Genomic DNA, 72,089 nt, shown 5'->3' with positions numbered 1-72,089 from the left:
GCTCTGAATGATAAGAGCTTAATTTTGTTTCGCCTACTATATTTATGGTTTGTTCGAGGACGAACAAAGGTTTAAGTGTGGGGTGGTGATGTTGGGCATATTTCGATATGTGTTGATGTTACTTTACCCATATTTTAACCGCTTTTTGATGCTATTTGATCTTTAAAATGCCCAACATGATTTAATTATTGGTTTTATGACTAATTGAGTTGTGTGTGATGATTTAGGGTATTTGGAGTGCAAAAATATGAAGAAAATGTGCTCTAACTAGAGGAAGAGGGGTTGGATGCATCGCATCCAATCTAGAACAAAATCAGATTTCGTGCAACCTTAGCAGTGAAGTCGGCCCATAGCATCCGCCTTAGCATCCGCACCTGGGCAAAGCTGAGATGGAGGAACAAAGGGTTCGCATCCACCCTAGCATGCGAAGCTGAGAAGTGGAGGACGAGGTGGATGCGACGCATCCACCCCAGCATCAATCGCTGAAGCTAAGTCGGATTAGGAATAGGAGAACTTTGGCCCACGACTTTTGTACGCAATATATAAGCCAAAAACGCCTCTTTTAGGTCATCTAACATATTGGGAAGGGGAAAAAAAGCCACGGCAAAGCTGTGGAGGCCGGAATTCATCAAGTTTCATCTTTCTCCCACCAAACTTAGTAATTTTTATGTTTCTTTGTATGATTTGTTATTTGGCTACCATGTCTATATGGAGCTAAACTTCACGTTCTAGGGTTATGGTTCTTTCATGACTATTGTTATTCGGATATTGATTTTGCCTTCTTGATTTATCATATTAGTTTATTTATTCAATCTTGCGCTTAATTATTTAATTGCTTGATCACCAATTGAATATTATCTACGAATCTAGAATTGAACTCGAAAGTGGGAATTCTATATTGCATATAGGATTGAGTAGGGCAAGTTCTTGAACTCGGGCATCGGGGAACGGATTCGTGGTTAGGATAGACATATACCTAATTGCCTTGCTTGGTTGATTTACAGGAATTATAAATGCGTTCTTGTTGATTCTAACTCCATAGACATATAGGCGTTAGGTTAGCTTGAATAGGCGAGTAAGAACTCGACAGATTCTTATGAGCAATATTAACTCTGTCAATCAATAAGCTAGATAAATTAGTCGATCAATTCAATTTAAGAATACAATATGATTGTTAGATAGCCCATAACCCTAGATTGTTTTCATTACATTGATATCATAAAAATCTGCTCTTTCTCTGTTCAAAGTTCATTATTTATATTTTTTTATTTAATTAGTTTAGAATAAAATATTTTTAGGTTTAATTCTTGTTTAGATAATTAGGATAGTCTAATTTAGTTAATAGTTAATCATAAGTCCTCGTGGGTTCGACATCCGACTTTTAGTCACTTTATTACTTGACGACCGCGTATACTTGCGTGAGTGTGTTTGGTCGCAACAAGTTTTTGGCGCCGTTGCCGGGGACTTAGAAATTAGCTACGTGACTAAGTTAAGCTTTTATTAGATATTTGTTTTCAAGTTTTAATTTTCAGTTTGCCTGGTTTGTGTCAACGCAGGGTTTACTCTCGAATGCAGAGGAGTAGAAGTGCAAACAACCTCATTCCTCTTGATCCAGAAATCGAACGAACATTACATAGAGTGAGAAGGGAACACGAAGCTAGAACGAGAATAGAAAGAGATTTGGACATCGCAATCCAACCACAGCCATGTGCTCGTAGTACAAGGTCAAACTACTTATTTTTCAAGGTGAATTCAGACATACAATATTTAAGTTTTAAACTCAAAATATTTAGGAGAATACATAGAAGTCTACTAGTCTTATATTTAATAATTTAAAATATTTTAAAAATATCTAAAATATTAAGTCATGGTCAAAGAGATACCGTTAGTGTTGGCAATATACAAAATATTTATTTTCCGCTAATTATAGCTCATGTAGCAGAAACTAAGAGCACTGTACATCTACTTTCGTGTTTACTTTTGAGTATCATAATATCAACATATTTTTGTGGTTTTTTTTTTTTTTTTTTTTTTTTGCAGTAGCCCGTAGGTGATACAACCATAATTATGTTCTACGTGCAAAGTGAACCTATCTACATGCAAAAGATACATATATTTCGTCAAAGTAGATACTACCTTAGCATTATGGAGTTTGCTAAGATAAGGACAACGAAACTTTTTCTTTTTTGGTTTTTCATTGCTGTTTGGTATTCGTATTGGGGTCTGATTTAAATTTGAATTCGCACCGAATATCTCACCTTAGGGGTAAAATGATTCTTAAGAATGGCAATTCTATACTTAGATCCAACCTAGAACTTCTAGTTAAAAATATATACTCCGTAATACTTATCACTCCATTACAAACTCTTATTGGTAACAAGAAACTTGAAACTAGAGTTGGTTGTGCTACAAACGTAGTAAGTTAGAACTGTTGCTCTCTAAAGGGAAACTCATTTGAGAGCCCAAACAACACACGTGCTCTATGCTGATTACAGACTACTAACTCAGTGCTCCTTCCCCTTTTTCCCCCTTTGGATCTATTTAGCATGAAAGAAAATATTTCAGGATTGAACTGTTTATTGTGTAAAAAACATATCTTGTGAAATCAATTTTTTAATCATTTTCATAGTTGGTTGAATATAAAAATAGATGAAATATGGTAAACTTGAGGTGGAGGATAACAATTATATAAGCATAGTATTTGGTGATATTATTGAAGTAATAAAGGCTTAGTAAATTGTTATCAACATAATATAATAGGAGTAATTGTTAGTCGAAACAGTGAAATGAAGTAAGAGATAAAATATTTTCAAAGAATAAGAACATCTGACTATAATAAGCGGTGGAAATCATTTTGTTGGTTTAATACATATATTTCTTGAAGTAAACACTTCTAAAACATACAGGAGAGTCCACTCTTAAAGAAAAACTAACATAACATATTAATATAAAGCTTCAGTAGCGTTTTCATTAACCACCACCTAAATTATGCCCGTGTACGAGATGCTAAAGGTACTAGTTTTGTTACATTAAGCTCCCGTTTGAATATAGAGTTTTTTAATTTTTTTTCAACAAATAATTTAAATATTATTTATTCATGAAATCTGATCAATTTTTTGGGCCAGTTTTTGAGTGAAAATCTTTTCTTTCACTTACAAAACTTTAATTTTTTTTCAAATTAAAATGTTTGTCCAAAAAAACTTCAACTTCCAAAAATTATTTTTTAACACAACTTCAAAAACTTCTTTTTTCAAGTTTCAACCAAATTTAATCCAAACACTATGTAATTATATTAGATAATGAGATACTTTAAAGATAATAGAAAGTTGAAAATTTAGAGTATATCTTTCCCCATATCCATAAAATGTGGTTTTACTTTAACTGGGGTTCAGCCTTTTGGTTCATAAGTCCCCATATGTAACAAGTCGAACTAAGTGGACCAACGCACAGATTGCAAAAGGATGAAACTTTGGCAGAGAGTATAAAGGAAAGGAGATGCATATTTGGGTTCCAGAACAAAAATCCACATAGATACAACATCAACATCTCTGGAAACAGGCCAAAAAGATATACAAAGTGGAAGTTTAGAAGAGGGCAAATGACCCCACCCTCTCAACACCTAGTGATATGTGCAAACCAAGTAAAAAGGAAAAGATAAGAAGAAAAACAGCTTTATGGAAATAAGGAGCCTTTTCCATGATGATTGAATTTGTTCAAAAACACTTGCATTTTTTACTGTCTACTACATTTAGTACACGACTCCAATACGTACAAACAATTTGATGGAAAAAGGTACGTTAGAAGGAAAGGATTCAATAGAAAATAGCTAGAGCCTGCATAAACCTTTTTTCTTCAAATCCTCGAGTCCAGTTAGCTAGCCCACTGTTCAAAATTCGATGAATTCTTCAAATCCCCGAGTCCAGTTAGCTAGCCCACGGTTCAAAATTCGATGAATAATACGTTTTCGGGATTAAATTTGAAAGGAGTTTATCTCAAGTTTGGTTGCAATAAAATCGTGATATAATTAATCCCGAGATTAAAGTATTATTTTTATCCCCATGGGGGATCAGATAACTAATCCCGGAATAATTAATCATGGATAACTTATTTGTCAACAAAACGACCGCTTAGTGTGCATCATAGATCAAACTTATGATGTGTACATAATTGTTACACCCCATAATATTCCCACGCATATATGAAGTTAAGGATTGACGAGGTTTTGGTACCACTAACTAGCTGAAGGCACGTTACCCGGCAGAGAGGTAATTTCATTTGGCCAAAATTGCGCCAGCTGTCCCACCGGGCGCAATGGCCGGTGCGGGATGACCCGTTTAGCTCTTGGGACGGTGGAATTTTCTAGATCAGGTATAGTATAAAAGGCAATGCAACTCTCTTCTCTTTAATTCTAGGAGATATTACCCATTTTAGCTCACTCAAAATTCCTTCAAACCCCTTCTAGAATTTCCAAACAATCTAAGGCCGAATCGGAGGCGAACCCCATAGGATCTAGCGTGAATAAGCTTGAAATCGTCATTGTAATATCAGTTGCTTTGTTATATCAATTTCTGAAAATTCATTGAAAGAGGAGTTAATCACCTTAGGAGCATAAGAATTCAGAAGGTATAACTAGTTCTTCAAAAAATATATGTTGGACAACTTTCTTTCTTGGCATGAGTTGGTGAAAGCGTTCCTCTCTCTAAAAAGGATTTCTGTGTTGTAAGATTTGTTTGTTCTGAGTCCTTCTTAGTAACGGTGTTTCTGTCCTCATACATTCTTACCGGTAATATTTCTATCAAGATTGTAGCGTTTCAGATAATGTCCCGAAGTCGGAGAAATATGCTTCATCTTGAATTTATTTTACTTTACATCCGCGCTATAGTCGGCCAGGTACGACACCTATTGTGCAACTACTAATCAGTTGGGTATGATGAGATACAATGTGAGATACTATCGAGTTCTTGGGTGGCCGGGTACGACCGAGCTCTCTATGAGGTTGGGTACAGAATGATTTTCCATGAAACACTATCGAGCCCCTATGTGGCTGGGTACGATCGAGATCTCTTGAGGCTAGGTACAACCGAGGCATCATGAGAACTCGATCGGGTACAATATGAAATGATATGCCCCAAAGAGTGGCTGAAAAATATTATATTATATTATATTTGGTGCATAGTATCCTTAGGTGGCTTAACCTATTATAAAGCTTGCATACTTTTAAGTTTTATGGTTTTCAGAGTTTACGTCCCCGGTGGCTTGTCTTCGGTATTCAGGTCGAAATCATATATTCATATCTCTCATGTTATGTCTTTGATTTACATGTCTTCTCTTACATACTCAGTACATTTGTCGTACTGACACCTCTTTCTTTTGGGCACAGTTTTTATACCCATATGTACAGATAGACCCGATGACGTCCCTCCCCAGTAGGGTGTACATTTCAGCTTTCGATTGTTGCACTCCACTTCTCTGGAGCAGCTGTTCAGAAATTGATAGGTACTGAAGTGTATATTCCAGTCATTTTGGATATGGTGGGGCCCTGTCCCGATCAAGTTATGTGTTATGGTACTCTTAGAGGCTTGCAGACTAGTATTTGAAAGTATGTAAAAGTAAATGTTGTAATGACCCTGTTAGTAACGGTTGTGTATGTATGTATATACATATGTTTATATATATCCAATGTTAAGATTTCTCCCACAGTCAGCTATGATCGTTTGAACATTTATGCAGAGGCCTCTTTGGCCTAAATTTTATGTTGTAAGGCCAAGTATGGACATCATTTCGCACGGGCCTTTGGACATCGTGCGTCGATTGCATTGATGGTAGGCTAGAATCTCATATTTTACCCATAGTATTGCACTCAAATTACTGCATTTTACTTGTGTTTGAGCTTGAATGTTAGTGTATTGCACTTATTGTGTATTTTATGCCTTGTAGGAATTGATTTCAAGTTAAAATGATATTCGAAAGCTAAATCGAACAAGTTGGAGCTTTGAAGTCTGAGTAAAAGTGCAAAGAATTAAGTCGGAATCACGTTCGGGGGTCGAGGACCAAGTCTGGATATAAAAAAATGAGTAAACGAATTCACTCTGAGAAAATCGCACTACCTCCCCGCGGGCCTCATAGCGCTAGTGCAATTTTCCTGCAAAGTGAAAAAAAACTCAATTTCTGGCCAAATTTACACTGCCGCGCGGCATGGTGCAAAAAGTGGCAAGAAATAATTTATTGGCACTTTCTGAAATTCCCTACATGCGCGTCGCATGGGGCGGGACGCGGCGCGATAGCACAAAAATGTTAGAGTGACTTCTCATTTCCGCTAAAAAATGGTAGTTTCGTCCGGGGTTTGTTATGGGAGCGGCTTAAATACACCAAAACACCATTGTAGAGGGACTTTTGATAGAATTTTGACCAAATGAGGCCAAGGAGGCTAAGGAGGAGTTGGAAGAACACAAGCACAAGGATTTCATCATTCCTTTCTCACTCAAGATCCGGGTTTGGATTGAATTTATGTTTTCTTATACTTTAGTTACATTTGTGAAGAACTTCTCCATGTCTATGGAGTATATCCTTTTGGATTTTGATGGATTTGGTGTATTGATGATTGTTTGTGGATTATAACTCTATTTTTATGTATTTGAATCATTTTTGGAAGATTTAATTGTTGTATATGTATTCACTTGTTCTTGTAATCGAAAGAGGCATAACTTGTGATATCTTTGCATTATATTGTTGGTTGAGTTCATAGATCCTTCAAAATAATCAAAAGAGGCTAGTTGAATCATTGATTAAACCTAGTTAGGAGGATAATCGAGAAAGGTTCTCCTAAAGACCAATCCATTACGCATTCTTGCATATCTTCACAGAGCTTAAATTGGTTCATAATGAGAGATTGAAACTTAATCGAGAGAGGAGTTTCTACTAAATAATTGTACTGATAATTAAGTGAATTTGAGAGACTCACTTGAACATTAGAAGTGAATTATCTAGAGTTAAATCCTACACAATTATCTTGCACCTATCCTATCAAAACCCCATTTTCTCCTATTGATATCTTCCTTTGCTTAGTCCTTGCTTCGATTGTCATTAGTCAATTAGCTCTAGATTCTTAATTAAATTTATTATTAACCATATAAATCTAAATTATTGATCATCTTGAATAGCAATCTAGCTACAAACTATGATAATACTGTTTAACTCCAATCCATGTGAATATGATATTATATTATACTATATTCGACTTGCGAGGATATTTAAGTGTATGTTTTATGCTCGTCAAATTTTGGCATCGTTGCCGGGGATTGGCAATCAATAGTGTTTGAAATAGTTTGTAGTGCTAATTCAGGAATTAGCTTTTAATTTTTTATTTTTAGTTTTGTTATGTTAACTTCTCTTCAAGATTTCTTTTGTTGAAGAGCCTATTCTTGATACTGAACTCTATAAAATGTAAAGATGGAGTACAACCAGCCTAAGAAAACGGTTGAAGAGTTAGCAGCTGAACATTGTCAGCGGACTGCTATGTGTTTTAAATGCGGTGGAAATCACCTATGGATTGATTGTCAAGTAGGTAGGTATTCTTCCTATGGTTCATATTTTAAAAATTCTCACTCTATTTCTAGTCCGTACAGGTATGAGGATTCATATGGGCACAATTCTGACTCTATTTGGGATGAATACCCTTATTATGACTGGAATGAAAGCGAAGTGATACAACCACCTCAAGTGGAGAATGGTAGTTTAGAAGATCTTATGTATAAGTTCATAAATAAGGTGGAAGAGAGATTTACACAAGATGATGAAGCCATTAACAACCTAACAATGCAAGTGAGTCAAATAATAAGTACACTTTAAGAAAGCTCATTGCATTGTGATGATGAATATATAGAGGAGATACCCGGTGAGAATGAGCCTACCCGAGATGATGAACATCTACAGAGAGAGTTTTCCACTCTACAAGTGGACTCTGTTTCAGCTGAGACGATTGAAAATGAGGCTTTGGTAGATTACGAAGCAATAAAAGAAGAGTTCAAATTCTCATCCACTTATGGTAGGCTATAATCCCGTATTTTAGTCACTTATTGCACTCTAATTCACTGCACTTTACTTATGTTGAGCTTTAATTAGGCGTGTTTTGCACTTATTGTGTGTTTTATGTCCTGTTGGAGTGATTCCGAGCTATGTAGATGTTGTGGAATGAATTCATGCTATTTTGGAGCTTTGAAGTCTGAGTAAAAGCCCAAGGGTTAAGTTGGGATCGTGTTCGGGGATCGACGGATGATAATGCACTTTAAGAATGAAACAAAGAATCGAGCAGGCATACTGTGCATTATCCAGTAAAATGCACATAACTTTTCGCTCATAAATCCGTTTGGCTCCATAATATATTGTTGGAAAGCTATTTAAAAGGGCTACAACTTTCATGTTTTAAGTTTTCCCAAATTCCCAACTTACCACCCAGGTGCGCGACCAAGTGCGCGATCGCGCACCTGAGCGCGCACTTGGGGCAGAACAATGTGCAAAATACGCGACCAAGTGCGCGACCGCGCATGTTCTGTCCGGGAAAAGTTCTATTTCACTAAGAAAAGGGTAGTTTTGTCCAGGATTTGTTTTGGGGGCAGATTAAATACCCAAAATACTATTTTTGACACACTTTTGACTTACCTTAGACCTAGGGAAGCTAAGGAGAAGGGGGAGAAGCAATAGCACAAGGATTTCATCCTTCCTTCCTCACTCAAGATCCAGGTTTGGATTGTATTTATGTTTTCCTCTACTTTAATTTTATTTGTGAAGAACTTCTCCATATCTATGGAGTAGTTCCTTTTGGGTTTTGATGGATTTGGTGTATCGATAGTTGTTTGTGGATTATAACTCTATTTTTATGTATTTGAATTATTTTTGGAAGATTTAATTGTTGCATCTATGATCACTTGTTCTTGTAATCAAGAAAGGAATAACTTGTGATATATTTGTACTATATTGTTGGTTGAGTTCATAGATTCTTCTAAGTAATCAAAAGATACTAGTTAAATCCTTGATTAAACCTAGTTAGGAGGATAATCTAAAGAGGTTCTCATAAAGACCAATCCATTAAGCATCCTTGCATATCTTTACCGAGCTTAAATTGGTTCATATTGTGAGGTTGAGACTTAATCGAGAGAAGAGTTTATGCTAAACAATTGTACTGATAATTAAGTGAATTCGAGAGACTCACTTGAACATTAGAAGTGAATTATCTAGAGTTAGATCCCGAACAATTATCTTTCACCTATACCATCAACCCATATTTTCTCCCATTGATAACTCTCTTGCTTACCTTTGTTGCGATTGTCATTAGTCAATAGGTGTAGATTTAAGATTATTAATTATATAAACCTCAACTGTTGATCCTCCTGAATAGAAATCTTGCTACAAACTACGATAATACTATTTAACTCCAATCCATGTGGACACGATATTTTACTATACTATCTCTGACTAGCGAGCACAATTTAAGTATGTGTTTTGCGCTCATTAAATTTTGGCGTCGTTGATGTTTGAAGTAGTTTGTAGTGCTAATTCAGGAATTAGCTTTTTATTTTTTTCTTTTATTTTTAGTTTGTTTGGTTAACTTCTCTTCAAGATTATTTTTTTTCTTGAAGAAATCTTGAAGAGCATATTCTTGTTATTGAACTCTAAATGATGTGAAGATGGAGTACAACCAGCCTAAGAAAGCGATTGAAGAGTTAGTAGCTGAATATTATCAGCGGTATGCTACGTGTTTTTAATACGGTAGAAATCATCTTTGGGTTGATTGTCAAGCAGGTAGGTATTCCTCATATGGTTCATCTTTTAAATACTCTCACTTTGTCTTTAGTCCATGCAGGTATGAGAATTCATTTGGGTACAATTCTGACTCTGGTTGGGATGAATACCCTTCTTATGACTGGAATGAAAGCGAAGTGAGACAACCACCTCAAGAGGAGAATGGTAGTTTAGAAGAGCTTATGTATAAGTTCATAAATAAGGTGGAAGAGAAATTTATACAAGATGATGAAGCCACTAACAACCTAACAATGCAAGTGAATCAATTAGTAAATAGATTTAGCTCGTTGCATTGTGATGGTGAATATATGGAAGAGATACCGTGTGAAAATGAGCCTACCCGAGATGATGAACATCTACAGAGAGAGTTTTCCACTCTGTAAGAGGACTCTGTTTTAACTGAAATGATTGAAAATGAGGCTTTGATTGATTATGAAGCAATACAAGAAGAGTTCAAACCTCCATCCACCTATCCACAATTGCAATTTTTTGTAGAAGAGAATGAGAAACAAATGGTCTTGGACTTACAAGAGGAGTACTCACATGAACTTTCTTCTTCATTTTTTTATTCTAACCTTGATCATGTGAATTTTGTTTTTGGGGATTTACAGGAATATGCAGGGATTGATCTTGTAAATGAATGCAGAAACAAGTTACGGATAATCCTACAAGAACAATCCTCCGCTCAAAATGAGGCCAAGAAAGAAAAAAGAGAGCGGGTCTTTCAAAAATCCCTAAAGGACTTTGGACTGATGAGCTCCATAAAGAATCCCGAGGAGCGAAATCGAAAAATGCATTCAGAATTAGGGGTGGAGTTCACAAGTTCTCAGAAGTGAAAAAAGTTTAGGGGATTTTTCTTTACCTCTTGCTTTTTATTTATGTGTCATGGGTACATGCCACAATTTAAAGTGTGGGGTGGAGATGTAAATATGTAAATAACTGTTTGTTTGTGTTTCTTGTGTGTGTTTTTGTTTCTTTTGATTTAAATTATTAAGTCGAAGAATATATATATATATATATATATATATATATATATATATATATATATATATATATATATATATATATATATATATCTCTTTAGGTAGTATAATAATTCCCCCTTAATTTTTCTTTGTGCCGCGGTTCTTTTCCAAGGGTTTTGTTTGAACCGGGTGAAATTATTTTTTTTTATTTTTTTTTAGGAGTAGGAATTCTTGTGCTGCAATTTGAAATGAAAGCAATATCTCTTAACTGTATTATGCCTTGAGAATAGTAAGTGTTTTAGTTGTAACGCTTAGGCTCAGTTTTGACTCTTGTATAAGCACCTTAAATTGTATGATCTTAACTTTCCTTAACTGCTTTGACTAGAGTGTCTTGATGAATTCGATCCTGAGTGAGTATGTGCCATGTGTGGGTGAGGTTTTGTGTTATTCTGTGCATTGCATTTGATGTCTAGAACTTGTCTTGTTTATTTGCAAAGCGAAATAGTAGTTTTATTCAGTCTTGGAAGTGATATAGGCGTTTCTTTGTTGAGCTAGATATTTGTGTTTACCCACCAAATTGTTATGTATCTTAGTTAACCCTCTTTGAGCCTATAATCTTGTTTCTTTGGCAACCACATTACAAGCCTTACCCATTTATTTTAATTGACCATCTATTTGAACTATTCACCTCTCGCGAGCACTTGAAATTGTATAAACTTTGTAAAAGTTGAAGTGTGGAGTGGTTGGTTTGGCTTTTGAGTGGAACTATTGAACTAAGGAGAAAGGTGCACTATTTTGAAAAAGAAAGAGCCACTTGAATTGAAAAGGAAAGAAAAAAATAAGTATATGATTGTGAAAAATATTCCTTGATAGTGGTTACTTGATGTAATTATGCTTAAAAAAAGTAGGGAGTTAATGTATATTGATGTGAAGGTAGAGTTATGGTTTGACATAAGTGTGGGGTTTTGAACGGTCAATTGTATGTATTATAGTGCTTAGGGAGGTGTAGTCAATATATCCAAATGTATCCTACCCGTCCCGTAGCCTACATTACAACCAATTAAAGTCCTACTTGATCCTTGACTGAATAAGCTCAATTACTAGAGTAGTATACTACGGGCAAGCTTATGGTACATCTTTTGTTGCACATGAATGTTGTTCTAAGAGTGAGCGAATTCTTCTTATCTTGAGTTCCTAATTGTTCTTAAACTTTATTGTTTGTGGAACTATTCCCTATTCTTGTGTGAGGGCACTTGATTCATGAAGGAATAGTAATGTCATTGACCTCTGTGTTAGAGTAAGTGAGCAGGCTGTGAAAAATGCGTGGTGTTATTGAGTCAACTCTTGAGGCGAGGATGTTACGGTCTTGTGCTTAATCTTTTCTAATATTCTTGGTGTGATGAGTTAGGAGAGTTGTTTAAAACGATCATGTCTATGTGAAGTGTAGTTTGATTGCTCGAAGACGAGCAATGCTTTAAATGTGGGGTGTTGATGGTAGGCTATAATCCCGTATTTTAGTCGCTTATTGCACTCTAATTCACTGCACTTTACTTATGTTGAGCTTTAATTAGGCGTATTTTGCACTTATTGTGTGTTTTATGCCCTGTAAGAGTGATTTCGAGCTATGTAGATATTGTGGAATGAATTAATGCTATTTTGGAGCTTTGAAGTTTGAGTAAAAGCCTAAGGGTTAAGTTGAGATCGTGTTCGGGAATCAACGGATGATAATGCACTTTAAGAACGAAACAAAGAATCGAGCAGGCATACTGCGCATTGTCCAGTAAAATGCACATAACTTTTTGCTCATAAATCCGTTTGCGCTCCACAATATATCTTTAGAAATATATTTAAAAAGGCTACATCTTTCATGTTTTACGTTTTCCCAAATTCCTAACTTACAACTCAGGTGCGCGACCAAGTACGTGATCCTGCGCACTTGGGGCAGAACAATGTGCAAAATGCGCGACCAAGTGCGCGACCGCGCATGTACTGTCCGGAAAAAGTCCTATTTTGCTAAGAAAAGGGTAGTTTCGTCCGAGATTTATTTTTGGGGCGGATTAAATACCCCAAAACATCATTTTTGACACACTTTTGACATACCTTAGACCTAAGGAAGCTAAGGAGAAGGGGGAGAAGCAATAGCACAAGGATTTCATCCTTCCTTCCTCACTCAAGATCCGGGTTTGGATTGTATTTATGTTTTTCTCTACTTTTATTTCATTTGTAAAGAACTTCTCTATATCTATGGAGTAGTTCCTTTTGGGTTTTGATGGATTTGGTGTATCGATAGTTGTTTGTGGATTATAACTCTATTTTTATGTATTTGAATCATTTTTGAAAGATTTAATTGTTGCATCTATGTTCACTTGTTCTTGTAATCGAGAGAGGCATAACTTGTGATAGATTTGCACTATATTGTTGGTTGAGTTCATAGATTCTTCTAAGTAATCGAAAGAGGCTAGTTGAATCCTTGATTAAACCTAGTTAGGAGGATAATCGAAAGAGGCTCTCCTAAAGATCAATCCATTACGCATTCTTGCATATCTTCACCGAGCTTAAATTGGTTCATATTGTAAGGTTGAGACTTAATCGAGAGAAGAGTTTATGCTAAATAATTGTACTGATAATTAAGTGAATTCGAGAGACTCACTTGAATATTAGAGGCGAATTATCTAGAGTTAGATCGCGAACAATTATCTTGCACCTATACCATCAACCCATATTTTCTCCCATTGATAACTCTCTTGCTTACCTTTGTTGCGATTGTCATTAGTCAATAGCTGTAGATTTTAGATTATTAATTATATAAACCTCAACTGTTGATCTTCCTGGAGAGAAATCTAGCTACAAACTACGATAATTGTATTTAACTCCAATCCTTGTGGACGATATTTTACTATACTATCTTTGACTAGCGAGCACAATTTAAGTATGTGTTTTGCGCTCGCCATCCACGTATCCACATTTAAAAATTTTAGTAGAAGAGAATGAAGAAGCATTGGCCTTGGACATACCACAGGAATATTCACATGACCTTTCTTCTTCATTTTCTTATTCTAACCTTGATCACGTGGATTTTGGGGATTTACAGGAATATGCAGGGATTGATATTGTGAATGAATGCAGAAAAAAGTTGAGGATTATCCTACAAAAATAATCCACTGCTCAAAATGAGGCCAAGAAAAAAAGAAAAGAGCGGGTCTTACAAATATCCTTAGAGGAGTTTGGCCTGATGAGCTCCATAAAGAATTCCGAGGAGCGAAAACGAAGAATGAATTCAGAATTAGGGGTGGAATTCACAATTTCTCGGAAATAAAAAAAGTTTAAGGGAGTTTTCTTTACCTCTTGCTTTTTATTTGTGTGTCATGGGGACATGCCACAATTTAAAGTATGGGGTGGGAATGTAAATATGTAAATAACTGTTTGTTTTCGTTTCTTTTGATTGAAATTTTTAAAGTCGAAGAAAAAAAAATATTATTTTCTTTAGGTAGTATAATAATTGCCCCTTGATTTTTCTTCTTGTCGCGGTTCTTTTCCAGCGGTTTTGTTTGAACCGGGTGTAGTTAGTTTTATTTTTTTTTAGGAGTAGGAGTTCTTGTGCTGTGATTTTAAATGAAAGCAATATCTCTTGACTTTATTATGCCTTGAGAATAGTAAGTGCTTTAGTTGTGACGCTTATGCTCAATTTTTGACTCTTGTATAAGTACCTTAAATTATATGATCTTAACTTTGCTTAACTGATTTGACTAGAGTGTCTTGATGAGTCAAATCCTGAGTGAGTTATGTGCCATGTATGTGTGAGGTTTTGGGTATTCTGTGCATTGCATTTAATGTATAGAACTTGCCCCGTGTGTTTGCAAAGTGAAATAGTAATTTTATTTAGTCTTGAAAGTGATATATGTATTTTTTTGTTGAGCCAGTTATATGTTGTTACCCATCTAATTGTTATGTATCCTAGTTGACCCCTTTGAGCTTGTAATCCTGTTTCTATGGCAACCACACTACAAGCTTGACCCCTTTGTTTGAATTGTCTATTTGTTTGAACCTTTTACCTCTCATGAGCACTTGATTTTCTTATGAGCTTGTAAAAGCTAAGTGTGGTATGATCGGGTTTTGAGAGGAACTATAGAAAAAGGAGAAAGGTGCACGGTTTAAAAATTTGTGAGATCCACATGCAAAGAATTGGGTAAAAAAAAGTTTGATTGAAAAAAAAATAGAAAAGAAAAAAAAATTGATTCCTTGCTAGTGGTAGTTCTCACCTTATATGTGCTTAAAGATATGGGGAGCTTGAAGCTGTTATGAATGAAGGTTGGGGTTTGGTTCAGCACAAGTGTGGGGTTTAAATTGCTAATGTATATATATTAAAGTGTTCATGGAGGTGTAGTCACTATATCCAAATGTGTCCTACCCGTCCCACAACCTACATTACAACCAATTAAAGTCCTCTTGATATTTGACTGAATGAGCTTGAATTAGTAGAGTATTACACTACGGGCAAGCCTATGGTACGTCTTTTATGGCACATGAAATTTATTTCTCTGAGAGAGTTAATTCTTTCTATCTTGAGTTCCTAATTATTCTTGAACTTTATTGTGTGTGGAACTATTCTCTATTGATTGTCTGGGGGCACATGACTTGTGAAGGAAAGGTAATGTCTACGGCTTCTATGTTAGAGTAAGTGAGTAGGTTGAAAAACAAAATACGTGGTGCTTGTGAGTGTGAGTGTTGAGGTTAGGATGTTATGATATGGTGCTTAGTCTATTTTAAGTATTCTTGGCATGATGCGTTAGGGAAGTTGTCTGATAAGAAGGTCATCTCTATGTGAAGTGCAGTTTGATTGCTCGTCAGTGTGGGGTGTTGATGGTAGGCTAGAATCTCGTGTTTTAGCCATAGTATTGCACTCAAATTACTGCATTTTACTTGTGTTTGAGCTTGAATGTTAGTATATTGCACTTATTGTGTATTTTATGCCTTATAGGAATTGATTTCAAGTTAAAATGATATTCGGAAGCTAAATCAAACAAGTTGGAGCTTTAAAATCTGAGTAAAAGTCCAAAAAATTAAGTCGGGATCACGTTCGGGGGTTGAGGACCAAGTCTGGATATCAAAAAATGAGAAAACGACTTCACTCTCAGAAAATTGCACTACCGCCTCGCGGGCCTCATAGCGCTAGTACAATTTTCCTACAAAGTGAAAAAAAAAAACTCAATTTCTGGCTAAATTTACACTGCCACGCCGCATGGGGCGACACGAGGCACGACGCGACAGTGCAAAGAGTGGCTAGAAATAATTTTTTGGCACGTTATGGAATTCCTTACATGCGCTCCGCATGGGGCGGCGCGGTAGCACAAAAGTGTTAGAGTGACTTCCCATTTCTGCTAAAAAAAGGGTAGTTTCATCCGAGGTTTATTATGGGGGCAGCTTAAATACACCAAAACACCATTTTAGAGGAACTTTTCATAGAATTTTGACCCAATGAGGCTAAGGAAGAGTTGGAAGAACACAAGCACAAGGATTTCATCATTCCTTCCTCACTCAAGATCCGAGTTTGGATTGAATTTATGTTTTTCTATACTTTAGTTACATTTGTGAAGAACTTCTCCATGTCTATGGAGTATATCCTTTTGGCTTTTGATGGATTTGGTGTATTGATGATTGTTTGTGGATTATAACTCTATTTTTATGTATTTGAATCGTTTTTGGAAGATTTAATTATTGCATCTACATTCACTTGTTCTTGTAATCGAAAGAGGCATAACTTGTGATATCTTTGCATTATATTATTGGTTGAGTTCATAGATTCTTCTAAGTAATCGAAAGAGGCTAGTTCAATCATTGATTAAACCTAGTTAGGAGGATAATAGAGAGAGGTTCTCCTAAAGACCAATCCATTACGAATTCTTGCATATCTTCACAGAGCTTAAATTGGTTCATATTGAGAGGTTGAAACTTAATTGAGAGAGATGTTTATACAAAATAATTGTACTGATAATTAAGTGAATTCGAGAGACTCATTTGAACATTAGAAGTGAATTATCTTGAGTTAAATCCCAGACAATTATCTTGCACCTATCCTATCAAAACCCCCATTTTCTCCCATTGATATCTTCCTTTGCTTAGTCCTTGCTTCGATTGTCATTAGTCAATTAGCTCTAGATTCTTAATTAATTTTAGTATTAACCACATAAATCTAAATTGTTGATCATTTTGGATAGCAATCTAGCTACAAACTATGATAATGCTGCTTAAATCCAATCCCTGTGGATGCGGTATTATATTATACTATATTCGACTAGCGAGCATATTTAAGTGTGTGTTTTGTGCTCGTCACGCACCTCCCAAGGTTAGGGTGTGACAATAATCCACTTATCATGCACTGCCTTCTTACAACTTAGTCAAAGCCCTACTTATTAGTACGACCATTTTTAACCTACTTGTGCTTTGCATGTCCAATTGGAATCTACCTGTGCTCAATTCGGGACATGGAACCTACCCGTGCTCTAGACATAACTTAGAGTCTACACATACTTTTCACACTCACTAAGAACCTACCCGTGGCCTGCATGGCCACTTGGAGTCTACTCGTAGTCAGTGTGGTCACTTGGAACCTATCCGTGCTCAATGCGGCCATTTGGTACAAACCCATGCTTAGTACGGCTTCTTGGAATATAGCCGTGTTGTGCATGTCTACTTTGAACCTACCATTCTCAGCACGGTCACTTGGAACCTGGTCACTCTCAACATGGTCTCTTGGATCTTACCCATGCTCAACATGGCCATTTACTACCTACCCGTGCTCAACACGACTACTTGGAACCTAATCATGCTTTGGACGACCAATTGCAACCTATTGTGCTCTGTACGGCTACTTGGAACCTATCCATACTTAGCACAACACTTAAAACCTACCATGCTCACACTTGCACCCAATCCATGCACTAGGCCACTTAGAATCTATCTGTACTTAGCACGACTACTTGGAACTTATCAATGCTTAGCACGAGCACTTTAATCCTACTTTTGCTCTACACAGCTAGTTGAAACCTACCCGTGCTCAGCACAATTATATTTAATTTACTTAATATAATTTCATTCAGATACACAATTTAGCAATACTTTTTTTAATTTTTTAGCTACCCATGCTGCTTGTGCACTTTTCAACAGATGTGGCCGACCATCCCCATAATCCCATTGATTCAGATGACTTTATTGCTCCCAATAGGCCTGATGAGCCGGCTTCAATGGCTACTATATTTATTTCAGCTGGGAAGCAACATGTCGTGGCCCGAAGAAAGAGAAGAAAAATCCATGCTCGTCCAAGCAATCATGCATTAGAGCACCCTGCGATTTTGAGATGACAAAAATGGGTGACCCTAGTTGTGTGGGTAGTGGAAATGGTATGACCCTTAGGCCATTAGATAGGCCAAGACATGCATGTTATGGGGTATATTTGATAGCTAGTGGACATTTGCTATACTAAACTAAAATTTATGTTTACTATGTAAATATTTTTTAGTGATGAATGTAATCAAGGCCGACTCTAATGTTATAAGAGGTAAGGCTTATGCCTTAGGCCCCCAAATGTGGGGGGGCCAATTTTAAAAAATAATAGGGTTATAGGTATTTTAAAAATAATATTTAGTACTTTTAATACAAAAGTAGAGTTTTTAATATAAAAGGAAAGAAAGCTCTTTATATATATAAATAAAGTAATAATTTGACTTGCTTAAAAAATGGGTAGATGAATAGTTTTCCCAACGTTTTAATTTTTTACTTTTTACTCCTTCATTAGATATATCTTTACTCTCCCTTTCTTAATTTGTTCAAGTAAATCTTTCTTTTTTCCAATCTCTTCATATTTAAAAAACCCTACATATTTTTTGTCTTTCTCTTTAATATTCTTACTCACTTTCTTTCTCCAAGATTTCATTAGTTTAAGTGTTCAACAATACTTTTAAGCTTCCAATAGTTCTATACTTCTATTGCTCTATAATATCTTATCTAAAATCAACAATATCTCAAGAAATATTAAATGAGTTGGCTATAATATCAATTGAAAAAGAATTATTAGAAAAAATCAATTATAAAAAATATTATTAACAACTTTATATCTCAAAAAGTTAGAAGAATAGATTTCAAATAAAAATATATCTTATAACTTCCTTTCAAAAATTTAGGCCTCATGTTAAATTTTGGCTTTAGGCCCCTGAATGTAATCTAACTTTTTACTATTGGGTTAATTTTACTTACAGCTTGTTTGGATGGTTGTTACCTATCGTATTGTATTGTATTGTTACTTTAAATATAATATTTGTTTTGATTGTTAATTTAATTTCGTTGTATCATATCGTTAAATTCATCGTTACGTAACGACAAAAAATGTCACTTTATGGAATGACGGATTTGGTGTGATGGCGTTGTTTCCTTACTTTTTTCTCTCATATTGCCCTTCCTTATTATTAAATAATCATATTTTATCCTTTATCCTACTTTTTTATATAGTAATTCTATTCCGTATCCTATTTTTTCTTAGTAACATTGCAAGTTTATTCTTCATATTATTGGTGGGCGATATCATGAAATGACAACATACAATACAATCTATTCAAATATTGTATTCATCAAACAATATAATACAATACAATACGATACATTATAAAAGAACATATAACAACAATACAAACATGCTGTTAGTTGTAACCATGTGCAATATTTTTACATACAAAAATAATGGAATATTTGAAGCGAACAATCGTCACATAACAAATATAAGTGAAATACACATAGCGCATGGTAAGGAATTTGAGTTAACTAATGGCTGTTAGCCTGGGCCGTTAACTCAAAACTCATTAAGCGATTAGCATATGCGCAAATATGTCTTAAAATGCTTTTCTTTTTTCTACATTAATATGGCTCTTTTTCAAAAACTTACCCTACTTTGTACCTCAACAAGTCCTATAATTAGGTAAAATGAATAGAGGAAAGACAAGATAGGACAAAGGTCGGTTGCCGGGAAGGTGAAAGGTATGGTGGAAACAATAATAATAAAAATGATAACGACAATAGATTGTGATATACTACTTGTGATAATCATAGAAGATGCATTATTCACTTTCCTCTTTGTCACCACTTTCCGGGGCATCATTAACAAAGAATCTGATGTTCATCTCAATTAGAAGTACTCATCGATCTCTCACTCTCGCAACTTGTTTTCCTCCACTAGATACTTCAATACTTACCACCCAAGGTTTTCACCACATCTCAAACAATGTAAACTATTCACACCAAGTTGTTAGCATATTAACCAAGGAACCGAAAGGGTGAATGCACTTATAATTATATCGTTTGTCGTCGTTTCATGATATTATGTACAAACAATATAAAAAATAAATTTATAATTTTACAAACAAAAAGTTGGGTAATAAGTAAATTATTATATATAATAAAGGTAGGTAAAGGATACAACATGATTATGTAATAATAAAAAAGTGCAAAATGAGAGGAAAAAATAAGTAACATCGTAACCACACCAAATCGATAATTACATAAAGTGATACTTTGTATCGTTACGTAACGACAGATTTAACGATATAATACAATGAAACTTAAGTAACAATCAAAACAACTATCGAAACAAGCTGTTAGAGTCAATTTCATGATTTAAAACTTTGTTTGGACACCTTTTACTACCACAACACTAGAAGCTTTCCTCGTGTCAGTAGGATTTAAACAAGCAATATAAAACAAATTTTTCTCACATACACGTAATTTTTTGCATAATACGTTACATCTCCTCACCCCTTTGAGATAGTGATGAGTTTCAAAAGCTCTCACATGTTACATGCAATATTATAAGACAGTACCCAATCCATCATCATTCTCGTTTCTCTTTGTTTACCTACTGTTTAAGATATGACCATCTGCATTCTCCACTTACTTCCCCTCCAAGTTTTAACCTCACAAAATAAAGGAAGGAATATTTAAAGCTTACTAGGCCTCTGAAATGGTAATAATTAGCAGGTTATATATATGGAGGAGAAGATGACTTTTTCTCCGATTAAATCGGCTAAAAAAGCAAAAGGAGTTTTCAGATTCTCTGTAAAATTGGCAATCCAAAGAGCATATTTTTTGACTGTCTAATCACTTCATACTCTCTGACGCCTGCTCCACTTATTAGTGAAATATAAAGGTGAACAGCTTACTTTGCTGTCATTCCACGGACACACAGTGAAAGCCACCGATTTCTTACTTAGAAAAAAGATCACTCACGAGAAACTTGCTTGGATTAAGGCACTTTACATATTAAAAAAAAGTGTAAATACTAGCAATATATAGAATTAATTATCCACTCAGATAAATCAATCAATCAAAGAATCTAGACATCGATCTCAAACTAATTGGAACCAAGATATGATACTAATATTTTTTTGCTCTACTAGTTCTACGAAAAACAAGTGAAGCAGCATAAAAAATAGGAAGCACCAAAACATCATAAGAAATATGCATTGTTCATAAGATCAATAATTCACAATTAAGCGCCCAAGAGAGGAGAAGGAACCTTTGATTTGTTATCCACAAGTCATAACAGAAACATAATTATTCACTTAGATAAATCAATCGATCAAAGAACCTAGACATCAATCTCAAACTAATTTGAACCAAAGATATGGATACTAATATTTTATTGTTCTATTTTGGACTGGTAAGTAATTTGTCTTTTATTGCAACTCAAGACTTGTCCAAAACTAAGTTCTCTAAGCCTAAACACTTATTCCTATCCAGACTTAATGTAAACATAAAAACAACTCAGCCTTAATCCCAACCAGTAGAGTCCACATTGGTTTGTTGAGATTATAGTACCTTGTCCGATTTTATCCTCCAAGTGTGTTGTCTTTACCTCTGTCTAATTACATCATTTTTAGTTTTTTTCCCAATCTTATACGACCACAAATCTATCTAAACTTCTACATTGCTATGACACTAGTCTTAAAGATAAATAGACTTTACTCCGATATAATATTGTCAGTGTCCGCCTATAAAGTTTCTTGTCATTTTGTTAGGTATCTTTTAATCACATAATGTTGCTATAACATCCACTTCAACCATCCTATTTAAATCATATATGTTCCGTCTTTATGTATCATGCCACTCTCCTAAGGCCTGAAACTTAAATTTCTGAGCTGTTTGCGTTTAAGTACCAAAACCATCAAATCTCACTTCACATTCATTCTTTTGATGGATGCTAACTTGCAATAATATGTTGCTCTCTTCTACTATTCCTAAAACACTAGTCTTGTTTCTCTATAGTTTCAACAATAGCAACTATGACTCTTGGGATCCAGCCCATAAACTCTGTTCTATTAACCAGCGAATTATTCACTTGGATAGAGTAAAAATCAGCATCAAGAAACTCTACTATTCATTATTTTTATCCTGGTTTATTAACCCCAAGAAAAAGCAATATATTATCGAAACCATGAGTAAGCCTGTTCAATCCTCTTATATCAAAATTTACACATGCCATGCAGAGGACAGTAAAAAGAAAAGAAGAAAAGGAAAATCACATGAATGAAGAATCCATGCAGTAAAACTGGTATACTACTGCCCATTCACCACCCCCACTCCAACCCACGACCAAGAAAAAAAGAAGAGGAAGCAAGTAATAAACGCCGCTTATTTTAGTTTACATTCAAACCAAAGTAAACCAAGCCTAAGTGATCATTTATATTAGTGATAAATGAGATCCCAACCACTGCAAAATGACTAAAGAAGAAAAAATAACATCTAGACCCAGACTCAGAATCACTGTATAAGCAGTTCCTACACAAGCTGATTTCGTACATCCTTGATAAACATAGACCAGTAGTTGGTCAAGCGATGCCCATGGTTAACAAGTTCTTCAAATGATTATTTGGTACTCCTTGCAAGTTGCAACATTGGGGGGAAGTACCATTTAGAAAAAAAAAACATCTGGCTGCCAAGGTCAACCACATCAGCCAACTGTGAATACACACATCTGAGGTCAAAATTTTCCTAAGATCCTTCTACCTAGAAAATCCATTGGCTGGAGTTTACATTTTCATGTGTAAATGTTTTAAATGCCAAACTATTCCTTCAAAAACTATAGCAGCAGGCTATCCTCATCCGAGGGACAAATGTGAGCTATCGTGTCAAAGGGTATTTACAGTTCCTCGAACCATCCTCAAACTATTCCTTTTAAAAGTTGTGATTTCATAAATGAACAACTTCAAGAACTTCCCATATAGCACAACAATGACAACCAATTATAAGCACGTCTTTAGTCTATGTCCTGCAAAGACAAAGAACACATAATATGAAGGACATAATGGGTGAGCAACACCTGTGTTCCTGCCAAGCACTTGCTGCAGTATAACTCCCCTCTTTAGCTCAAGACTAAGACCTGACATCTTTATGAACCATATGAAGTGGTTAAGCTGCTAAATTTCCATGTGAAGCTCCTCTTTGAGACTAATTCAATTGCTCATAGCGAATTTACCCAGTACCATCTGCTCAGCTAATAAACTACTCATAATTCAACCATGATGAAAAACTCATACTCAATCCTGCAATCCGATACTCACTCCAAGCAATATCTTTTTAACCTACAATTGTTGACTAAACCCCATTGCTTGTTTGAACTAACATACCTCCAAGACTGTGTGTGGAGTGCAAAATGTTATTAACCAGTTATTTTACTAGAGCTTAGCCGAGGCAAGGAACATAACAAATCAAACAAAAACTATTTCTTGAGATAAATCTAAAATTCTCGAGCACTTTATAGAGCTTCCCATTGCTAAATCAATATATGGAGTAACATTTTGTGATAGAGAAATTCATTAATCTATTGCGAGCAATCATTTCCAACTGAAAATGTAGATCTTCAGCCATATCTTTGAAGCAGCAACCAAAGTTCTGCTACCTATTGACCAAGTTAAAAGACGGAACATGTTGATGGCCGTAATAGAGGAAATGGTGGAAGGACTCCAAATTTAAGTGATTAAAGATGACAAAAGAAACAGGAAGCTGCAATCTTCTAGACTATACCTACTCCAGGAATTGTGGAAGCAATTAGACCATTTCTTTTCTTTAGGTAAGGTTGATAAACTAGACTCAAATGAGACCAAATTTTCGGAGGCATTTAGATCAGATAAACAATACTATTCTACATCTACTATGCACAGTAACTAGCTATGTCAGTAATGAAATTTCACTCACATAGATTCGACATCAAAATCAGTATTTTATTATTAATAGTTAATAGATTACTCAAAAACATGGTTTCATTTTCTGCTTCTTTAATAAAGTCTAAATACGGTTCCATGATTGACAGTAAAGGTCATCTTCCATTAAGCACAGCTTAGCTGCCACAGATGCCTTATCTCACTCCTCACCTATACTATATTAAGCTTCCAACCATCATCTACCACTTGGCACACACTGCGAAAAAAAGAAGAGAAAATATCTACTGATCTACTAAACATCTTACAGAACCAAGTAATTTCCTCATTTGTAATAAAACTTTAGTACAAAGATAAAGCACACCCCTATAATAGAGATATCACCCACTCTATGCTTGATATAAAGAAGGATTAAACTGAACTAATTTCAAATAGCTAGGTGAACAGGTCTTAAACACAACAAGTGACAGAGATAAAGACAAGTAACTGAAACATATAACTGATTAAATAAAGTAATGAAAAAATGTAACTGATTCATCGGATCAGGTAAACAGTGCACACGGTAGTGCAACATAAAATAAGTCTATAGTGCAATGAGCATTGCATGAATCAGGAAACATACTCACAATGTCCTTGTGATGCCCTCAGTAAAAACATGGTCTAGTATTGCATGAAGAAACAAGGTTTCCTTTAAAGACAATTATCTAGTTATCTGAACTCCCTAGACTTCCTTTAAATGAAAACTAGTTTAGCTGCGGCACCAGAGAATTATAATCAAGAATACCTTTGATGAATTCTTTGTGCTAAATTAAGTATTGCCCATGACCATATATAAGGAAATAGGTTATCTGACCCCAAAATTCTAAAATAACACAATCTTTGGCCTGTCTTCACTACTGTAAGTTGTCTGCTATATACCTTAATGGCAATCCAGTCATCAACTAGATAGTACAAAATACACAATGTTGCTTAGCGAGAATATGTCATTACACAATGACAGTACAGTTACTGGCAAATCAATACAGGCATCAATATATACTGGATCTTCTGAAGGAAATGTAACATCAGCCCAAAAGTTAACTGCCATTTTATCCAAGATGAGTCCTAAGTGACAATTAGAATGCCAAGAATTCCTAATAGAGAGATCACTGAATATTTAGGTGGGTTTAAGTGTATACAAAGAGTCAGCTGACCAGGAGGAAGGACATTAAGTTGGTCAAGGCATGTACACTAGATTCAGAATATCCAATTATATGTAAACTTCCATGCCTATATACTTAGTGGACTGACACAAGGGACAAAGACTAAGCTTACTTTCACACTCTTTACACAGGCAGAGATGCTTACAGGGTAACAATAGCATGCAAACTTCATTGACTCTACAGACCTTACAAGTCATCAACTCCTTCATTTCATTGCTATCCCGGCAAAGCAAGTGGAAATCTGTGGCCCGTCCATTACAGCACGATGCAGTGTCATCTACCTCACTGTCACCACAGCCTTCTTTACTATCTCTGCTTTGTGCGTAAACGTGTTGCAGATTTACCTTAAGTGTGTTAATCAGGTTTTCATTGTATTTGGCACGCTGTTGCCAAGCATTGGCTTCTAAAGCCAACTGTTCCATTCGCAATTCAAGTTCCATGTTTTTCTTGTTGATATCCTCAACCTCTGCCTCTTTTTCTCGAAGTTTCTGAAGGACCTTTTCTTCAACACAGGTGATAGTTTGAAGCTGATTAGCCTGAACCTTCTCCAAGATAGCTTGCCTCAAACGATCACCCTTTTGAATTGGAAAAAAAAAAATCAAGCAGAATGTTTACAACAAAGATAATATTAACATTCATAATTGTTATAAATGCCACTATGTCAACTATTTGGACAGGTTCATGCCAAAGAGATTTTAACTAGCAGCTAGAATATCTAAAGCAGATACTTTATTTTTATTAGAATATCTAAAGCAGATACTTTATTTTTATAAGAATATCAAGAGCGAAACTCAAGATGCCAACATCTGAAACATGAGCAGAAATAAAGACTTCCCTATTTCATATCCAATGTTTAACAGATTCTTAAACACACACAAGAGTGTAACATTCATTAGGTTATTTATTAGTATGAACCAAAACAAGTAATTACACTTCAAATACGAGTCCTATACATGATTCAGGTCAGGAAAAGTTTCATGTATGCAGCTCTGTTACCTCTCAAACTATCTCAAAATTAATTGACAACAACAAATCTTCTCAAGCTAAAAGGCCTAACAAACACAACCAATTGGCTGATTTTTTTTCACAAAGAAGCAAATGCTCAACTGTCAAAAAGTTTCTGTACCTACAACTTCAACATGCTATACAATTTCCCTGAAAGAAATCTCCACTAACGGAAAGCTAATCTGACTGGATAACACCAAGGATGTACATTCATTAATTTAATAATATACTTTGTCCTACTCCGGCTTCAAAAATCCTCACAACCGACCTAGTTAAAATTCAAGGTTTAAAGGGAAATTCCAGTAACAACCAGGGCAATCATGTATGCCAGCTCAGCCTCATTTAGTAGGAACAATAACACTCTTCAGATATACTTACTCAATTCCCTAAATCACTGCACCCTTAATGTAAACAGTAAAATTTCCAAACCGTAAATGTAAGGTGAAGAAACACAAATACACACACACACACTGAAAAAAAATTTGATACTTAAGAGGTACAGTAGTCATGAAACCTGAACTTTGATGTATCTATCAATATCAGCATCTTGTCTCTGCAACTCACGCTCAATATCATCACCCACAAGCCCAAGAAATGCTGAGTCACCACATGAACCCAAACGTCCATTATCCAAAGACAAGCCCAATCCAGTAGACACCGATCGCTGCTGCAAGAAATCAACAGAAGATATCTGAGAGTTATTGTTTTCAAGAAAATCTTGCTCTTTGAGTCTCCTTTTCTTTGGTTCCAGTCCATAATTCCACTGCAAATCTAGCGCTCCTTCATCAGCTGGACCAGGAGCTAACCCCGCTACTTGAACTGCCCAAAATAAATGAGCAACAGGAAAAATAAAAGAGAATTAGATAAAACCCTAAAAAGTTTATTAAGCAAAAAAATAAAAATTAGGAATAGAAGAAATACAAGCAGGAATATAAGGAGGGTGTTGAGACTGTTCGGGAAGATTTGAGCCGTTGAAATAAGCAACTGGGGTTGAAATCTGACCGTCCATATTGTTGTATATATCTCTACAAAAAAATCAGAAATTAAAATCAGAATAGCAAAAAGACAAGATTTTTAGACAAGAAAGGGGAAATTTTTAACATGGGTAAGATGAAATTCATAAGAATATACCTGAAAGATTTGGATTGTTGCTGCTGTTGTTGTTGCTGAATACTGTGTAGTTGAGGATGGTGATGAGGAAGAGCCATAGCTAGGGTTTGTAGAGAGAGAAGGGAAGGTGGGAGAAGAAAGAGAAAAAGTGGGGGTGGTGTTTTCAATATTGAAGATTGTGAAGGTGGTTCGCGAAGAAAAAAGATTCTCCTGAATTTGCTGTTTCGTCCCTGTAATTTCAGGAATTGTCAAATTGGGCGCATGGGAGGAGTTTGGGTGGATCAGGATCGTTAATTGGGCTAATCTCAATTACTGATGGGCCACGACAGATTCAAAATGCGTCGGAATTGCACTAGATATCCGCTTCGAGAACCCAACATATTAAAATTATTTAAAATTTAGCGGGTATTAGCAAACTTTTTTTCTGATTTGTAAATAGAAAATTCAGACACTAATAATACATGGATTACATACATAGATCAAGCATTTGAGAGTTGATTCTAAGGTGGTTAAGTTTTAAACACTTTATTAACTTCGGATATTATTTAAATAGGGGGCTATTTGTGCACTTGCCCCCTGAAATACCCGTAAAGCTAAAAATGAAATTGACCTTGAATTTCCAATGGGGACTGATCTTATTAGACAGACATATACTCAATCTTTTGGGCTGACCTTAGACACACCCTCCTTGAATTTGAAAATGGAAGTCAACAGTTTAGGCTATTGGTTTCCTTGATTGTCTTTTAAAGCACATGTCTTTTTCTAATTAAGCTAAATAGAAGCCTTGATTTCGATTTGGAGAATATGAAGTGGAAGACAACATAAATTAAGATAAAGAAGAATACTCGTGACTCTATTGCCGACAAACTGAACTGGAACGCCGCTCTCTACTTGACCTCATTCTCCATGTGAGGCCAACAACGTCACGCCCTCCCGGACTCAGCGTATAGCATGAGCTTTTCACCGGGTTGCTCTTTATGTCAAACAACACCTACTAAGTCTCGTTCTTATGATTCAAATAAGCCTTAAACAAGTTTAGATTTCTATTGCAAGGATATACTTCTTCAATAAATATTATGCTTAATTATTTGCAAGTGTATAGTGGGGACTAACAAATATCTTTTAGTGATATGATCATTAAAAAAATTACACTGTTTAAACTCATTTTGATAATGGAGGAACGTCCAAAAATAGACCACACTTTTTCGACATTTCAAACATTAAGGACGATTTTTGCTACTTGAGATATTAAATAAATTGGCTTAAACACTCTATTGTGGCCCCAACTCTCTCTTTTGCTACATTTTATTGGCTTAAGCGCATGATGATTTTAAAACAATTAAGACTACAAGTCGGTTTCCCTTTCAATGTGGCGCAATATTTGTATAATAGACAATGTTGATGGAAAACATCTCTAGGTGACATTTTGACAATCCTTAATTAAAAGCAGTGGGGCTAAAGCTATGTTTAATCCATCTGATTTCGTTGTAAAACTTTGACTTTGGGCAAATATCAGACTTATATATCACCAGCACATAAACTAATAGCCAACTAATAGAGCAGTTCCTTCTTTTCTAGTAATTTTCCTTTTATCAGTGTAACAGTTGTACTTCTTTCTTGATCCTTCCTTACAAGATCTTCTGGAAAAAGGAATAAGAGGATATACACAAAGCATTATAAATAAACTAGTAAACTTACCCGCATTTTGCGCGGGTTTAAGAAACATCAATAAAATTTTAAAAGAGAATTTATCGAGCTAATAATAAATGTAGATATTATCCCTCTTTTTATGAGAAAGCAAATCGCCAATAAATAAAATATATTTGGTTTAATTCATAAATTTAGTTTATTTATAGCAAATAATCTATGTGATGTATAGTTAACTGTATATGCATCCGTTTTCTTGCTCGTTAGCGCTTGACTAATCAATGAATATTACTTAAATTTTATCTAATTAAGAAAGTCCAAGACTAAGAAAAATAAAACCTAAAATTAAAATAAAAGTTGCATAGATTCTTAAAACTACCAATTACACAAATAAAATAAATTAAATTATTGTTAGTTGTACATTGAGAAGCTGAAAAATTATATGAGAAAAAATATATATACTTTTTGACAAAAGATCATTAGGAAACCTCCTACTCTTACTTTGCAACATAAATGTTAAAATATTTATTCGGTTAATTTATTATATTATTCTGGTAGTTAAAGCATGTTTTTATGAGATACATTTAATTGAGTAACTGTAATATTAAATTAGAGATAATGTCACACTTTAAAGAATAAAATTCACCAAGTATTCACTACAAAAAAAATCTGGTATTAGCTACGAACGGCGTCGCTAATCTGTCACTAAAATGCTTGTAGCTATCAGAATTTCTTGATAATCCGTTGCTAATCCGTCGCCAAAATGATATTAGCGATGGATTTTTCTGTTTAGCTACAGAATTTGTCCGTCGCTAAAATCTGATTTTTTAGTAGTGATTCACATAAACATTTAATTTTTTTAATAAAAAAATATTTCAATAACACACTTAATAAGATAAGGATCAAAACTAATGGTGTGTAAATCCTAACATTAGAATAATGAGTATTGTTTGCAAGTTGATTATGAACTTCACTAAGTTTTCAATCATCGTTAGTATAACCCAAAAATAAAAAATACTTTATTTCATAAAGTTAATAACTCGTTGTCTAGTAATTTTTAAACTACTAAAAGCCTACCCCATTTACAGTGTTAAAATTTTTGATCGGTAATAACCTATTATTACATGTGATTTCTTAATTAATTAGATTATATTATATGTTAACTTAAAGTTATCTACAAATTGTCAATGTCATAGATTAATGCCTAATTCAAAAAAGTTCATTAAAGGAAAGAAATATAGGCAAAAAAATTAAGAACATATAGAAAAATATATTTATAAAAATGATAAATCTATATATTACAGAAAAAGAAAAATACATTAGAATCTCACTTTGACATCGGATAAAATCACGACTCAAAGTTATTGCAATTGTAGAGTATAAATATATACAACAAAAAAACAGATATCAAAATCTCTATGTATTATTTGAAAAAAATCAGTACTTCAACTTATACAACATAAACCTAAAGATGACAAAATCAAAGACCATTAATGAGAATTGTGAAATAAGCTTTACTTCGATCTTCACCTCATTATTTGACACTTCCTCTTAAACATTCTTCTTAAGATTCACACATGTATGGAATATATTCGTGCATTTGCCTTAAACAAAAACAAAGAATAGAAATTATACCATATCTTAGTATAATTTTTCTTATCCATTACGACATTTGGCATAGAGATAGCTCAAACCATTATAAGCAGAATAATAAAGGTACATATGGAGGAACATATAATAAATAGTCATAAACTTACACATTAAATATTTAGAGGTTATGAATATAAAAGGCATGAAAGTTATTGAGATTATTAAAAATATAGGTTATGAAGATAAAGAGGTGTGAGTTATGAAGATTGGATTTTTAATATAAAATAAATGGAAAAAAATGATGAAAACCCTCAAAAAAGGAGAAAAGATAAATGTGTTTTTTGGCTTAAGAGAGGTGTCACCTCATTTTTTTATTGCCCACTTTATATATATATATATATAGAGAGAGAGATTATATGAATTTTGTAGACTTTGATTGTCTTATTACATATTGTCCTTATTAAAGAAGTGAATTATTGAATGCCAATGCTGCTGTTACTATCAAATTATGGCTATACGAGCACTAATATTGAATTCATATAAAACTTGTACTCCGCTAAGCGTATGGTGGAAACCCAACAAACGAGTAATAACTTGTAGTATAACACTAATAATTTACTAATAATGACAATGATAATTCAACACTCTAACAAATAAACAAATCAATCTACAATATGACAGGATCGTATATATTATAATAACAAGATTAATTAACATAAGAAATGAATAATCGTCACATCCTTCGCTGTCCATTTTCCAGTATCAATCAGCTGTTTGCGAAGTTGTTGAAAATTTGAGCAATTCAAGCAAAGACATTAGCCAAATCCAGCCTGTCCTGTCCATATTCCACTCAAGAGAAAGTTGGTAAGTGGGGTAAAGAGAGAGACCACGAACTGCCCCAATAGCTATCAATGTAGTACTTACTTGTTGACAATAAAGATTGATAAAAATATCAAGACTTTACCAAACCCAGAGGCTCAATAATCAACTGTATGTACAATTCTTTAGCGGAATCGCAACGTTAAGCTTCTGGGTATTAAGAGTAATTAAACAATCAATCGTCTTATAGAATTTTGGCTTCACTAATTGGCCCAAAACATAAGCTCTTGATCGAACCTTAAAGTTCAATTTCAATGGCACGGGCTGTGCGGTAGCGCCTTTTGGGGTGCTCAGACTTGCTCCACTTCCATATAGTGGAATTTTATTTCCAATTACCGATACAGCTACAACTCTCTGGCTCTTTCTTGATTGGTGGAATTTCTTCATCTGAAAAACAATGGAAAATAAGAATTTCATGAACTCAAATTAAGTAAAAAAGCTAGTTAAATGACTTACTGCTCCGGAGCCAAGTATGAGCTCTGAAAATGAGAGATCAACAGGGGATGAGGTGACATGTACACCAAAAAATGTTGCAGTATTACGATAAACGAATTTCACTGTAGCGTTCATTGAGATCATATCGGTTGCTACTCCAGAGTTATCAGAACCAGCTTGAATCCCAAATCTCTCAAATTTTATGCTCTGAAATCAAAATCCAACAAATACTCATTTCAAATCTCCCTTTAAAGCATCAAACTTTTCTATTTTTAAAATCAAAATAATAGCAAACCAAAAAGACAGTCCTTCCTCATTTCCGGTTTATGTTTATGTGACACTATTACTTATTAATTCGTTCGAAAAATAATGACATATTCTTATATATATAAATAATTTAATTTTAATCTTTTTCATTACCACATAAATATTACTCCATTATTGCACATTTCAGATAATAACTTTCAAAAGTTTATATATTTTAAAAAAAAATTGTACTAAGCCAAATTATGTCACTTAAATTAGAGCAGAGTGATTAAATTAAAAGACTTACCCTCATGGTAATTTTGGGTTTCTGAGGACGACTAGCACCCCAAAGGACGAGAGCAAAGAAGGAGAAGAGGATAAAAAACGCAACAACAAAGGCTAGAAAATAGCAACGGCGAGGGAGAGGTTTGCTGTACTGATCATCTTCAAGCAGGCCTTCTTCTTCAATAACATCACATTCCTTCCACGGCTTCTGCCCTTTGCGGTGGTTTCTACCGCCGGCTGCGGCGGCGGCGTCGTTAGGAGAAATTTTCCGAGATCCAGGCTTTAGTGAGCCCGAAAATCGGCTGGAGGAGGATTCACGGGAGTGACGGCCAACGGAGGAGTGAGAGTGAGGCGGAGAACCCATAGGACTGATAACTGGAGTTGAATGAAACGACGTCGTTGTTTTCTCCCCATCGTGTGAATCACGCGACGGACTTTGGACGTAATACACCGGCCGCCGATTATGGTCCGGTGATGATGGTGCCAAGCTGCTGGTTACATCTGAATCAGTTTTCGCGTGCATTTTTTCCGCTTGAATCAAAGAAGAAAAGAATTGTTGAACTGTAGTTAGTGAGTTGGGTTTTACTTTGAATTGAGATCCTGATTTATTGCCTTAATATGCAAGTACAAAATGTGTGTGTTTTTTTTTAAAAAAAAATGTATTAGTCACCGACGGGATAAAAGTGGAAAATAAAATAGGCCTAACAAACATTATTGTGGAAGTCGTAGAGTTTCATTGATCAATACAGCTGCCTTAGAGTTGGCAACTCTATTACCCCGCGTATTTGTAGATTTTCCTACTTATGATGACTAAAATTTACCATAAGTTGTAAACTTTTAAACTAACTTCCATTTTTTATGATAAATTTTTCTTTTTTGCATTTTTTAAAAATGACTTTTTAGTACTCTCTAGTTTATCTGAACTTATTTTCTTTTTGATCCGTTTTAAAAAAAATTATTTATTTTTAAATTTAAAAATAATTTAACTTAAACTTATAATTCTACCCTTAATGAGAAACTTTTATAACCACACATATATTTTGTGCCCCTTTTTAACTTGTATAGGAATATAAATTTTAAATTTTTTTATTTTTTCTTAAATTCTGTGACTAGTTAAACATATTCACATAAATTAAAACGGAGAAAGTATTAGATAATATTTTAATTTCAGATTTTTATTTTACTTTTATTAATATGATCTTGTATTTATAAAAATGCTATGATATATTTAAAATCATAAATTTTATAAATAATTTTACTATATATTAAAAAAGATTCCTTTCTGAAGTTTTTTTGTCTAGCCAAATACGGCTAAATGAAATAAACTGATGGAAGATTTTTCTAATATATTATGCCTGTGATTGCGAAATAATGTCCATGTTGGAAAAGTAGAGGAAAGTGGGCGGTTCGGTGGAGTGGGATCCACCTTTAACACTCAAACCATGTGAATTTAGAAAAGGGCAACCATGGTTTCTTTTTATTTTAGTTTTCTTTTTTCTTTTTCCTATAAAAAAAGATAAACCATGTGGAAGGATGCAGTGTGCTCATGGATCATATCTTTCTGCTTTTCTCTTGATTAAGGCAACTCAAGATGCTTATGGTCATACACTTTATTGATACGACTAAATCTTTTTTAGAACCAAATTTTAATGTTATATTATAATATATATTATCTATAATAACACTTCACTCTAATAACTAAAAAATATTCAGAACAAACAAAACTTTTATGAAAAGGTTCGATTGTACTCCTTATTTTGATTCTATTCCTAAAGCAAAATATACACTAACAAAAAGTGGCACTCTAGTGAACTTATAAAAGCCTAAATCATCTTACCTCAAATTAAATAGAACACAAACAATAAGTTTCTTTTAAATTAGATACTTAGGGATCGTTTGATACGCGGACTAAATTATTCTGAAATTATATAATCCCTGGGCTAATTTATCCCACCTGAGAGGTGGAATAAAATAATCCTTAGTTTACGAGATAAGATGAGATAATACATGAGATTAAATTTATATTGTGTTTGGTTGGCGATATAACCGCAAGCCAAACATAGTATAAGTTTAATCTCATCTCTTATCCCACCTTAATCCCGCGTACCAAACGACCCCTTTAGAGATTTTTCTTATGTTCTCGTTTGATAGATGAAGCAGGCCAAATGATCCTGTCTGTTTGAGGCCTTTCTTTGCTGGAATGTCAGCAAACAAAGGTCCAAAAAGAGCAGGCTTATGAGCATGACATAAAAACATCTGGCCCAGTAATGATAATTCTGAACAAGATTCGACCAACTAAAGCCTATCCAGCCTTGTTGGGCCGCATTACAGAACCAAAGAAAGAAGCCCATCCACTTAAGTTGGCCCTTCTTTTGGTTTAGAAAGATCATTGTAAACGTTACGCTCGGTTTGAAGAATCTGCTAGTATAAGCCTACAACGTTGGAGGAACAGCCGAGGCATACACACATAATCCATGAATATCGTATCAAACTACTGATTACTTTGTATGGGGTAAAATATATTCATATTAAATGCTCGCATGATAAAGTGATACGTGGAGTCAAAAACAGAAGGCAATCAGGTCCGAAGGCAACAATCTCGTTTGTTCCCGAAGGGAATTGTGTTCATAAAGGCGAAATAAATACCTGCCACCCGGTAGCATTTAATGGAGAATATTCTATAACATTAGCTACATAGTCTGTTACAGAGAATATGGCATTCACTGCCTACCGTTACACATTCTTCAATGACCCTCATAATTGTCCATTAAGAGGGCCTTGATTCTAGGACTTTGTTCCCGAGGTGCAACTATAAATAGTGAGCTCAACAACCATTGTAAGGACACAAATTTTCTAACAAGCTCATACTGTACTCTATTCAAAGCTCAATAATATTTTATCTTCTTGCTTATTAATATTGTTACTACTGTCTCCGGAAGCTCTGCTCCCTGAACCAAGATTTTTGTTGTCTTATCTCGATTTCAACGCTACGTCTTACATTTATGTTTAATTTATTTATCATTTTGGGATCAAATCGATTTACTTGTCTATAAATCACGTGTAAATTCAATTGTACCGTTTTGCGGGTAAACATACTTTGGCGCCCACAGTGGGGCTTAGACAGTTGTGTAATTGAGTTGGTCCTTGCATCTATTACTAATGTGTTTGATTCTTTGTTCTTACCAAAAATCATAGAAAATGGCAGATAACGATGTCAACATTGCACACTACGTTGAGGCCCAAGGAAATCAGCCTCAGCATGAAGATTCGATTAGTGATACCCGCAATGAGGTGGACGAGGCCACGCCGGTCCATGGCGGGAAATATCTACGTCAAGTTCGAGAGGCAACTTCTAATGATACTGAAGAAGAGCACGTCGCTGAAACAGTAAGGACCCTGAGGGAGATCCAAAAAGCTATTATGGGTCATCTCTCACGACAGGATCAACTCATGACGGAGTTGAGGCATGCGTTGTCGGATGCTTCCAACAACGCAAATGAATGAGGTCTAGTTCCTCCCGGTGCTCTTGCAAATCAAACAATGCAGAGGGTCGACAATAATACCCGAGGGGTAAAGTCGGCTTTGACAGGGTCGGGGGGAACAATAGCGGATCCAGTAACAACAATGAGAATGATCCCTTTAAAACCGAACTCATGCGGTTTATGAGGAAAATAAACTCCCGAATGGATCAGATTCCGGGCGCACCACTAATGTTGAAAGGACCGGACTCAAAGAAATACACCCAATTGTCATTCAAACTAAGAGCGGCACCAGAGTTGATCCCGAAACAGTTCAAAATGCTAGACGTGCCGAAGTATGATGGGACTTCGAATCCTCAGGAGCATATCAGTACATATACAACGGCGGTGAAGGAAAATAATTTAGCTCCGCACGAGATTGAGTCAATCTTACTGAAGAAATTCGGGGAGACCCTCACGAAAAGGGCCATTGCATGGTATTCGCTCTTGCCCGAGCACTCAATAGATTACTTCGAGATGGTCGCAGATTCTTTTATCAAGGCCCATGCCGGGGCCAGAAAGGTACATGCCCGAAAGGCCGGCATATTCGGGATTGCACAAGGAGAGTATAAATTGATGCAAGAGTTTGTGACCAGATTCCAGAAAGAAAAGATGTTGCTCCATGTCGTACCACATGAATGGGCAAGTGAAGCATTCACTAAAAGGCTGAATCTGAGAAGTTCCGATACTTCCCGAAAATTAAAAGAAAGTCTACTCGAGTTCCAAAAAACAATATGGGTGGATGTTCACAACCGGTATGAGTCAAAGATAAGAATTGAGGATGATCAGCTCGGTTTTCCGTCATCAACCAAGGGTTGGGACTGAGAGAAGAATAAGGAGAAATCAAAGGATGATTTCAACACAGATCGACGGTCTTCAAGGGGTCAGTTTCTGCCCTCTGAACGGGTAGAATGACGCGACAGAGGTTTTCGATCGACGGATAGATTCGCCATCGATAGGAGAGCAGATCGCGACCGAAATAACATATCGATGTAGGACAATGAGATATCAGGTTCCCGGGACTCCTCCTTCCTCAGGCTATCAGAGTACTACTTCAACGTTAGCGTAGTGGAGCTAGTGTCAGCTATGAGGAACATTAAGGAAGCACGATTTCCGAAGCCAATGAGATTTGATTCTAGTCAAACGGATCCTAATTTATGGTGCGAGTACCATGGGACTAATGGCCACCGGACATGGGACTGCCATCATTTGCATGAAGAGGTGGCGACATTGGTGAAAAATGGCTATCTCAGAGAATTCTTAAGTGACGGGGCTAAAATAACTACGACCGCAATCGTGATAACGCAGAACCTTCAAAAGCAGAAGAAGATCCTACACGTTTGACGATCAACATTATCTTCGGGGGAAATAAGATTAATGGTGTGAATTTTTTGGCGGCAAAAAAGACGAAGGTGTCAGTAACCCACAGTAAGAGACTCCGGGAAGTCGTTGAGGACGATATTACTTTCACGGAGGAAGACACAGATGGACTGCTGTTGTCTCTATACGATGCTTTGGTAATCTCTTTAAATGTCTTAGATTTTAAAATTGAACATGTTTTGGTGGACCCAGGAAGTTCGGCCAATATTATCCAGTGGAGAGTCTGGAGCAAGCCAAGCTGACCAGAAGCATTATTCCAGCCACAAAACTCCTCGTCGGGTTACGCTTGACAACCCGATGAGAGATCCTGCTGCCCACAAATGCCGAGGGGGTGATGAAGATGACTCTTTTCGAGGTAGTAGTACGCAATATGGGATACAATATTATCCCGGAGAGACCATGACTGCACGAGATGAAGGCCGTGCCGTCAACATATCATCAATTACTGAAGTTCCTAACTCTCGAGGGGAGGAGACCAACCGGCGGCAAGGGAGATTGTTACATCCCATGTTTTCGTATGCAAAAATACGTCATAAGTCAATTGATGGAAGCTAAAAAATGAGATGTTACATCCCGCATTTTCATATGTTAAAGTTTCGTCGTAAGTTGATCGACGTAAGTTCGGGAATGAGATTATTTTGAGATTATAAGCATTATGCTATTTCAAACAAGTGATGAGTAAATTCATGAAGGTGAGAGGGTAAGCAAATCAAAAAAAATGAGTTTCGTCGAAGTTTGTCAATTTGGGATAAAATATGACCCGAGCTATAATACCCGGTATTTATGGACTTGTACCATACAAGGTACCATATGTCCACGATAGTAATATGTATAAAGTGTGTTAAAAGTGAGTAGTATTTTATGTAATTTGAGATAATCCTTAATTATGTAAATAATTAGTTAGTTATTGGTTAATGAGAGATTAACTAATTGATTAAGGAATTGGTGGGTGATTAAGGCTTTTGGATAAGCCCCAATGTGGCATCCCACTATGCCCAAATAATGACTCTTATTTTACATTACAAGGTGACATATTTAGAGGGTCTTTTGGGCTAAGTCATTACATAAGCGGGGCCCACACCTACAAATACAAAAGGCCTCTCTAAATCACATAATGGAAATGCTTATACAAAGTTACAGATGGAGCTCTCACTTTTAAATAAATCTCTTTACTTCATTAAGGTTTGAGGCAAAGCTTGCTAAGTAGCGGATGGAACTCAAGTAATTCTTTTGGAACTTCATAATGCGATAAAGCGTGAAATTTGTAATTCTAAGGGAGTACGGTGCAATCTTTCTCAAGAAAATTATACGGATTTTTTCCTACTTCGATCCGTCGTTACGTGTTTTGTCGCAATTGATGTATGTTAGAGGGATTGTCAAAAGAATCGGCTGAGGTATGTTAAGGCTATCCCTTCTTTCCTTTTGTCATGGTCCAAATGATACAAATGAAACGAGCAAAATACGCAACTTTCATAAATGACTATATTCATATAAATACTAGGGGTGTCTATATTCTTGATTCCCCATGTGTCTTATTATTCTATCATCTGTTCATGGGTCTTAGAAAATACGTAAGTTGATAAAGTTTATTTCATGACATTAATCAAAGGCATAATGGTCCTATGACGTTCTGAGAGATTTTATTTATGTATTTCATATGCATTTCATTCATTTATACATGTACATTGACCCATAACCAGATGGCGTTATATACACGTATATTATATGTATATGGGATATGGGAAAAGGTTACGACGTTATATACGCAACACCACCTGATTAGCTAGTATACGTTGATGATTTGCCCACAGTGGCCGAGATGATATGATGGGATGCCTCAGAGGTTTGATGATATTATGAACCCATATACCTATGCATGGTATGACATTTATACGTATATGCATGACATTATAAATATGAAATGATTCACAGAGTTATTCAGACTTACATGTTGAGTCCCTTACTCCATGTTTCTCTCATGTCTATTACTTACTGATTTTCATTCCTTACATACTCGGTACATTATTTGTACTGATGTCCCTTTTGCCTGGGGACATTGTGTTTCATGCCTGCAGGTCCCGTTAGTCAGGCCGAGAGTCCTCCAAGTAGGCTATTAGCTCAGCGGAAGGTGTTGGTGCGCTCCATTTTCTCCGGAGTCGCTATTTGGTCAATATGATTAGGTCATGTGTTGGTTGGTATGCGGGGCTCTGTCCTGACCTTTATGATATTCATGTACTCTTAGAGGCTTGTAGACAGATGTCATGTATATGAAAAATTATATGGCCTTATCGGCCTATGTTCAGTGTACGAGTAATCATTTTGGCCTTATAGGCTCGTATGTCACATGTATAAGTTTTTATATCAGATTGAGTCATCTTATATTGAGTATTCCCTTATGTTTATTCTGGTTAACCCATGACGGCCCGTTTGGCCCATTTGCCAATAATAGTACGATAAGAAGGATATGTAACGTTGGTACTCGGTTGAGTAAGGCACCAGGTGCCCGTCGCGGCCCATCGGTTTGGGTCATGACAAAAGTGGTATCAGAGCAGTTCTATCCTAGGGAGTCTATAAGTCGTGTCTAGTAGAGTCTTGTTTATAGGTGTGTTATGCCCCACACTTATAAGCAAGAGGCTACAGGGCATTTAGGATTGTCACTCTTTCTTCTTACTCTGGATCGTGTGGTAGAGCTTAGTCGTAGGAATTCAAACTCCTAAATTCTATTTTATTCATAATACGACGATGTCTACATCCAGAAAGACGGTTGGTAAGAGATATAGCTGTGGAAGAGTTAAGTTAGAGGAACTCATTTTTTGCATCATGCTTATGATGGATAAATATGAGATATTCAACAGATCATGTGTGTGTTAAGATGTGTAAGCTTCTTGATAAGGATCTCTAAGGCAAGAATATCTATCCACTCTTATGGTAAAAAAGAATAAGAGAATCGGAAGGTAGACACAAGTTTCAGCAAGTAAAAGAAACAAGATGAAAAAGGGTACGAGCTACCCAGCTAATGAAGAGTATCGCAGAGGATTATAAGCCTTTTGAGTTACCTTCAACAATAATAGAGGTATGTACAATTGACCACACCCATCTCATTTATGCCCTATGGAGGCTAACAGAAGTAGTATAAGAGAAGGTAGGATATTAGGATCTAACTGGGGTTAGGGTAACCCAAAATGATGGATGGATTGTTAGCGTTAGCTGACATTTCCGAAGGATATTGCAAATGTGCTAATAGATCTCCTTGTGAGACACCCATAAGGTGAACTCTAAAATAGTACAACTAGATATGAGTACTACAAAGATAGGCACTGGAAGCCTTGAAGGGATAAAGTACAACAGAGAAAGAATGTTAGGCAACCCGAAAAGCCAGTAGATGGAGCAAGTGGAGATAAAAGCAAAAGAATGTCTTGTTCGAGTTTTCAGAATAAAGTGATAGATATAAATATTAGCGGGAAATAAGAAGAGAGATAATGAAGCATTATGAGTAAGATGTGATACATGGATGACAACGGTAGATAAAAAATGATAGTATTACAGAGTCTATAGTCAAGGGAAGGGAAAGACGAGAGGTGACAGGCCTTGAGGCAACAAAAGAGTATAGGTTATAAAGTCACATCCTCATTTCGAGAAATAAGTTCGTGACTCCAACGTGACTACCAGAAGGAAATTTTAGACCCTAGAGTAACATAAATCAGTATAGGCTGGTGAACAAGATAAAATAAACATGAATTAGGGACTGAGTAATTTGATAATAGTCGGCATCGTGGGAGATTCAGACATTGTATTCCGGCAATAATAGAATGGACGATAGAAGAATAACCATTAAAGGTCATTCGGGAAGACGCTTTCCTAAAACAAGCAATGTGAGCAAAGTTAAGCGTAAGGGATTGTGTGTGCCAGTTACACTAGGTGTCTCCCTCGTGGGTAAGGAATTTTGTTATCCTTAGTACATAAGGATTAACGCAAGGCGGGTAAGGGTCATCGATGATGTGAAAAGATGCCAAAGAGGAAGAGGTAAAACATCTATAGGTAGATCGTCGTGGCTTTAAATCTTAGTACTCCCCTAAAGGGGGGAATATGGAGGGATGTGGCATTAAGTCAGAATTAAGTGGTTCTGGTAACTATGGAATGATAAAGGAGAATGCGATAAAAATGAAAAAGGAATGAGCTTGCACTTATCCAAATCCTACAGATATGCTACGATTCCAGAACATTATGCAAGCACGATGTTGAGGAGAGGAAGTAAGGGTTTTTGCTAGAGATGTTATTGATAAATAAGGAGCCAGTGCGAGACGTAAGTTAAGACAAAGGAAATAACCCAAGAAAGATTACGCAGAATATTGATATGAGAATGGGCCAATGAATAGTTAGTAGTTGATTCAGGACGAGCCTAGTTATGGCTAGATAAGAGGATACAGACAAATCAATAGATCGTACAAGATAAACATAGTGAACCCCAACATGGGGAATTCAGTCTCGCAGATATAACATCGTGACCCTTGAGGAATATTTAGCTAGGAGTTGGGATAGTTAGAGGTACCGTATGAGTGTTACGGAAATAAAAGAGAGTGCCACTGGGAAGAAAGTCAAAATTTCAGTTCAGAAGCAACCGTACGAGCACATGAGTGTGGAGGTAAGTAACTACGGATAATTAGACGCGAGGAAGAACATCAAAAATTCCGTTGAGTATTCGATATAATAAGCTCGCAGCTTTACAAGAGTTAGAGGGTCCTCCCTAAGTACTACAATGAAACACTAGCTGAGGAAATAAGGAAGAAGGCTTCAACCTAAGCACAATGACTTAAAGAGGAAATGGTCTTGTAACAACAGTCTCTTTACAACATTGTATGCACTCCATCAGAAAGTGGCACCTACAGTGGCTAATGAATGGGAAATAAAAATCAAAAGTAATATTCGAGATCATATGAGTTGCACGAAAACTCCGGCATGCGTGAGAACTAAGATAAGCTAAGTATGCACGCAACAAGGGGCAGAAAGACCAGGAAAGGGGCGAAGGGAAGAAGCATGCAACATAGCAATTAGAGGAACTGAAGCCTGCACCCCAGCCGAGTGAAGTAAACTAAGGGGGAGAGTCATCGGAATCCTATCAGGTACTAAGATATTTCTAGGTAGCAGAAGAAATGAATACAACAAAATCCACAGTGGAAGAACTTGAGTAAGTTGCGTTGTTCGAAAAGTTCTTGGAGAGGAAGTTCCACTTGGGGACATGACCTAACCCCGAGCTCAGGTCTGGATTTATCGATCTTAGATTTAATATTGACTGTTTTGCGTGGTCGTATGCGGATATGATAAGTATTCCGCCAGAAATGATTATGCACAAACTAAGCCTGGATCCTAACATCCTTCCGATAAGGCAGAAAAAATGTCCTATTGCCGAGGTTAGAAATAAATTCGTCAAAGAAGAGGTAACTCGTTTGATTGATATCGGTTCGATCTGAGAGGTAAAGTATCATGACTGGCTAGCTAACGTAGTAGTAGTTCCAAAGAAAAATAATAAATTTTGCATATGCATAGATTATAAGGATCTAAATAAGGCATACCCTAAGACTCGTTCCTATTGCCAAACATTGATCAAATGATTGACGCGACGACTGGGCACGACTTAATGAATTTCCTCGATGCTTATTCCGGGTATAATCAAATCAAGATGAACTTAGAGGATTAGGAAAAAAACTTCGTTCATGACGAACTTCGGCACATATTGTTATAATGTGATGCCTTTCGGGCTAAAGAACGCCGGAGCCATTTATCACCGGCTCGTAAACAAAATGTTTGAGAAACAAATAGGGAAAACCATGGAAGTTTACATAGATGATATGCTGGTTAAGTCTTTAAATGCATGTGATCATCTTAAACACTTGCAAGAAAACTTTGACATCCTAAGAAAACACAACATGAAGCTTAACCCCGAGAAATGTGCTTTCGGAGTCATCTCTGGTAAGTTTTTAGGATTCCTAATGTCACAAAGGGGGATCAAGGTTAACCCTGATAAAATTAAAGACATCGAAGACATCCCAGACCAGCTATCAAGTGTGAAAGAGGTTCAAAGGTTGACAAGAAGACTGGCCACTTTAAATAGATTCATTTCCCGATCTTCGGAAAAATGCCATTATTTCTTTTCACTCCTCTAAAAGAAGAACAACTTCGAACGTACTACGGAATGTCAGGAGGATTTGAAGGCTTTGAAAAGGTATTTGTTGAGTCTTTCATTACTGTCAAAACATGAGGAAGGCGAACATATGTTGATCTACTTAGCGGTCTCGGAGGTAGCGATAAGTGACGTTTAAGTCCGTGAGGGCGAAGGTACGCAATCTCTTATCTATTATATTAGTAAAATTTTAATGAGAGCAGAAACCCGCTACCCACATTTGGAAAAGTTGGCATTAGTTCTCGTAGTCCCTGCTCGAAAACTTAGGCCTAATTTCCAATGTCATCTGATAGCCGTGGTGACCACCTTTCCCTTGCGGAATATCCTTCATAAACCTGAACTTTCAGGTAGGCTGGCCAAGTGGGCAGTCAAAATGAGTGAATTTGACTTAGAGTATAAACCTAGGACTGTGATTAAATCACAAGTTTTGGCCAATTTTGCGGCTAATTTTAGTCCGGGACTGTTACCTTTGGCTACCAAAGAAGCAGTAATGGTGTCAGAATTGACATCAGGAGTTTGGACTTTCTTCATGGACGGAGCTTCCAATGTGAAAGGCTGGGCTCAGCGTAATGCTAATCACGCCCTCGGAAAAACCCTAACGCAGGCCATAAGAACTGTTCCTCTGACTAACAATGAAGCAAAGTATGAAGCTTTGATTGCAGGACTTGAGTTGGGCCGGGGGTTTGACTCCGAGGTCATAGATATCAAATGCGACTCCCAATTGGTAGTAAATCAAGTCTACGGGATCTTCGAAGCCAAAGAGGAACACATGCAGAAATATGTAATGAAAGTCCAGACTCTGCTCGCATAATTCAGGGAATGGTCGATTACCCACATCCCGAGAGAAGAAAATGCGGAGGCAGACGCACTAGCCCATTTGGGATTGTCCATGGAAATAAAGGGATTGGACTCCGGTACGGTTGTGCAGCTAATGCATTCGGTATTGGACATAGACAACTATTCCGAAGTAAATGCGACCAATTTAGTCTGGGACTGGAGAAATGAGATCATAGACTATCTTGTGCACGAAAAATTGCTTGAAGATCCCAAGGCATCTCCAGCGCTGCGCACTAAAGTAGCTCGATACAACTTCAAGGGAGGTCAATTGTATGGAAGATTTTTCCAAGGCCCGTTGGCCCGTTGGTTGGGAGCTTCCGAAGCTAACTATGTCATGTGAGAAGTCCATGAAGGGATTTGTGGAAATCACTCAAGCGCGGATTCCTTAGTGCTAAAATTAATTAGGGCAGGATATTACTGGACCCAGATAGAACAAGGCACTAAGGCTTATGTACATAAATGAGATAAATGTCAATTCCACACACTATTGGTACATCAATCGACACAGATACTGCACTCAGTTTTGTTGCCCTGGCCATTCATGAAGTGGGGAGTGAATATATTCGGTTCGTTGCCGCCAGCCCCCGGTAAAGTAAGATTTCTTTTGACTTTAACTGACTATTATTCTAAGTGGGTTGAAGCAGGTCCTTATCAGAAAATCGAAGAGCGTGGGATAATATAATTTACAGATTAGGGATACCAAAAGAGATATCCTGCGACAACGAGCCATAATTTATAGGCGCAAAGGTCACAAAATTCCTCGAAGACCTGAAAATCAAAAGGATCACGTCGTTACCTTATCATCCGAGTGCAAACGGTCAAGAAAAATCAATAAACAAGGAAATTATCCAAAATCTCAAAAAGAGATTGGAAGCAACTAAAGGCAAATGGCCAGAAAAACTACCAGGAGTATTGTGGGCGTATCGAACAACGTCCAAATCAAGCACGAGGGAGACTCATTTCTCTCTTGTGTACGGTGCGGAAGCCTTGATCCTGGTGGAAGTAGGAGAACCTACCCTGAGATATTTTCGAGTGGATGAAGAAGCAAACAACGAAGCACTGTTGGTCAAATCGGAGCTGCTCGATGAACGCATGGATTTGGCGCATATAAGGATGGCAACCCAAAAATAGAGAATGGAATGATATTACAATCGAAGAGCCAATCTCCATTATTTCAAAGTAGGAGACTTGGTTTTAAGAAAAGTAACTCAGAACACCCGGGAGCTTAACGCAGGAAAGCTAGGTCCAACATGGGAAGGCCCCTATCGGATTTCAGCTGTCACCGGAAAAGGGTCATACGAATTGGAAAATCAATACGGAGTAAAGTTGACGAGCAACTGGAATGTGGCACACCTCAAAAGATACTATTGCTGATGAGCCTCGCCTATACTGAAAGTATGTGCTGCACTCTTTTTCTCTTCGCCCAATTTTTGTCCTATTTGGATTTTTCTGGCAAGTTTTTTAATGAGGTAGCAACGGAAAGCATACTACGAAGGAAGCTTCATGAGCAAAAATAAGACCTTTAAATGACAAGGGATGCAAGCAACGAGCCACTACGTAGTGGTTAGATAGTCTTTTTCTTGGAAGCAAAATTTTTACCGGGAAGTAAAGTTTGTTGTTGGACCAAAAGTTACCCGACCATTCATGAATGCAAGCCACTAGGGGATTGTTAGATAATCTTTGGCTCGATAGCAAAAGTTCCTAAGGGAAAGTGAAACTTGCTATCGAACTAAAAATTATCTAACCATTCAATAGTGGAATCTTCAAATGTTCAAAACTTCCAGTGTTCAAATTCGCACTCTTCGCTGTCACACCTACTTTTTCCGAAGGATAGGAAGTTTTTTCAATTAAAGTGACATTGTTCAAAATGAGATTATTTATTTAATTAGAGTCACCACTTGAAATAATTATTATGGTGTCCCTAATCACTGGTTTATTTTAAAATTCCAAATCGAGAAAATTGACTTTATTTATGGTCTGCGAATACAGAAGACCGGGTAAGGAATTTTGTTAACCCGGGAGAAAGTGTGAGGCACTCCTGAGTTTCGTGGTTTTAGCACGACCACTTAACAATTAATATTTGGCTTAATTATATGATTTATTACATGTGTAGAACCTTTTATGCATTGCTGCTTTTATGCCGCTTTTAATTATTTTAAATAATTATGGCATTTATTTGAACAATTCGCGATGTCTCGTACTTGCTACTTTGTACACATCGTAAATCACATCACGTGAAACGTACCCGTGATTCACAATGTATTTATTTTAATTGTTTGAAGTTGTGGTCAAGTCGCGTGAAACGCGCACTTGAGTTGGAATTTACGTATCGTGACCATGCTACGGGAACCGTACCCATAGTCACGATAATTTATTATTAATCACACCTAAAGCAAGCTACAATGTTCATAAGTTGTTCGTTTTTCTAAGTTTGAGATTGCTGTGAAAGGCCATAGATTATGGAAAGTCTATTGACTCTGAAGTTTTATGAACTGGGCCAAAATAACCCAACATTCAAACATTGGCTATTTAAACAAATTGCATTTATTAACACAACGTAGAGGTATATACGCGACTCATTCCATTAAATTTTCTTAACCCATTTCGTGTTCAAATTTGCGGTACTTACTCATCATTTTCAAACCACGACAATGTCAAAATCATAGGCCCTTTTAGTTCAGCAGAATATTTACAAATTTTTAAAAAGACACTCTAATGGATGAAACTTAATTATGATGATCAAATTATTTACAGAGTCACTGTGGCAACAATTCAGGTGATTATCATAATGCCATTTATAGTACAATGACTATTTTTAAATCTCAGCTTTCTACACCAATCTGTTGTTACAATTTCCAGTAAATTCACAAATCAACATATGCTTCGATGGAAACTTCACTAAATAATAGAATCACAGAAGAGGAAAAGCTAGGAAGATCTGCTGAAATTAAACAAGGATTCAACCAACTCTCAACTAAAAAATGTAATTAAACTTAACATGATTAGATAACCAACGCAACATTCTTAGTAGAAAAGTAGGGATTAAATTAATTCAAATAGGCATCATGTTTCAATTTTACACAGGAGAATAATAGAGATCGGGACTCGAGCATATCCACAAAAATAACCGAATCGAAACTCAATAGTTTTAATCATTTACTAAAAGAATAAGATAGAGAAGTTTCAAACTAACCCGGTTGCGCAAAGAAAAAGCTAGAATAAACCAAATAAAGGCAATGACAAATTTGAATGGAGCTCAGCGACTCTAGAAACAACAAAATCAGTGGAAATCGAATGGCAATTTGAATCAGAATTCTCTTTAAAACACGAAAGTGTGGAATAAACACAACAATAGAAGAGTAATTTCAGAAATTGCCTTTGATTCTAATGTCCCTCTGATTTTCGAGCCTTTTGTTCCAAATCTCAGAAATAGCTTTTGAATTTCAGAATCGATTTCATATGCTAGTTAGTGTTTTAAACGCGTGTGTAGAGATGAGTGGATATTGTGTGTTTTTGGATGGGAGTGAAGGGATAGAGAGTAACGTAGGCGGCTAGGGGTTTTTTGAGTGTGAAGGGGGTCTGTTGCTAGAGGATAGTGGAATAAGAGGGCGACTAGGGTTTTGTAAAAGGAAGAGGGGATCCGTTCTCTATGGAAATTGGTGAGATAGAGGTGTTTTAGTAGATGGAAAATAGGAAACGACATCGTTTTGGGATTCTACGACGTTGTTTGGCTGGTCCTTGAAGCCAGATGGGCGGATCAGGTATTCAAGTTGGGCTGGGGCGTGGGTGTATGTTGTAATTGGGCCTAGAAAAATCGGTCCAGGTGCTTAATTGAGACAAAAAGCAGCCCTTTTTTTTATTTTTTATTTCTTCTAATTTCTAAATTAAAACACTTTCATTTAATCACCCTAATTAAAACTATATTGTAAAATCAAACCATCTATCTATTTTACCTAATACTTTACTAATTAACCAATTAATTATACCTAAAGATGTAAAAAAAAGACAAAGCAACTAATGCATTTTTAATAATTTTTATGTATTTTAATAATGCAATTAAAGTCTACAAATGCCATGAATGCAAGATAATAATTATTTTGACTTTTTCATGATTTAAAGATATTTCTAATTATGAAAATTGCAACCTAATGCCAAACAAACCAAAATATATCAGAGAAGAGACTCCTAAAATTCCATAAAGGCAACTAAAACTATTTTAGAGTATTTTTAGGAGTATTTTAGGCACGGGACAAAAATCACGTGTGCAGAAAGGATAGCAAGACCGGCTACCGAAACTCCCGTCTAACATGGAGCTTTCAGGTTTGGCGACCGTTTTTGGCTTTTATTTTGTCTCGGCAATTGCTGCAATGGCCTTCAGTGCTGGATCAAATTCCCTATCATCACAGATCATTCCAACTACTGGCCCATTGGTGTGAGTAGGCACAAGATTGCTCGTCATATTAGGGGCCTCTTCATCCGTAATAACTATTACCTTGACCTCGATGAGGTCTTTCACTGCTCTTTTAAGAGTCTAATAGTCTTCAGTATCATGTCCAACTGCTCTAGTGTGGTATTCATATCTAGAATTATCTCGGTGTGAGGGGGACTCAGGGTTCAGCCGGTTCGGGGCCACTAGCTGTAGCAGACCTAGCTTGATTAGCTTTTGAAACAAACTTGAATACGATTCACCAATAGGGGTGAAGCGATTCCTTTTGAGGGGCTCTCTTGGGCGAGGATTATATTGGAGAACATTTGGTTGGGGATTATACGGAGCTTGGTAGGGATGAGAATTTCTGGGAGGTGGAGCTCAGTTTTGTGTATAATGATATGGCTGCATGTAAGGTTTTGCGTTCATCACCGCATAGGGAGGCGGTGCCACGACATAACAAACATCTTGATGAGGATGATAGTGTTGTTGGACCTTAGGAAGCATATATGATCAGTTGAATGACATGCAGGCCTCCCTCGAGATAGAAACCATCATGGCTCCCTATTCTCTCCCGTTTCTGTTGATTAAATCCCCCGAACCATTCATAACGGCCTATGATGTGGCCTTAAAGGTAGCATGACTCAAAATTCGGCCCGTTTTAAACCATTTTCGACCATCTCCCCAATTTTGAGAGCCTCAGCGAACGACTTACCCATAACGGACATCATGTTCTGGAAGTAGTCCACCTCTTGGGCCTGTAGGAAGGCCGTAACCATTTCTGCTTCATCTATTGGAGGCTTTACCCTGGAAGCTTGCTCACGCCATTTAACAACATATTCACGAAAACTTTATGCGGTTTCTTTTTTAAATTGGACAAAGAGTTTCTGTCGGGAGCGATGTCCACATTATACTAGAACTAGCGGACAAAATCTCGGGCCAGATCATCCCACACATGCCAATGGGTAATTTCTTGATCCATATACCACTCATAAGCAATTCCGGTGAGGCTTTCTCCAATAAATACCATCATAAGCTCCTTTTGTCCACCAGCCCCCCTCAGCTGATTGCAATATCTTATTAAATGGGCGATCGGGTCTTCGTGCCAGTCGTATTTTTCAAATTTCGACATTTTAAAACCGACTAGTAGATGGACATTTGGAAACATGCACAAATCCGAATAGGAGACACTTTTTTGGCCACTTAGGCCTTGCATGTTCTTCAAGATATGTTCCAAGCTTTTCATTTTCCGAGCCATTTCTTCCTGCTCGGGATTTTTAACTATTCTTTCTGGCTCAATCAGAAACTCATACTGTGAATGTTGAGTATATGAGTCCGGAGTGACATAGGTCATATCCTGCTAAAATTGTTGGCCCTGAAATGTGAAAGTCGGAGGTTCAAAACATGGCCTAGGCATAATTGGCTGCACCGTGGTAAAGACAGGCACTGCGGAGAACAATGTTAGAGGTGCCCTAGAAATTGACTCCTGGGGGCGAACAACAGAAGGCATGCCAGGACCGTTAGACGGCATTGGAGGGCACCCACACAGGATGAACGGGTTGGACGCAGGGACATTGGTAGCCTTATCTGACCTTGGGATCAACTCAGGGAACCAAGGGATTGTACTCGGCGGTTCCCTACCATTAGACCAGGCGTCCTACATTTTCAACATGCGGAGACGCAACATCCTATTCTCTTCAGCAGTTGCTGATTTTGGTTGTGGAATAGCCGATGACGGGCTATCCTCAGGATCGATAATTGGTAGATGACTTTCGGAGGCCATAGGAACCTTGCCTTTAGATCTTGTGAAGTATGGATGAGAAGTCAAATTACCAACAAAATCAACCACCTGAACAGAACTTGGCTAATTTGCACACACAACAACCTTGTTAGTTTTGAGGCATTTAACGTATAGGAAATCACACGTTGGGATGCAATGCACCTAACAATTAAACGATTCTACCATGTGTTTGGACGGTTGTGTGTTTCATCCCGGCCTTTAAATGTCCCTTTTCACTCTCTAACTCTTGTTTTCCATTTCTGCCTTTCTTTTGGCTTTACTGCCCTCTTTTTATTTTCTTTTTGCTTTGGCCACCCTTTTATTTTTCTCTTTAGTTTTGTCGCTCCTTTCTTTCTTTCTTTCTTTCTTTCTTTTTTTCACACAGTTTATTTAATGGCAATGATCGAATCCGATGGGAATTGCCTACGTATCATGACGCCGCATGAATCAGATCATTACGTAGTTCAGGGATACCAGGAACAAGTTAAATATACTAACTCTTTTTCTAATTTATTCAATATTCCACAAAAGCTCCTAACAAGAAAAATATTTTGTATTTTGGATTTTGATTTTTTTTTGAATGAAAGACTTCGGAAAAGAAGGAAACTATTTTGGATTTAGTTTTTTTTTTGGATTTTCTAAGGAAAGAATTCTAAAGAGGTAATTAAGGAAAATGAAAATACTTTTGGATTTTTGTTTTTTAAAATTGGGGGACGAAACCGATGAGGTTTGCCTATGTATCTCACATCCGGTGAGAATCAGACCTGCGTAGTTTGGCCAAAAACGGGGAATATTTCAAAATCTTAGTCTATTTTTCAACACCTTTTGAGTAAAATCAGACACACTTCGATTTTTGAACATATGGATTTTATGAGAACGAGGTGAATTTCAATCTCTTATTCTCTCTTTTGTTTTTTTTTCTTTAAAATATTTTCCCTATTCTAAAAGCCGATCAACATACAAAACAGATCAAACAAATGTACAAGTAGCACGTAAGATGCATTAGGATGGTCTTTTTAGTTTCGGGTACACCTGTCCTAGACGGACCCAACCCCTGTGTTGAGTCTCCAAAGTCAAATGCACGTGATGAAAACAAACGTTCCTACTAGGGATACGACATGAGGCTATGTTATTCTAGGTTTGAATCCTAGGGTGTGTTGTTTTAGACCTGGCTTACCCGAGTGGACAACTCGAGCCGGGAGGGGGGAGGGGCAACGTACCGGGAACTAAAAGGTCATTCGACTTTGTAACTAATCCGATTCTCGTTCTAAAATTTGGGGTATGACATTCTAACAGAAAAGAAGCCACGCCAGCGTGCGCTTCCTAGAAGATTTAGAAGACTCAGAGAGAAGAAGGGTTTCGTAACAGTTTATATACAGTTTAGAGTATATCAAAGCGGTAAATGAGCAATAATTAACACATTAGGCCCAAACATGTAATATCAGACAATCACAAGAAAGCCAAGCATAACAGTTATTCTAAGCTCGAATTCTGTACCCTGAACCAGAGATTCTGGGTTTAATCCCCAGCAGAGTCGCCAGAGCTGTCACACCTCCCTTTTCCGAAGGATAGGGAGTTTTCCAATTAAAGTGACATTGTTCGAAATGGAATTATTTATTTAATTAGAATCCCCACTTGAAATAATTATTATGGTGTCCCAAGTTACCGGTTTATTTTAAAATCTCAAATCGAGGAAATTAACTCTATTTATAGTCCACGAACACAGAAGACCGGGTAAGAAATTCTGTTAACCCGGGAGAAGATGTGAGGCACTCCCGAGTTCCGTGGTTTTAGTACGGTCACTTAACAATTAATGTTTGGCTTAATTATCTGATTTATTACATGTGTAGAATCTTTTATACATTGCTGCTTTTATACCGCTTTTAATTATTTTAAATAATTATGGCATTTATTTGAACAAGTCGCGATGTCGCGCACTTGCTGCTTTGTACACATCGTAAATCACGCCACGTGAAACGTACCCGTGATTCACAACGTGCTTATTTTAATTGTTTGAAGTTGTGGTCAAGTCGCGTGAAACACGCACTTGAGTTGGGATTTACATATCGTGACCAATCCATGGGAACCGTACCCATAGTCACGATGATTTATTATTAATCGCGCCTAAAGCAAGCTACGATGTTCATAAGTTGTTCATTTTCCTAAGTTTGAGATTGCTATGAAAGGCCATAGATTATGGAAAGTCTATTGACTCTGAAGTTTTATGAACTGGTCCAAAATAACCCAACATTCAAACATTGTCTATTTAAACAAATTGCATTTATTAACACAGCATAGAGGTATATACGCGACTCAGTCCTTTAAATTTTCCTAACCATTTTCGTGTTCAAATTTGCGGTACTGACTCATCATTTTCAAACCACGGCAATGTCAAAATCATAAGCCCTTTTAGTTCAGCAGAAGGTTTACAAATTTTTAAAAAGACATTCTAATGAATGAAACTTAATTATGAATGATCAAATTATTTACAGAGTCACTGTGGCAAGAATTCAGGTGATTATCACAATGCCATTCATATTACAATGACTCTTTTCAAATCTCATCTTTCAACACCAAACTGTTGCTACAATTTCCAGTAAACTCGCAAATCAACATGTGTTTCGATGGAAACTTCACTAAATAATAGAATCACAGAAGAGAAAAAGCTAGGAAGATCTACTGAAATTAAACAAGGATTCAACCAACTCTCAACTAAAAAATGTAATTAAACATAACATGATTAGATAACCAACGCAGCATTCTTACCAGGAAAGTAGGGATCGAATTAATTCAAATAGGCATCATATTTCAATTTTACACAGGAGAATAACAGAGATCAAGACTCGAGCATATCCACAAAAATAACCGAATTGGAACTCAATAGTTTTAATCATTTACTAAAAGCATAAGATAGAGAAGTTTCAAACTAACCTGGTCGCATAAGAAAAATCTAGAATAAACCAAATAAAGGCAGAGAAAAATTCGAATGGAGCTTAGCGACTCTAGAATTAGCAAAATCAGCGGAAATCGAACGACAATTTGAATCGGAATTCTCTTTAAAACTCGAAAGTGTGGAATAAACACATCAATAGAAGAGTAATTTCAGAAATTGCTTTTGATTCTAATCTCCCTATGATTTTCGAGCCTTTTGTTCCAAATCTCAGAAATGGCTTTTGAATTTTAGAATCGATTTCATATGCTAGTTAGTGTTTTAAACGTGTGTGTAGAGATGGGTGGATATCGTGTGTTTTTGGATGAGAGTGGAGGGAGAGAGTAATGTAGGCGACTGGGTTTTTTTTTTTTTTTTTTTTTTACTGTGAGGGGGTCTGTTTCTGGAGGATAGGGGAATAAGGGGACGGCTAGGGTTTTGTAAAAGGGAGTGGGGATCCGTTCTCTATGGGAATTTGGGAGATGGGGGTGTTTTAGTAGATTGAAAAGAGGAAACGATGTCGTTTTGGGATTCTATGACGCCGTTTGGCTGGTCCTTGAAGCCAGATGGGAGGATCATTTATTCAAGTTGGGCTGGGGCGTGAGTGTATGTTTAAATTGGGCCTAGAAATATCCGCCCAGGTGCTTAATTGTGACAAAAACCATCCCCTTTTTTTCTTTCTTCTAATTTCTAAATTAAAACACTTTCATTTAATCACCCTAATTAAAATTATATTGTAAAATCAAACCATCTATCTATTTTGCCTAATACTTTACTAATTAACCAATTAATTATACCTAAAGATGTAAAAACAAGACAAAACAACTAATGCATTTTTAAATAATTTTTATGTATTTTAATAATGCAATTAAAGTCTAAAAATTCCATGAATGCAAGATAATAATTTTTTTGACTGTTTCATGATTTAAAGATATTTCTAATTATGAAAATTTCAATCTAATGCCAAACAAACCAAAATATATCAGAGAAGGGACTCCTAAAATTCCATAAAGGCAATTAAAACTATTTTAGAGTATTTCTAGGAGTATTTTCGGCATGGGGCAAAAATCACATGCTCACATTCGCATTCGAACACTGGGGGGGGGGGGGGGTGATATGAGAATACGGCAACACTGACTGCCACATCGTCCGGGGCTACGAAATCTGGAAATAAAGTTGTATCATCGGGACAGGGGACTGCGCGGCTAGCCTCGTAGAAATAAGTTGTACAAGTTAGCCACAAGTAAAGGCAATTTCTTTTTAGCACAACGAATACTAATGTACTTTTGAAAATGGAAGGAATAAAATAAAGTCCTTTTATTTTTGTGTTGTTTCTTGTCCTATCGCTGAATTAATTTTATTATTTAAAAGTTAAACACGTACTTCAAATGCTAGTGGCGTAATGAACATGAGACGTCCTCTTTAAGAGCACCTTAAACATAGGAGGGCCCTCTCTTATAAAATTCTCATGGTAAAGGGTTGATTTCGGAAGACATTATGCTCGAAATCCAAATGCTATCGGGGAAAAATACACCTGAAGCTGCTATCAGGTAAAAATACACCGAAGCCTCGCATAAATCGATGCAAAAAATTAAAATATGCGCAATACTTAAATGAAAAGTACGCAAAGAGAAAAACTTGTGCAATACTTAACAAGAAATTACTTCTATTTACAGCAAACATTCTAAGCAGCACGAGTACAAAAAGTATAGAAAAGAAATGAAAAGAAAGCAAAAAAGCTAAACTACTGCACCCCTGAAATATGGAGGAAGAGAAGCATCTGCACCCCAGGAGAAGTAGGCGGATCTGCCGCCGGCTCAAGATCTTGTTCTTCACCATCTTGGCCTTCAACATCATCCCCTTTCAGTTCTTCTTCAGTTCCCGAGAACTCGGAATTGGAACTAGAAGAGTTGGTAGCATCAGGTTAGACCGGGAGACCCCTTCGGGCAGTTGACTCCAGCTCACGGGCCTTGGCAATCTCGGCATCAAAATCAATGACACCTTATTTGGACTCTTCTAAGGTTTTTCTCCTCATTCTATACATAGAGTATGATTTTTCATCAATGAGGGGAGCCGCTCGGTGCTGAAGCTCTTCCTTAAGCTGGTCAACCTCGGTCAAAAGATTATTTCTCTCCGACCTGATGGCTTGAAGGCTAACATCGAGGTCACGGATAGTGGAGTGGAAAACTTTATTATGCTCTACAAGCCTCTTATGACTCTCTTCTAACTGGGGGCATACTTCTCCTCGGCAGCAGTAACTTCTTCGGCTTTGGAGTTCAAGACTGCCTCTAAATTATTCAATCTTTCAATAGAAACAGCCTCGCGATCGGATGTAGCAAGAACGAAATTTTGAACCTCGACCCACTTTGCCTTAGCTTCTTCAAATTGTACCCTTAACAGGGCGGCCTCTTGGGCGAGGGTCACTAATTTTTGCTTGCTTTGCTAAAACCGAGCCTCCAACTCAGCAGCCTTAGTAGCTTGTGCTTCTAGTACCGGGAGGCGAGCCGTAATTTGATCTCTCTCAGCCAATAATTGATCCTGCTCGGAGGTGAGTTTCTCCTTTTCAAGGATCAACCTCTGAAGGCTCTCAGAAGTAAGGAAGTTAGCCTGCAAAACATAAGTACAAACAAAAAACCCTGCCATAATAAGGATAGAATAAACAATAAAGGAAACAAAGATTGTACCACCGCTGCATTGCGCATGGCACTGCTCAACAAACACTCTCCCGAGAGAGATTGTATTTTGTTCTTATCTTTTTCTGAAGCTAGAAACTTCAGATAATTAGCAAGTTCCACTGGCCGAGACAACAGATGGCATCTGGTAGAAACGGAGAGGGAAACACTCTTCCTTCTTCGGAGGGGACAAAATAATTTTGCCCCAAATTCCCATGAACTGGGACTGGGGAAGAGGAACATCCCCCTTTCGGATGACTGTAGCTAGTGGAGATGATGTAGCAGTTGCTGGTGGAGAAGGCAAAGTTGGAGAAGAAGGAGATGAAGCTGATGGCGTTGTAGGATAAGAAGCTACTGTGGCAAAATCAGTGCTAGTTGTTGGTTGCTCATTAACCGAAGACGGGAAAGACTTGGTACCTAGCCTCACGGTACCGAGAACAACGATTGGGACTTGGAAGTGAGTGTTGGCATCTTCCACCACATCATATCCCCGCCGGGGCATCGTCCTCGGTTGGCGTAACTAGCTCAACAGATTGAGCATTCTCTTGAGCTGATGAAAGTTGTCATCTTTCATGTAGAGAAGACCCGTCATCACTGGCTCCTCCATTATCATCTATCACCACAATGTTTATGACTGGCTCGAGTGTGGCATTCATTACCAAAGCGTTCACAAATGGCTCGTGTACAGTGCTCTTTGCCTTTTCATTTTTGCCCTCGATCGTGGAGGAACGTCGCCTTTTTGTTGCTTGTTCTCCGGCCGGGAACTCCGAGAAGAAGCACTTGCACCAGAAGCAGGCTCGATGACACATGCTCGGGTAATAGAGCCATGCAGAAGACCTGAATTCAACAGGTAAGAAAGGTTAACTAATTTTCCTATACGAGAAATAAAAACAAGATAAGTTCAACTTACAATGATTTTTGGCCATCTACCTATATTTAAGGGCCAGTTCTTTCCACTTACGGGTCTTAGGTAGTGACATCAAGAATCTTCTGGACCTACTAGTCCAAGCCTTCAACCCTAGGTGGTGTCCACCGTATTGCTGAAATAGTGAAAGAAGAAGGATCAATAACAGCGTGGGATAATCGTTAATTAGAAGAAAAGACAAACGATGAACTTACGAGTATGGTTCCATAATTTAGGAAATGATGGAGTCGTGGCCGGAATGTTATCCCTGGGGGCGACTGCAATAAACTGCTCCATCCATATACAGTCGTTTCATCATCCATGCTGGTCAGCAAAGCATGGTGGCCACGTTTGCTAAAATTTATCATTCCCCCGCAAAAATTATTGGGGGAATAAAGGTTCATCAATCGAGCCAGGGATAACTGTTCCCCTGTCTCCTGGCATAAACACCGAAGACAAGTAATAGTCCGTCATACAGAGGGGCTCACCTGTGCCAAGCAAACTTGGTAACAAAGGCAAAACTCCAAGATAACGGAGTCAAGCCACCCGTTCAATGAGAACGGGCCCAAAGCAAAGGGATACGTATAAACATATGTAAAACCCTTCTCGTATAAGGTTACCCGCTTTGCCAGGTCAGGAGCGATGGTGTTTAAATCTTGACAACCACAAATTTTCTTCACGGCAGGGGTGCTAGAAAGATGGATGGAAGAAGGATACATGCCAACAACCCATGTTCGTGGGTTAGCAGAAGGGTACTTCTCTTCATCCTTAGTTGTAATAAGCTCTCTGGGAATGATGGTGCTCACTATCGCAACCCGTTTTCTCACAAAAGTGGGTTTCGACATATGAAAACTCTTTTAAATAGGTATTAAAAGAGAAGAGTCGCCATTTAACGATATTTAAGGTGTGCTAGGCACCTATTTACAAATAACTCTATTTAATTAGTTTACGCCACCAAAGATCGGATAAATGCTCAAATTACCTCAAAGAGAAGGTGTTAGACACTCTTTAAGGTCCACAAATGTGGGTCCCGACCGAAATTAACGCTACGTGGGATTATTGGATTATAATTGTCCTATGTGATCATGTAAGTGAAGGGAGACAAGGAATTTAAAAGTTCAACTATAATGTAAACAAGTGTAAAAACAATTGAACATGTGAATGAATTAAACTATATATATAAATGATCAATATAAGTCTTTAGAGGTTATAGGATACAACCTAATTATTCTAAGTTCAAAGAAACAAAGCGTGAACAATAAACATATAAAGGAGGGGGGTCCTAAGTTTTTTAGCCTAAAGGATCGCCCAGTGCAACATATATAATACTTCGCAACTCTCTTAGGGCAGGGGTTGATCATATTATTCAGCGGGCACAGACTATTATCTCATGATACCCAATTATTATGTTAAAGTTGTTTACCTAAAGCACTCTAATTCAATTCTAAATCGTGTCCTATGCGTGCACTACCCGTCCCATACATGTGGTCCAGGAGGCTTTGGACATACTATTTGGGTAGTTCTAGACTTTACTGAGGGTGCTCAAAAGACTTAACTAGATGCACATTCAAAACATGTAGGACTACACGTAGAATCAATAAACGGCTCAAGTTAGCCTCCATACATAAACAACAAATGCACGCAAGCAGATTTTTATATTAGGCAGTTTCAAAATTAAGGCGTTAAGTCCTGTAGAAATGGATTCTATGTGATCCCAGTTTTAAACATCCTACAGGCAGTGCTTGCTGTTTCAGACTATCGAATTTGCAGATTGCAGGTATCATAAAACCTATAGATATGATCTGTAAGTTATTTGTGCCATGGGGGCAGTGAAAGCTATTAGGAAACTCGAAATTATTTGTGTTTGATCTTATAGACATGCTTTATAGGCGAGTAACAATATCCTATAGGCAGGATCATGTAAGTGAAGGGAGACAAGGAATTTAAAAGTTCAACTATAATGTAAATAAATGTAAAAGAAATCGAACATGTGAAGTAAATAAACTATATATATATATATATATATATATATATATATATATATATATATATATATATATATATATATATATATATATATATATATATATATATATAATCAATACAAGTGTTTAGAGGTTACATGACACAACCTAATTATTCTAAGTTCAAAGAAACAAAGCGCGAACAATAAACATATAAAAGAGGGGGAACCTAAGTTTTTTTAGCCTAAAGGATCATCCTGTGCAACATATATAATACTTCGCAACTCCCTTAAGGTAGGGGTTGCTCATATTATTCAGCGGGCATAGACTATCATCTCCTGCTACCCAATTATTATGTTAAAGTTGTTTACCTAAATCGCTGTAATTCAATTCTAAATCGTGTTCTATGCGTGCACTTACCTGTCCCATACTTGTGGTTAAGGAGGCTTTGGACCTACTATTTGGGTGGTTCTAGACTTTACTGAGGGTGCTCAAAAGACTAAACTAGGTGCACATTCAAAACATGTAGGACTACATGTAGAATCAATAAATGGCTCAAGTTAGCCTCCACACATAAACAACAAATGCACGCGGGCAGATTTTTATATTAGGAAGTTTCAAAATTAAGGTTGTAACGACCCGACCGGTCATTTTTAGCTCTAGTGCGTTATTCAGTGGTTTGAGACCCTGAGCAGCTTCACTTCAGGTATTATGACTTGTACGCTTGGTCGGAATTTAATTTCTGGAAGTTCAGAGTTGATTTGGAAAGAAAATTCTAATTTCAAAAGCTTTAATTTGGAGGAATTGACTAAAGGGTGATTTTTGAGTAAACGACCTCGAAATGGAATTTGAAGGTTCCAACAGACTCGTATAATGATTTTGGAGTTAGGCATATGTACGGATCGGGTTTTGGATGACCGAGGATATATTTCGTCTCCTATTGTGAAAGTTGGCATTTTGGAAGGATTTCATAAATTTGAGTTGGAGTGAATTTAAATGCTATCGATGTCCGTTTGGGATTCCAAGTCCGGGTATGGATGTGCAGGCTAGTGACCTGATGCGGAAGGTCGTGGGAGCGTATCCTACGGGAAGATTGTATAAGTGTGACCTGTAGTAACTTGATTGATTAAAGATTGGAACCAAGTATGGAGATTATGGTACTATCGCTAATGTGAGAATTTATGCCTGAAGGGCGCTCGATTCATTTGGTTGTGGAATGTGGAAGTTTGTTCCGGATTTGACAGTTGTTCTTATGTATCGTGAATAGGTCATTGTAGGTCCTTGAGAGGCTATTTAGCCAAGCATGGTATGAGCAAAATCGGTTGAGGTCCGTGGATGGATTTAAATGTGAATGTGGGCTCTATATCAGGTCGGATGTGCTCATCTCAGCATAGCATTGTTCTCGGAGGGGTCTTCGGGCCTTGGATGTTATTCCTGTCATCAGCTATTATGTAATCTATATTATACCAAGTGGGTTATGAGGTGGTTTGATTATTCACACTCGTATTGAGATCCCGTATGGTTTGTGGTATTATGTAAGCAGGATGGCTCTCGAGATATAGGTCATATATCGCACCTTAGTGGTGCTTGAGTTTCGTAGCGCGTGACACTACCCGTCTCCCCAGGATTTGTATTATGTACTTGGCATGCTTATGGTTGATATTCGGGCATTTCATGTGTATAAGCATTATGGAGATTATTATGTGTGGATCGGATGGCACGTCGCCACAGGTATATGGTTGGATCGGGTGGCACGTTGCCACGAATATGTTGATTGGATCGGGTGGCACACCGCCACAGGTATCATGGTTGGATCGGGTTGCACGCCGCAACGGTATCATGTGTGGATCGGGTTGTACGCCGTAACAGTGTGTTATTGAGTACAGTTTTCCACATTTATTATTGCGCGTTTTGCTTCCCATTTCCTGAGGAAAGTTCATAACATCTTATCAGTAGTTTAACTTAGTTGCGTGGGTTGAGTAGTTCTTTCCAGAGTTTGCTTTCCTTATGTACCACATTCGAGTTTATGGATTGTTGGCACATTGTGTCATCCTATGAGACTTTTGGCAGTGTCTGAGGTGGCTTATTGCCTGAGAAGCTTGTACTGGGTGAGACGAGATTTTTGGACCTGGGATCAGTGCGATCAGATTTATATGAAGCATATTAAAGAGTAAATATTGTTATTCAGTCCATAATGAGGTAATGGTTCTTGTCGGGAGGAGAAACTCCATAAATTGTGATTCGGCAGGTGGTTATGAGTTCTACACATCTTCTCTGTAGTGGTAGTATTGCGAGAGTTAAAGCAAGGCTTAATTGGTCATGAGGTACACCGCGGGCTTCGGGTCAGTGGAAATTTTAGTTATTGTGCCTTGGAAAGATTGCCTTAGGCAAATGAGTTATGCGGTGCATGGTAAGAATTCAGTAAGGGTATACAATCATATGTTGGTACATCATGTAGTGATGGATACGGTGTTCGTATGTTGGAAACAGACTTGGTGGAGAATTTTCGATGTTGGAATTTAGCTCAAGGTTTATTTGACTAGATAAAAGGGAGGATTTTTAGGTTTGCTCGAGCAAATATGCTCAACTAGGTTGTGGTAGCACGGGTAGGTGCACGAGGTGTTAAACATCGATTTTAGACAACTCCAAAGCAGTTCTTAGCACGTTTGCGGACGAACGTATGTTTAAGTGGGAGAGAATATAATGACCCGACCGGTCGTTTTGAGCTCTAGCGCATCATTCAGCGGTTTGAGACCCTGAGTAGCTTCACTTCAGGTATTATGACTTGTACGCGTGGTCGGAATTTAATTTCGGGAAGTTCAGAGTTAATTTAGAAAGAAAATTCTAATTTCGGAAGCTTTAAGTTAGAGGAATTGACTAAAGGGTGATTTGTGAGTAAACGATCTCAGCATCGGGATTTGAAGGTTCCAATAGGCTCGTATAATGATTTTGGACTTAGGCATATGTCCGGATCGGGTTTTAGATGATCCGGGAATGTTTCGGCTCATATTATGGAAGTTGGCATTTTGGAAGGATTTCATAAATTTGGGTTGGAGTGCATTTCAATGCTATCGATGTCCGTTTGGGATTTCGAGTCTAGGAATAGCTCCGTAAGGCGATTCAGGTATTGGGAGAGTGTCCGGATGTGGATTTGGAGGTCCGTAGGTCATTTTGGGGTCATTTGGCGAAAGTTAGAAATTTGAAGGTTTTTAAGAAATTTGACCGGGAGTGGACCTTTTGATATCGGGGTCCGTAATGTCAAATGTGACTTGTGTGCAAAATTTGAGGTCAATCGGACGTGATTTGATAGGTTTCGGCATCGATTGTAGAAGTTTGAAGTTTCAAAGTTCATTAAGCTTGAATTGGGGTGCGATTCATGATTTTGATATTGTTTGATGTGATTTGAGGCCTCGATCAGGTCCTTGTTATGTTATTGGACTGATTGGTGTGATTGGACGGGGTCCCGGGGACCTCGGGTGAGTTTCTGATGCTTAACAGATCGATTTTTAGACTAAGGAAAATGCTAAGGCAGTTGGTATATGGTGTAACCACACCAGCGAGGTTTTGGCCGTAGGTGCAGAGCTGTAGAAATGGCCAAGAGTGTCACAGAAGCGGTTCTGGCTAGGGAAGGCTGGGACCGCAGATGCGGTTAAGTTCCGCAAAAGTGGGACCGCACCTGCGCACGGGGAGCTGCAGAAGCAGAGGCGCAGAAGCGGGAACTGCACCTGCGATGGAATTTATGCAGGTGCGGAGCAGCAGAAGCGGCTATTGCACCGCAGATGCGAGGATCGCTGGGCAATGAGGCTTTTATAAAACGGGGTTTTGGCTTATTTTCACTTCCTTTGGTCCATGGGAGCCGATTTTGGAGCACTTTTGGAGTGCCATCTTCATCAACTATAACAGGGTAAGTGATTTTTTCACATTGTGAGTTAAATATATGGTTTTTACATGGATTCAAGAATGAAATTTTGTAGAAATTTTGGATTTTGAAGAAAAACCTAGAAATTGGTATTCTTGAATTTTGATCACGAATTTGGGCATGAAATTGAGAGTAAATTATATATTTGAGTTCGTAGTTCTATGGGTAGTGTTTGTCTTCAAACATTTTCGGAATTCAGGCACGTGGGCCCGAGGGTTTGCGTTATCGACTTTTCGAGCGGAGTTGGAAATTGTTATAAATTGATTAATTATGAGTATTAAAGTATAATTTGGTTGGGTTGCATCTTATTTGACTACTTTTGGATCGGCGGTCACCAGTTCGAGGTGTTAGGGTGGTGTTGGAGCCGGTTTTGGAACGTCGGAGTGAGGTAAGTTTCCTATCTAACTCTGTAAGGGAGAAACTACCCCTAGGTGGTATATTTGATGTGTACAACTTGTTGCGGGGACTACGTACGCACGAGGTGACGATAGTCCGTACGTAGTTAGATTCATGTTATTTTCCGGGTAGACTTAGGTTCACACCATGTTGTACTTGTACTATAGAGATTATCCTTGCTTGCTTAATTATTTTACATTTCTACTTGAGACTAGACTTGCTATTGTAGAGACTTCATGATTTCACGATTTATTACCGAATAACTTTACTCCTCATACGGCATGTTTCCGTGATATATATACTTCATTGAAAGGTTTTTGTTAAAGAAATTACAACTCATACGTTTATTCGTGAGTGGGGTCAAGGACCCGTCAAAGCTTCTTATTCTAATGGGATCGGGCCGTTCGCCTCGCCAGGATTATGTATTTCACTCTTATGGGATCGGGCGGTTCGTCTCGGCAGAAATTTGTGTTTCACTCTTATGGGATCGGGCCGTTCGCCTCGGCAGGATTTATGTACCACACTCTCATGGGAGCGGGTCGTTCGCCTCGGCAGTTTAATAGATGTATCTATGGTTCGAGCCGTTCAACCCTCGGCAGTGCACAATTTAAATTTTTATGTTGGATCGGGTCGTACGCCTCAGCATTTCCTATATCATATCCTCATGGATTCATGCGTAATATTTGGCAAAAACCCAGTATATCTGTGAGTTTTCCCGATTTGAGTTATGACGATCTATCTGATGAGATCCACTATATATACACATATATATGCTCTAGTTGGGGAGGAATTTGCTAGTTAAGAGCTTGAGTTTATTGTAAGGAGGATAATTGTACCACATATTTACACTTATTTATTCCATTTATTTACGTTGTCTCGTATTTGCTCACCTCCTTACTGTACTTGATATTATTGGACCACTAGTGAGTGTTGATGTCGATCCCTCGTCACTATTTCTCCCGGGTTAGGCTAGATACTTACTGGGTACATGTTGATTACGTACGCATACTACACTTGCTGCACATTTTTGTGCAGGTACATATGTGACTAGTGGCCTTGTGAGAGCAGAGGCGTGCGTGCATGTGGGGACTTACGTGAGCTGCATTCCATATTACGACTCGCATCCAGCAGAGTCTCCTTCGGAGTTATTTGTATTTTTCCTGTCTAAGTTGTATTTCGGACAGATGTTATACTTTATTTTACTTCTTAGTTGATGCTCATGCACTTGTGACACCGAGTTTTGGGATGATTATGGGTTGTTCTGTATTGAAATTGTTAAGAATATTATTATTTACACTGTAAATTCCATCTTTTACTATTTAATCGAAGGAAAATATGATTTCAAAAATATTAAAAATGAGAACCAAATTAAGTATTTATTTTTGGCTTGCCTGACATCACTATCCGATGCCATTGCGGCCTTAATGAATTTTAGGTCGTGACAAAGGCGTTAAATATTATAGAAATGGCTTTTATGTGATTCCAATTTTATACATCCTACATGCAGTGCTTGTTGTTTCAGACTATCGAATTTGCAGATTGCAGGTATCATAAAACCTATAGAAATGATCTCTAAGTTATTTGTGCCATGGGGCAGTAAAAGCTATTAGGAAACTCGAAATTATTTGGGTTTGATCCTATAGACATCTTTTCTAGGCGAGTAACAATATTCTATAGGCAGGATCTCTAATAGTTGGTATTTAAACACATATTCATCATGCATATCCCTATAGACATATTATCTAGGCGAGCAGTGTAATAAAAGCGACAAAAGCAATCGATTAATTAATTAATTAAAGACCTATAAACATGGCATCTAGATGAGCATTAGCAAAAACATGTATTATTGTGTCTTATGGGCATGCTATATAATAATTACATTACTAAGCAAATAATTATTGGCGTTTGGTTCCTTAAACCAATATGCTTTTGGATAATGCACGGGTATTAGACAAGTGAAGTGAAGTGTATGATTTCATATTGGCATGATTTCTATTAGTGTGGCACGTCAAACAAGCAGTAATCAAGGCAATTAAATCATGTGGACAGGTTTTTTACCCGTTCATGCAAGACTTAGGATAACCCAGCCCCATTTTTACTAATTTACCCATCATTCGCTATTATAGATTATTACATGCCCAAATAAAACAATTACAAACTTAATAGGGCGACTACATGCCCAAACACAACAATTACAGGTCCAGCACAGGTACAAAGTAACCCAGTAGTGCCCTTCTGGGCCTTCACCAGCCTTACTATTGCATATCGAACAGGCCCAATGCCAAAGCTCGCAAACATGTATGACCAATGCTCAGATCCAATAACACGCACGACACGATAAGTCAGGCCCCAAACATGAAGACAATTGTCTCGCTTACCCATTAACAAACAACAGGAACATGGGGACATAAAACATGTCATTCAAATAACTTAGAGTTCAGGCAAAGACACAGGGATTCCTATTATTGCAATCATCAGTAGAAAGATTTTCTAAGTATCACCATAGAGGTGATGTCTAACAGTTGGGAGGACACAGATGTACAAGGAACTTATAATAAGCACATAAGTAGGGCTTTCAAACTAGCAAATAAGTTCAAAGCATAAACTTCTTAAGATACACCTGATTAGTTATAGGAAACATGCATCCATAAAGCAAACAACTAAGCATGAGAGTTAAGAGCATGAATTGATTCTAAGGAGATTAATAGGTGACAATGACATGCTCATGAAACTCTCCTTGGGATAGATACACAACAACCTTCCCAAGAAGAACATAAAATGCAAGGCAGGACATAACTAAGAATTGTAGGCTAATTCAGGGCAAGTAGAAGTGCTACTAAGGAAACCTATTAAAGAAACTTAGGGTCAACAATATCACAAACTCAACATCACAACCAATCAGTAAACAAATACTTAATACAAGTTGATCACATATAGCAAGTTCGATTATGCACATTAAGGACTCCCTAGTCATTACTCAAGAAAGACTAATACTAGCAGATATGAGTCTACAAAACATGATGGTAGTAAAGCAGGCAATTATAATGAGGATTGGGGTTCACAAATGGTAAAATAGCATGCTTGTCTGAAGAGTTCAGAATTCATATAGACATGATCAAGTAGCACGTTATGCCCGAATGGCTTAGCATAAAGAAGTACAACCGAGCAAAGTTTGGGCATGAATAAGTATCCTAAGAGTTTTAATACAATAATTCAGAGCAAGGCATGAACATGGTCAAGCAACAAACATAGGAAACTCATGTGTGCATAAACATAGTAGATTGCGCATGTTCAAGATGATCAAAAATATACATAGTGAGCAGACGTCCAAGTATAGGATTTAGGCAAGTTTAGATGCCAGAGAATACATAACTATAGGCTAACTTCAAGGTAGATAGGATTGCAAACAAAGGTAACATACTATAGTCATATAGGTTCACAAATTCAAACAAAGATGGGTATTCAGGGCATTACTACAACTAAGAATAGAATTGCAAGAGTCAAGGTACTCACCAGTTGCAAATTAAACGAACAAGAAAATTAATTTCCAGCAGCAACTCAACTAGCAATAAACAGCAGGACTCCCAGAATCTCAATGCGTCGGAGTTCCCAAAGGTCTCGAATGAACCTCGAGTACTGCTCACATTGAAAAAGGAGCAACAATTAAATTTCGGTGGCCTTGGCTTCCAACCGGCCAAGGTCTCAAATTTCAGAATAGTAGAATGATTGAGAGTGGGAGAATAATAGTAGTAGCAGTAGTTATAGCAATAGTTGTTAAGTCTTCGAGGGGAAACGGGGAAGGGGGTTTATATAGTAGTAAAAAATCAACACACAAATAAGGAAATATAGACAATCAAACATAAATAAGGAAAGAAGAACATGCAAAATCAATTTAAAATAAGAATAGAAGAAGAAACCAGATAAACCATAGTTTGACAAGGGTTCGAAATTTGTCGTAGATCTTGGTGAATCGGACCCTCATAGCTTTGCCATGGATGTATACAGACGAAATACCGTCCAAATCTTGAAGAGTGAAGTCGATTTCCTTTGATTCGAAAACTGGTACTCGCCAAAAAAGGGGCAAGCACTAAGTAACACCATGGTCTTATAAGTAACAATGAGATAATACGTAAAAGGTAAGTAAATCACAGAAGAAATTCATGATTTGATCAGATTCAGAGAAGATTGAGGGGAGGCGGCTAAAGTTTCTGAAGAAGGGAGAAGGAGAGTGTTTAGGGGTGGTTGTCTTAGAGGAATGGGTGTTAGGGTTTGGGGTTGGGTAGTTTAAAGATGGGAGATGGCTTGTGGGTCGTTGATCTTTGAGGTCAACGACAGAGATAGAAGGAAAAAGTTGGGCGAGTTGTTTAAAACGGGTACCGACCGGGTTAACTAAAGGGATTGTTTGGTTTGGGCTGGGGGAATTGGGCTAAGGATTTTGGGAGTTTGGGCCATTAAATTGGTCCGGAATTTGGCCTATTTTTGGCCAGCTTTTAAAATACCCGAATTTAATTAAAAATAAATTATTAAAATGTCTAATAAATGGTAAAAATATTATTTATGCTATGAAAAATGCTTGAAATAATAAATCAATATTATAAAAATATAAAATGCTATTTTTGCATAAATAATACAATAAACGCAATTATTTATACGATATAGGCTATTATTGTAAAAATTGTGTAAATAGTTCAAAATATAAATATAACTGTGTGAAATAAAATAAAATGTTATAAAACTTACATGTGGGTATAAATAATAAATTTTTGATGACTAAATCACCCCAAAATAATTTGAAAGGATAATTACTAAATATTTGAACAATTTAAATGCAAGAAAAATAATTTTAAAGCTTTAAAAATTATAAAAAATTATAGAAACTACTTATATGACTCTTGTAAATTGGATAATAATGCAAAATAATATTTTGAAAGTATATATAATACTTTATAATATATAAGGGAAAATTTGAGTATCAACAGCTGCCCCTCTTTACCCGGGAATGATGAAAGAGTTATCGGGTAAAGAAAATGATGACCAATTTTGTCCGAATGGGCAAGGATAAGTTTTGTTTGAAATAATGGAGGTCGGACCCTGGTTCTTGAGTTACCTACATATCCCCGTGTGTAGTTCTGGATCCAACGACGAACGAAACCGATTGAGTTGTTATAAGAGTGGTCGCGTCTTTCGATAAAGGATCTCTTCGATAGGATAGTTTCGTGAGTAACAAATAATTTTAGGTGAATCTATGAATGTGAATTTGAATGTTACGAATATTCGAGATAAATATTTGGGCGGTTACGAAACAAAGAGTAATCAATTGTCGATCATTGGTTACGTTTGAGATAATCAAAGGATGTGAACATTGTGAACAGAATCCGGAGCGAGAATTGCTCCTATTTGTAGAATGGTTACCTCCCGAGTTACCTACAAAACTTAAAACACAATGCACGCGAGTATAAAGGGTTATTGTACATGAGAGTTATCTTTGGACGATGAGGATGATATCCTTCGACCATGACGTCCTGGGCCATGAAGAGTATAATAAGGGATTCACAGGCCATGAATTGGTGTCCTCGGGCCATGAGGATGGTGCCTCTAGACTATGACGCCTTTGAATAATGATATGTAGTTTTGAGAGATCCTCAGGCCATGGCATGATGTCTTCGGGCTATGAGGATGATGCTTTCAGACTATGACGCCTTCGGATAATGTGGTGATATTTCAGCCCACGAAATGCAAAGATGTGGCGATATAAATCGTTTGATAGAGGGACCATGTAATTCTTAGTTATATGCGAGAGCGAGACAAGATAATGCTTAACCGTATGCCAGTGATGAGGGCAGTGCTTAGCCCAAGGTAGAGGAAGGCAACACTTAGCCTTATGCAATAATGGGGGCAGTGCTTAGCCTCATGCAAATGTAATGGAGACAGTGCTTAGTCTCGTGCAAAGAAAGGCAGTGTTAGCCTTATGCAATAATGAAGGCAATGCTTAGCCTCATGCAATATAATGGAGACAGTGCTTAGTCTCACGCAAAGAAAGGCAGCGTTTAGCCTTATGCAATAATGGAGGCAATATTTAGCCTCATGTAATATCATAGAGACAGTGCTTAGTCTCATGCAAGGAAAGGCAATGTTTAGCCTTATGAAATAATGGAGGCAATGCTTAGCCTCATGCAATGTAATGGAGACAGCGCTTAGTCTCATACGAGGAAAGGCAGGATTTAGCCTTATGCAATAGTGAAGGCAATGCTTAGCCCTATGCAACGTGATGGTGACAGTGCTTATTCTCATGCAAGAAAAGGCAGCGTTTAGCCTTATACAATAATGAGGGCAGTGCTTAGCTCTATGCAAAGAATGAGGGCAATGCTTAGCCCTATGCAGAAAAGGCAAAGATTAAATATGAGAGAGAAAGTGGTCCTTAGCTTGACGTTTGTGCCTGGTGGCTTCTGCCGGTGTGAAGTTAGTAGTTTTGTTATATTTTCACGGACGTGCTTGTTATGTCCGTTATACTTGTATCCAAAGAAAAATCATGAGTTTTTGGGGTGAAAGGTTGGTCTGTGCTTTTGATTCCTCATTTGACCTTTGCTCCTTGTCTTGACGTCTTGTTCGAGTCACCCTGGGTAACATATGGCTATCACAGAAATGGAATTTTCGAAAATATGCATTTGTGATAAATTACTTGTAAGGGATGCAGTTGTTCAAAATATGTGATGATGCATAAAAGAAAATAATTTTGTAGAACCATAGACTGTGACACGCTTTGAGACATTGCGGCCTTCTTAACTCGAAATTTTGAGGACCCTCCTCAAAATTCCACCCCAGTTTAAATGCAAATTCAAGACAATGCCCTTCTTGGCTACGTATTATGATGAGGCCAAACCCACAGGGCTGCCTACATATCCTCTCTTAAACGGGAATCAGGTCAAGCATAGTTTATATTACATCAAATTAAAGTGCAAATACAATCTTAAACATAATATCTCTTGATGGCGTCCGAATTGATAGGTTTTCACCATATTTCTCCATCCATCTCAAGTATAAGCGCCTCCTGTCAGTACTCGGTGGACCATGTAAGGGCCTTGTCAGTTAGGTGAGAATTTTCCTTTTGCTCCGTCCTTGTAAGGACCCGTTAAAATTTTCTAATGATTTAAGATTTTAAAGTGCGCCAGCAGTATTTGGGAATAACGTATTCGAGTATTAAAGGAGTTCTATAGGATAGAACCACGTCATTTTGAAATGAAAATATATGTTTAAGGTGTGTTGGAACATATTAAGGAGTTTTGTGAATGGGAAGAATTTGTGTGTAACAAGTTGGATACATTAAATGGAAAGGATGTTATTATGTAAACATGGTTTCATACTTATACGAAGGTTTGGAAGTCAATTTGGGTCTATATCATAAAAAGGTATCAATTGAGGGTGAGTGGAGAAGCAAGAAATGGAAAAGAAAATAACTGGGAGTGTGCTAGGGTCCGTGCACCGCGGATTGTGGCATGTCATCCCTCTCAGAAACTTTGAACAACCAGTGAAGTATAGGATTTGGCACTGGACCTGGAAAGCTACCCCACCTGAAGCCTTTTTAAGTACTCACCTTGGGGGTTCATTTCCCCCCCTTTCACTTGGACGGATTTTGGAGCTCTTCTCTACTCTCTCAAGACCACCAACTCCTCTATTCTTCAAGGTAAGCAATCCACATTGTCTTGGTGTGAAATCCTATCATTTCCACACTAGAACTAACTCAAACTACCATAAAATCCTTAGATTTTCAAGAAATTTCCTCAAGAACTCAAAATGAGGGTTTTGCAAGATTTCTTCCATATGGTAATCCTACACTCTTAGACTTATATGCATGGATTTATTATGGGAATATGAGTATTAATTAAGTATTGGAACTCATGGTATGGTGATTGGAAGCCATAATTTCCCAATTTAAATACATAACCATGGTAGAGATTGAAAGGTCATTATTTGATGGAATTTTGTTGGTTGGGTGTGGATGGATGGTCATGCATGTGAAGTTGGAAGTTATAAAATATTTAAGAATGATGGTGGGATAAATTGTTGGTAAATGGTAGTAGTTGGATGAACTAATTCTATGGCTATGAGATGTAGAGATTTATACCTACTAGGTGTTTGATAAAGTGTCGAAATGGTCTAAACTATGGAATTTGTTACTAATGATGGTCCCATTGGATGTTGATATTGTATATTGAAGTTGTTTAGTGTAGTGGATTGTTGTAGTATCATTAAGGGATGGATTTTAGGTATGTTGGCTAAACTTCCCTCTTAGAATTGAATCCAACGATGTTCTTGTAAGTCCCGAGTTGTTCATTATAAATTTACTATTCTGAATAAGTTTTGTGCCGAAAGAGATATGTTCAATATGTGTTCCGAATGCTCTTATCATGTTATGTTATCCTTCGGGAATGTGTTTAAGAATGATATATGTATTAAAATATTATGGTTTTGAATCGTGTTTCAAATGAAAGTTATGATGCCAAATTGTGTGAGAAAAACTTGATGTGCTTAAGACTCTTAATTGCTCATATGTGTACCAAAAGTCTTTATTAGAAATGCCTTGTTGTTGATAACCTATAAAGATGATGGAAAGTGAAAGAAGTGGGTAGGAGATGTAAAGTGTGGCCACCGTGCCAATAATGAAAGTTATACTTGTGGCCAATGGTGTCAATGAAATGAAATGATGTGAGAAAGGTTATAAAATGAGCCTTGATTCAACTGTTCCAAAATGACTTCAAAAATAGATTTGCCTAAAAGCTTATGTACTCAAGTCATGCCCAAATGTGATTGTTTTAACTAATGTTATG

The 72,089-nt window shown here is 37.1% G+C and overlaps 2 protein-coding genes across 2 annotated transcripts; both read right to left on the bottom strand.

Annotated features, from left to right (window-relative positions):
- Nucleotides 1-25,086: 25,086 nt before the first annotated feature.
- Nucleotides 25,087-27,464, bottom strand: LOC104099561 (probable BOI-related E3 ubiquitin-protein ligase 2). Its single transcript, XM_009606593.4, has 4 exons — nt 27,301-27,464; nt 27,091-27,194; nt 26,684-26,988; nt 25,087-25,739 (listed from the first exon to the last, which is right to left on the bottom strand). Exons 1-4 carry the CDS (start codon nt 27,375-27,377, stop codon nt 25,212-25,214), a joined length of 1,014 nt encoding a protein of 337 aa, XP_009604888.1. The 5' UTR covers nt 27,378-27,464; the 3' UTR covers nt 25,087-25,211.
- A 3,633-nt stretch (nt 27,465-31,097) lies between these two features.
- Nucleotides 31,098-33,131, bottom strand: LOC104099562 (uncharacterized). Its single transcript, XM_009606594.4, has 3 exons — nt 32,384-33,131; nt 31,852-32,037; nt 31,098-31,782 (listed from the first exon to the last, which is right to left on the bottom strand). The coding sequence occupies exons 1-3, from the start codon at nt 32,882-32,884 to the stop codon at nt 31,501-31,503; spliced, it is 969 nt and encodes a 322-aa protein (XP_009604889.1). The 5' UTR covers nt 32,885-33,131; the 3' UTR covers nt 31,098-31,500.
- Between the last annotated feature and the right edge of the window lie 38,958 nt (nt 33,132-72,089).

This window comes from Nicotiana tomentosiformis, chromosome 4 (genome assembly GCF_000390325.3).
Source record: "Nicotiana tomentosiformis chromosome 4, ASM39032v3, whole genome shotgun sequence".
NCBI classification, from domain to species: domain Eukaryota; kingdom Viridiplantae; phylum Streptophyta; class Magnoliopsida; order Solanales; family Solanaceae; genus Nicotiana; species Nicotiana tomentosiformis.
This window is presented reverse-complemented; position numbering and strand designations above follow the sequence as displayed.

Bases quoted from the DNA above. Each gene is read 5' to 3' on its own strand.
- LOC104099561 (XM_009606593.4), bottom strand. From the start codon at position 27,377: ATGGCTCTTCCTCATCACCATCCTCAACTACACAGTATTCAGCAACAA. The intron at 27,195-27,300 runs GTATATTCTTAT...ATTTTTTTGTAG, and splicing joins CAACAATCCAAATCTTTCAG to AGATATATACAACAATATGG. The intron at 26,989-27,090 runs GTATTTCTTCTA...TATTTTGGGCAG, and splicing joins CCCTCCTTATATTCCTGCTT to TTCAAGTAGCGGGGTTAGCT.
- LOC104099562 (XM_009606594.4), bottom strand. From the start codon at position 32,884: ATGCACGCGAAAACTGATTCAGATGTAACCAGCAGCTTGGCACCATCA. The intron at 32,038-32,383 runs GTAAGTCTTTTA...TTTTGATTTCAG, and splicing joins AACCCAAAATTACCATGAGG to AGCATAAAATTTGAGAGATT. The intron at 31,783-31,851 runs GTAAGTCATTTA...ATTGTTTTTCAG, and splicing joins TCATACTTGGCTCCGGAGCA to ATGAAGAAATTCCACCAATC.